Raw genomic sequence first — 72,089 nt, 5'->3', positions numbered from 1 at the left:
ATCTTGGGATATTTGGGATATTTTCAAAACTGCAGGGTGGGTTTGGGCAAACTGTGACCCATCGCCGCTCTCAGTAATTGGCATATTTTCGGTATAATATTCGTAACTTCACACTGCGAATACATGCAGAGAGCCAGAATTTGGATCCTTAATATGGCCCAAGCGTCGAATTTGGGATGTTTGGGATATTTTGAAAACTTCAGGGAGGTTTTGTGCAAAATGTGAACCATCGCCGCTTTCAGTAATTGGCATTTTTTCTGTATAAAAAGTCGTAATTTCAAACTGCGAATACGTGCAGAGAGCCAGAATTTGGCTCCAAAATATGGTTCAAGCGTCGAATTTGGGATGTTTCTGATATTTTTAAAACTGCAGGGAGGGTTTATGCAAAATGTGACCCATCGCTGATCCCAGGAATTGGCATATATTCGGTATAAAAAGTCGAAATTTCAAACTGCGAATACGTGCAGAGAGCGAGAATTTTGCTCCACAATATTGTTCAAGCGTCAAATTTGGGATGTTTGGGATATTTTGAAAACTGCAGGGGAGTTTGGGCAAAATGTGACCCATCGCCGCTTTCAGTAATTGGCATATTTTCGGTATAAAAAGTTGTAATTTAAAAATGTGAATACTTGCAGAGAGCCAGAATTAAGCTCCAAAATATGGCTCAAGAGTCGAATTTGGGATGTTTAAGATACTTTCGAAACTGCAGGGTGGGTTTGGGCAAACTGTGACCCATCGTCGCTCTCAGCAATTGTCTTATTTTCGGTATAAAATTCGTAATTTCAAACTGCGAAAACGTGCCGAGAGCCAGAATTTGGCTCCAAAACATGGCTCAAGCTTCGAATTTGGGACGTTTGGGATATTTTAAAAATTGCAGAGAGGGCTTGGGCAAAATGTGATCCATCGCTGCTTTCAGTAACTGGCATATTTTTGGTATAAAAAGTCGTAATTTCAATCTGCGAATACGTGCAGAGAGCCAGAACTTGGATCCAAAATATGCCTCAAGGGCTGAATTTGGGATGTTTCGGATATTTTGAAAACTGCAGGGGGGGGGGGGGGGGTTTGGGCAAAATGTGACCCATCGTCGCTTTCAGTATTTTGCATGTTTTCGGTATAAAAAGTCGTAATTTCAAACTGCGAATACGTGCAGAGAGCCAGAATTTGGCTACAAAATATGGTTCAAGGGTCGAATTTGGGATGTTTGGGATTTTTTGAAAACTGCAGGGAGGACTTGGGCAAAATGTGACACATCGGCGCGTTCAGTAATTGGCATATTTTCGGTTTAAAAATTCGTAATTTCAAACTGCGAATACCTGCAGAGAGCCAGAACTTGGCTCCAAAATAGGGCTCAAGCGTCGAATTTGGGATGTTTGGGATATTTTCAAAACTGCAGGGTGGGTTTGGGCAAACTGTGACCCATCGCCGCTCTCAGTAATTGGCATATTTTCGTTATAAAATTCGTAAATTCAAACTGCGAAAACGTGCCGAGAGTCAGAATTTGGCTCCAAAATATGGCTCAAGCGTCGAATTTGAGACCTTTGGGATATTTAAAAAATTGCAGGGAGGGTTTGTGCAAAATGTGATCCATAGCTGCTTTCAGTAACTGGCATATTTTCGGCATAAAAATTCGTAATTTCATACTGCGAATACGTGCAGAGAGACAGAAATTAGCTCCAAAATATGCCTCAAGGGTCGTATTTGGGATGCTTGGGATATTTTGAAAACTGCAGGGAGGGTTTGGGCAAATTGTGACCCATCTCCGCTTTTAGTAATTGGCATAATTTTGGTATAAAATGTTGTAATTTCAAACTGCGAATACGTGCAGAGAGCCAGAATTTGGCTCCAAAATATGGTTCAAGCGTCGAATTTGGGATGTTTGTGATATTTATAAAACTGCAGGGAGGGTTTCGGCAAAATGTGACCCGTCGCTGATCCCAGTAATTGGCATATATTCGGTATAAAAAGTCGTAATTTCAAACTGCGAATACGTGCAAAGAGCGAGAATTTTGCTCCAAAATATTGCTCAAGCGTCAAATTTGGGATGTTTGAGATATTTTGAAAACTGCACGGGGGGGTTTGGGCAAAATGTGACTCATCGCCGCTTTCAGTATTTGGCATATTTTCGGTATAAAAAGTCGTAATTTCAAACAGCGAATACGTGTAGAGAGCAGGAATTTGGCTCCGACATATGGCTCAAGGGTCGAATTTGGGATGTGTGAGATATTTTGAAAACTGCACGGGGGAGGTTGGGCAAAATGTGACTCATCGCCGCTTTCAGTATTTGGCATATTTTCGGTATAAAAAGTCGTAATTTCAAACTGCGAATACCTGCAGAGAGCCAGAATTTGCCTCCAAAATATGGTTCAAGGGTCGAATTTGGAATGTTTAGGATATTTTCAAAACTGAAGGGAGGGTTTTGGCAAAATGTGACTCATCGGCGCGTTCAGTAATTGGCATATTTTAGGTATAAAAAGTCGTAATTTCAAACTGTGAATACGTGCAGAGAGCCAGAAATTGTTTCCAAAATATGCCTCAGAGGTCGTATTTGGTATGTTTGGGATATTTTGAAAACTGCAGAGGAGTTTGGGCAAAATGTGACCCATCGCCGCTTTCAGTATTTGGCATATTTTCAGTATAAAAAGTCGTAATTTCAAACTGCGAATACGTGCAGAGAGCCAGAATTTGGCTCCAAAATATGGTTCAAAGGTCGAATTTGGGATTTTTAATATATTTTTAAAACTGCAGGGAGGGTTTGGGAAAAATGTGACTCATCGGCGCGTTCAGTAATTGTCATATTTCGGTATAAAAAGTCGTAATTTCAAACTGCGAATACGTGCAGAAAGCCAGAATTTGGCTCCAAAATATGGCTCAAGGGTCGAATTTGGGATGTTTGGGATATTTTGAAAACTGCAGGGGGGGGTTTGGGCAAAATGTGACTCATCGGCGCGTTCAGTAATTGGCATATTTTCGGTATAAAAAGTTGTAATTTCAAAATGTGAATACGTGAAGAGAGACAGAAATTAGCTCCAAAATATGCCTCAAGGGTCGTATTTGGGAAGCTTGGAATATTTTGAAAACTGCAGGGGGGTTTGGGCAAAATGTGACCCATTGCTGATCCCAGTAAATGGCATATATTCGGTATAAAAAGTCGTAATTTCAAACTGCGAATATGTGCAGAGAGCGAGAATTTTGCTCCACAATATTGTTCAAGCGTCAAATTTGGGATGTTTGGGATATTTTTAAAACTGCAGTGGAGTTTGGGCAAAATGTGACCCATCGCCGCTTTCAGTAATTGGCATATTTTACGTATAAAAAGTTGTAAATTAAAAATGTGAATACTTGCAGAGAGCCTGAATTAAGCTCCAAAATATGGCTCAAGAGTCGAATTTGGGATGTTTAAGATATTTTCAAAACTGCAGGGTGGGTTTGGGCAAATTGTGACTCATCTTCGCTCTCAGCAATTGTCTTATTTTCGGTATAAAATTCGTAATTTCAAACTGCGAAAAAGTGCCGAGAGCCAGAATTTGTCATTTATTTTTGGCTCCTCATTTTGGAGCCAAATTCTGGCTCTCTGCACGTATTCGCAGTTTGATATTACGACTTTTTATACAGAGAAAATGCCAATTACTGAGAGCGGCGATGGATTACATTTTGCCCAAACCCTCTCTGCAGTTTTCAAAATATCCCAAACATCCCAAATTCGACCCTTGAACCATATTTTGGAGCCAAATTCTGGCTCTCTGCACTTATTCGCAGTTTGATATTACGAATTTTTATACCGAAAATATACCAATTACTGAAAGCGGCGATGGGTCACATTTTGTCCAAACCCCTCTGCAGTTTTCGAAATATCCCAAACATCCCAAATACGACCCTTGAGGAATATTTTGGAGCCAATTTCTGGCTCTCTGCACGTATTCGCAGTATGAAATTAAGAATTTTTATACCGAAAATATACCAATTACTGAAAGCGGCGATGGATCACATTTTGCCCGAGCCCTCTCTGCAGTTTTCAAAATATCCCAAACGTCCCAAATTCGACGCTTGAGCCATATTTTGGAGCCAAATTCTGGCTCTCGGCACGTTTTTGCAGTTTGAAATTACAAATTTTATACCGAAAATATGCCAATTACTGAGAGCAGCAATGGGTCACAGTTTGCCCAAATTCACCCTGCAGTTTTGAAAATATCTCAAACATTCCAAATTCGACTCTTGAGCCATATTTTATAACCAAACTCTGGCTCTCTGCACGTGTTAGCTGTTTGAAATTACGACATTTTATACCGAATATATGCCAATTCCTGGGATCAGCGATTAGTCACATTTTGCCCAAACCCTCCCTGCAGTTTTAAAAATATCACAAACATCCCAAATTCGACTCTTGAACCATATTTTCGAGACAAATTCTGGCTTTCTGCACGTATTCGCAGTTTGAAATTACGACCTTTTATACAGAAAAAATGCCAATTACTGAAAGAAGCGATGGATCACATTTTGCCCAAATCCTCCTTGCAGTTTTCAAAATATCCCAAACATCCCAAATTCGACGCTTGAACCATATTTTGGAGCCAAATTCTGGCTCTCTGCACGTATTCGCAGTTTGATATTACTACTTTTTATACCGAAAATATGCCAATTACTGAACGCGCCGATGTGTCACATTTTGCCCAAGTTTTAAAAATATCACAAACATCCCAAATTCGACCCTTGAACCATATTTTGGAGCCAAATTCTGGCTCTCTGCACTTATTCGCAGTTTGAAATTATGACTTTTTATACCGAAAATATACCAATTACTGAAAGCGTCGATGGGTCACATTTTGCCCAAACCCCTCTGCAGTTTTCGAAATATCCCAAACATCCCAACAAATACGACCCTTGAGGAATATTTTGGAGCCAATTTCTGGAACGTAAATATATTCATTTTTACCAATATTTCGATACTGTTTCATGTAGTATCACGATATGTGATTTGGCCTTCAGATCTCAGAATTTCGCATAATATTGCATTTAAATCAAGTTTTCTTGCATTTTGTTTCGTACGAAAAATCATCGAATTTAGCAATATTTTGACGTTTATCATCCCCTTTTCCTTTATGTGGTTTAAACAAAATATCATCGAATTTGGCAGTATTTTGCCGTTTTTCCACGCTTTGTGAATTTTCAGTTTATGGGTATTTATTCATTATATATACGATAAAAATGATGCAAACACATAATTGATTAGATAATAACCTTAAATACTTCATTTTCAATAAACTATTTGTTTCTCGTTAAAATACTGAGTAAGATATTGAAAAGGGGAGAAGTTCTATTTTTATTGCATATATCGACGTTTCAGCTGGAATAGAGATGTTTTCGTGTACATCTTCCATCGGTAATATAAACGGAAAATCAGGAACATTTTAGTTAATTCTATTGAAAACAATTTGACTTTTATCGTTTGTATTGGAAACAGCATTGTCAAATGTCTTTTCTTGGATATAAATAATACGAAACCTCGCCCTATGATTTGAAGTTAAAATACTCAAATATGGTTATATAGTGACTTTTTTCACGTTTTTCCTGTAGCTTGATATTACGTAAATATATTCATTTTTACCAATATTTCGATACTATTTCATGTAGTATCACGATATGTGATTTGGCCTTCAAATCTCAGAATTTCGCATATTATTGCATTTTAAGCAAGTTTTCTTGCATTTTGTTTCGTATGAAAAATCATCGAATTTAGCAATATTTTGACGTTTATCATCCCCTTTTCCTTTATGTGATTTAAACAAAATATCATCGAATTAGGCAACATTTTCCCGTTTTTCCACGTTTTTGTGAATTTTCAGTTTATTGTTATTAATTCATTTTATATACGATAAAAATGATGCAAACACATAATTGATTAGAAATTAATCTTAAATACTTCATTTTCAATCAACCGTTTGTTTTTCGTTAAAATACTGAGTAGGATATTTAAAAGAGGAGAAGTTCTGTTTTTATTGCATATATCGACGTTTCAGCCGGAATAGAGATGTTTTCATGTACATCTTCCATCGGTAATATAAACGGAATATCAGGAACTTTTTAGTTAATTCTAATGAAAAACATTGATTTTTATCATTTGTATTGGAAACATTTTCATGTCTTTTCTTGGATCTAAATAATACGAAACCTCGCTCTATAATATGAAGGTTAAATCCTCAAATATGGGTAAATAGTGACTTTTTTCACGATAATCATGTAGTTTGATATTATGTAAATATATTCATTTTTACCAATATTTCGATACTATTTCATGTAGTATCACGATATGTGATTTGGCCTTAAAATCTCAGAATTTCGCATAATATTGCATTTTAAGCAAGTTTTCTTGCATTTGGTTTCGAACGAAAAATCATCGAATTTAGCAATATTTTGACGTTTATCATCCCCTTTTCCTTTATGTGATTTAAACAAAATATCATCGAATTAGGACACATTTTCCCGTTTTTCCACGTTTTTGTGAATTTTCAGTTTATTGGTATTAATTCATTATATATACGATAAAAATGATGCAAACACATAATTGATTAGAAATTAATCTTAAATACTTCATTTTCAATCAACCAATTGTTTCTCGTTAAAATACTGAGTAGGATATTAAAAAGGGGAGAAGTTCTGTTTTCATTGCATATATCGACGTTTCAGCCGGAATAGAGATGTTTTCGTGTACATCTTCCATCGGTAATATAAACGGAAAATCAGGAACATTTTAGTTAATTCTATTGAAAACACATTGATTTTTGTCGTTTGTATTGGAAAAAACATTGTCAAATGTCTTTTCTTGGATCTAAATAATACGAAACCTCGCTCTATGATTTGAAGTTAAAATCCTCATATATGGTAAAATAGTGATTTTTCACGTTAATCATGTAGTTTCATATTACGTAAATATATTCATTTTTACCAATATTTCGATACTATTTCATGTAGTATCACGATATGTGATTTGGACTTCAAATCTCAGAATTTCACATAATATTGCATTTTAAGCAAGTTTTCTTGCATTTTGTTTCGTACGAAAAATCATCGAATTTAGCAATATTTTGACGTTTATCATCCCCTTTTCATTAATGTGATTTAAACAAAATATCATCGAATTAGGCAACATTTTCCCGTTTTCAACGTTTTTGTGAATTTTCAGTTTATTGTTATTAATTCGTTATATATACGATAAAAATGATGCAAACACTTAATTGATTAGAAATTAATCTTAAAAACTTCATTTTCAATCAACCATTTGTTTCTCGTTAAAATACTGAGTAGGATAATTAAAAGGGGAGAAGTTCTGTTTTTATTGCATATATCGACGTTTCAGCCGGAATAGAGATGTTTTCGTGTACGTCTTCCATCGGTAATATATACGGAAAATCAGGAACATTTTAGTTAATTCTATTGAAAACACATTGTTTTTTATCATTTGTATTGGAAACAACATTGTCATATGTCTTTTCTTGGATCTAAATAATACGAAACCTCGCTCTATGATTTGAAGTTAAAATCCTCATATATGGTAAAATAGTGATTTTTCACGTTAATCATGTAGTTTCATATTACGTAAATATATTCATTTTTACCAATATTTCGATACTATTTCATGTAGTATCACGATATGTGATTTGGACTTCAAATCTCAGAATTTCGCATAATATTGCATTTTAAGCAAGTTTTCTTGCATTTTGTTTCGTACGAAAAATCATCGAATTTAGCAATATTTTGACGTTTATCATCCCCTTTTCCTTTATGTGATTTAAACAAAATATCATCGAATTAGGCAACATTTTCCCGTTTTTCCACGTTTTTATGAATTTTCAGTTTATTGTTATTAATTCATTATATATATGATAAAAATGAAGCAAACACATAATTGATTAGAAATTAATCTTAAATACTTCATTTTCAATCAGCCATTTGTTTCTCGTTAAAATACTGAGTTGGATATTAAAAAGGGGAGAAGTTCTGTTTTTGTTGCATATATCGACGTTTCAGCCGGAATAGAGATGTTTTCGTGTACATCTTTTATCGGTAATATAAACGGAAAATCAGGAACATTTTAGTTAATTCTATTGAAAACACATTGATTTTTATCGTTTGTATTGGAAACAACATTGTCAAATGTCTTTTTTTTGGATCTAAATAATACGAAACCTCGCTCTATGATTTGAAGTTAAAATCCTCATATATGGTAAAATAGTGACTTTTTCACGTTAATCATGTAGTTTCATATTACGTAAATATATTCATTTTTACCAATTTTTCGATACTATTTCATGTAGTATCACGATATGTGATTTGGCCTTCAGATCTCAGAATTTCGCATAATATTGCATTTAAAGCAAGTTTTCTTGCATTTTGTTTCGTACGAAAAATCATCGAATTTAGCAATATTTTGACGTTTATCATCCCCTTTTTCTTTATGTGATTTAAACAAAATATCATCGAATTAGGCAATATTTTGCCGTTTTTCCACGTTTTTGTGAATTTTTAATTTATGGGTATTTATTCATTATATATACGATAAAAATGATGCAAACACATAATTGATTGTCAAACACATAATAACCTTAAATACTTCATTTTCAATCAACTATTTGTTTCTCGTTAAAATACTGAGTAAGATATTGAAAAGGGGAGAAGTTCTTTTTTTATTGCATATATCGACGTTTCAGCTGGAATAGAGATGTTTTCGTGTACATCTTCCATCGGTAATATAAACGGAAAATCAAGAACATTTTAGTTAATTCTATTGAAAACACATTGATTTTTATCGTTTGTATTGGAAACAACATTGTCAAATGTCTTTTCGTGGATCTAAATAATACGAAACCTCGCCCTATGATTTGAAGTTAAAATACTCAAATATGGTTAAATAGTGACTTTTTTCACGTTTTTCCTGTAGCTTGATATTACGTAAATATATTCATTTTTACCAATACTTCGATGCTATTTCATGTAGTATCACGATATGTGATTTGGCCTTCAAATCTCAGAATTTTGCATTATATTGCATTTTAAGCAAGTTTTCTTGCATTTTGTTTCGTACGAAAATTCATCGAATTTAGCAATATTTTCACGTTTATCATCCCCTTTTCCTTTATGTGATTTAAACAAAATATCATCGAATTAGGACACATTTTCCCGTTTTTCCACGTTTTTGTGAATTTTCAGTTTATTGGTATTAATTCATTATATATACGATAAAAATGATGCAAACACATAATTGATTAGAAATTAATCTTCAATACTTCATTTTCAATCAACCATTTGTTTCTCGTTAAAATACTGAGTAGGATATTAAAAAGGGGAGAAGTTCTGTTTTCATTGCATATATCGACGTTTCAGCCGGAATAGAGATGTTTTCGTGTACATCTTCCATCGGTAATATAAACGGAAAATCAGGAACATTTTAGTTAATTCTATTGAAAAAACATTGATTTTTATCGTTTGTATTGGAAAAAACATTGTCAAATGTCTTTTCTTGGATCTAAATAATACGAAACCTCGCTCTATGATTTGAAGTTAAAATCCTCATATATGGTAAAATAGTGATTTTTCACGTTAATCATGTAGTTTCATATTACGTAAATATATTCATTTTTACCAATATTTCGATACTATTTCATGTAGTATCACGATATGTGATTTGGACTTCAAATCTCAGAATTTCGCATAATATTGCATTTTAAGCAAGTTTTCTTGCATTTTGTTTCGTACGAAAAATCATCGAATTTAGCAATATTTTGACGTTTATCATCCCCTTTTCCTTTATGTGATTTAAACAAAATATCATCGAATTAGGCAACATTTTCCCGTTTTTCCACGTTTTTATGAATTTTCAGTTTATTGTTATTAATTCATTATATATATGATAAAAATGAAGCAAACACATAATTGATTAGAAATTAATCTTAAATACTTCATTTTCAATCAACCATTTGTTTCTCGTTAAAATACTGAGTTGGATATTAAAAAGGGGAGAAGTTCTGTTTTTGTTGCATATATCGACGTTTCAGCCGGAATAGAGATGTTTTCGTGTACATCTTCCATCGGTAATATAAACGGAAAATCAGGAACATTTTAGTTAATTCTATTGAAAACACATTGATTTTTATCGTTTGTATTGGAAACAACATTGTCAAATGTCTTTTTTTGGATCAAAATAATACGAAACCTCGCTCTATGATTTGAAGTTAAAATCCTCATATATGGTAAAATAGTGACTTTTTCACGTTAATCATGTAGTTTGATATTACGTAAATATATTCATTTTTACCAATATTTCGATACTATTTCATGTAGTATCACGATATGTGATTTGGCCTTCAGATCTCAGAATTTCGCATAATATTGCATTTAAAGCAAGTTTTCTTGCATTTTGTTTCGTACGAAAAATCATCGAATTTGGCTATATTTTGACGTTTATCATCCCCTTTTTCTTTATGTGATTTAAACAAAATATCATCGAATTAGGCAATATTTTGCCGTTTTTCCACGTTTTTGTGAATTTTTAATTTATGGGTATTTATTCATTATATATACGATAAAAATGATGCAAACACATAATTGATTGTCAAACACATAATAACCTTAAATACTTCATTTTCAATCAACTATTTGTTTCTCGTTAAAATACTGAGTAAGATATTGAAAAGGGGAGAAGTTCTTTTTTTATTGCATATATCGACGTTTCAGCTGGAATAGAGATGTTTTCGTGAACATCTTCCATCGGTAATATAAACAGAAAATCAGGAACATTTTAGTTAATTCTATTGAAAACACATTGATTTTTATCGTTTGTATTGGAAACAACATTGTCAAATGTCTTTTCGTGGATCTAAATAATACGAAACCTCGCCCTATGATTTGAAGTTAAAATACTCAAATATGGTTAAATAGTGACTTTTTTCACGTTTTTCCTGTAGCTTGATATTACGTAAATATATTCATTTTTACCAATACTTCGATGCTATTTCATGTAGTATCACGATATGTGATTTGGCCTTCAAATCTCAGAATTTTGCATTATATTGCATTTTAAGCAAGTTTTCTTGCATTTTGTTTCGTACGAAAAATCATCGAATTTAGCAATATTTTGACGTTTATCATCCCCTTTTCATTTATGTGATTTAAACAAAATATCATCGAATTAGGCAACATTTTCCCGTTTTTCAACGTTTTTGTGAATTTTCAGTTTATTGTTATTAATTCATTATATATACGATAAAAATGATGCAAACACATAATTGATTAGAAATTAATCTTAAATACTTCATTTTCAATCATTCATTTGTTTCTCGTTAAAATACTGAGTAGGATATTAAAAAGGGGAGAAGTTCTGTTTTCATTGCATATATCGACGTTTCAACCGGAAAAGAGATGTTTTCGTGTACATCTTCCATCGGTAATATAAACGGAAAATCAGGAACATTTTAGTTAATTCTATTGAAAAAACATTGATTTTTATCGTTTGTATTGGAAAAAACATTGTCAAATGTCTTTTCTTGGATCTAAATAATACGAAACCTCGCTCTATGATTTGAAGTTAAAATCCTCATATATGGTAAAATAGTGATTTTTCACGTTAATCATGTAGTTTCATATTACGTAAATATATTCATTTTTACCAATATTTCGATACTATTTCATGTAGTATCACGATATGTGATTTGGACTTCAAATCTCAGAATTTCACATAATATTGCATTTTAAGCAAGTTTTCTTGCATTTTGTTTCGTACGAAAAATCATCGAATTTAGCAATATTTTGACGTTTATCATCCCCTTTTCATTAATGTGATTTAAACAAAATATCATCGAATTAGGCAACATTTTTCCGTTTTTCAACGTTTTTGTGAATTTTCAGTTTATTGTTATTAATTCGTTATATATACGATAAAAATGATGCAAACACTTAATTGATTAGAAATTAATCTTAAAAACTTCATTTTCAATCAACCATTTGTTTCTCGTTAAAATACTGAGTAGGATAATTAAAAGGGGAGAAGTTCTGTTTTTATTGCATATATCGACGTTTCAGCCGGAATAGAGATGTTTTCGTGTACGTCTTCCATCGGTAATATATACGGAAAATCAGGAACATTTTAGTTAATTCTATTGAAAACACATTGTTTTTTATCATTTGTATTGGAAACAACATTGTCATAAGTCTTTTCTTGGATCTAAATAATACGAAACATCGCTCTATGATTTGAAGTTAAAATCCTCATATATGGTAAAATAGTGATTTTTCACGTTAATCATGTAGTTTCATATTACGTAAATATATTCATTTTTACCAATATTTCGATACTATTTCATGTAGTATCACGATACGTGATTTGGACTTCAAATCTCAGAATTTCGCATAATATTGCATTTTAAGCAAGTTTTCTTGCATTTTGTTTCGTACGAAAAATCATCGAATTTAGCAATATTTTGACGTTTATCATCCCCTTTTCCTTTATGTGATTTAAACAAAATATCATCGAATTAGGCAACATTTTCCCGTTTTTCCACGTTTTTATGAATTTTCAGTTTATTGTTATTAATTCATTATATATATGATAAAAATGAAGCAAACACATAATTGATTAGAAATTAATCTTAAATACTTCATTTTCAATCAGCCATTTGTTTCTCGTTAAAATACTGAGTTGGATATTAAAAAGGGGAGAAGTTCTGTTTTTGTTGCATATATCGACGTTTCAGCCGGAATAGAGATGTTTTCGTGTACATCTTTTATCGGTAATATAAACGGAAAATCAGGAACATTTTAGTTAATTCTATTGAAAACACATTGATTTTTATCGTTTGTATTGGAAACAACATTGTCAAATGTCTTTTTTTTGGATCTAAATAATACGAAACCTCGCTCTATGATTTGAAGTTAAAATCCTCATATATGGTAAAATAGTGACTTTTTCACGTTAATCATGTAGTTTCATATTACGTAAATATATTCATTTTTACCAATTTTTCGATACTATTTCATGTAGTATCACGATATGTGATTTGGCCTTCAGATCTCAGAATTTCGCATAATATTGCATTTAAAGCAAGTTTTCTTGCATTTTGTTTCGTACGAAAAATCATCGAATTTAGCAATATTTTGACGTTTATCATCCCCTTTTTCTTTATGTGATTTAAACAAAATATCATCGAATTAGGCAATATTTTGCCGTTTTTCCACGTTTTTGTGAATTTTTAATTTATGGGTATTTATTCATTATATATACGATAAAAATGATGCAAACACATAATTGATTGTCAAACACATAATAACCTTAAATACTTCATTTTCAATCAACTATTTGTTTCTCGTTAAAATACTGAGTAAGATATTGAAAAGGGGAGAAGTTCTTTTTTTATTGCATATATCGACGTTTCAGCTGGAATAGAGATGTTTTCGTGTACATCTTCCATCGGTAATATAAACGGAAAATCAAGAACATTTTAGTTAATTCTATTGAAAACACATTGATTTTTATCGTTTGTATTGGAAACAACATTGTCAAATGTCTTTTCGTGGATCTAAATAATACGAAACCTCGCCCTATGATTTGAAGTTAAAATACTCAAATATGGTTAAATAGTGACTTTTTTCACGTTTTTCCTGTAGCTTGATATTACGTAAATATATTCATTTTTACCAATACTTCGATGCTATTTCATGTAGTATCACGATATGTGATTTGGCCTTCAAATCTCAGAATTTTGCATTATATTGCATTTTAAGCAAGTTTTCTTGCATTTTGTTTCGTACGAAAAATCATCGAATTTAGCAATATTTTCACGTTTATCATCCCCTTTTCCTTTATGTGATTTAAACAAAATATCATCGAATTAGGACACATTTTCCCGTTTTTCCACGTTTTTGTGAATTTTCAGTTTATTGGTATTAATTCATTATATATACGATAAAAATGATGCAAACACATAATTGATTAGAAATTAATCTTCAATACTTCATTTTCAATCAACCATTTGTTTCTCGTTAAAATACTGAGTAGGATATTAAAAAGGGGAGAAGTTCTGTTTTCATTGCATATATCGACGTTTCAGCCGGAATAGAGATGTTTTCGTGTACATCTTCCATCGGTAATATAAACGGAAAATCAGGAACATTTTAGTTAATTCTATTGAAAAAACATTGATTTTTATCGTTTGTATTGGAAAAAACATTGTCAAATGTCTTTTCTTGGATCTAAATAATACGAAACCTCGCTCTATGATTTGAAGTTAAAATCCTCATATATGGTAAAATAGTGATTTTTCACGTTAATCATGTAGTTTCATATTACGTAAATATATTCATTTTTACCAATATTTCGATACTATTTCATGTAGTATCACGATATGTGATTTGGACTTCAAATCTCAGAATTTCGCATAATATTGCATTTTAAGCAAGTTTTCTTGCATTTTGTTTCGTACGAAAAATCATCGAATTTAGCAATATTTTGACGTTTATCATCCCCTTTTCCTTTATGTGATTTAAACAAAATATCATCGAATTAGGCAACATTTTCCCGTTTTTCCACGTTTTTATGAATTTTCAGTTTATTGTTATTAATTCATTATATATATGATAAAAATGAAGCAAACACATAATTGATTAGAAATTAATCTTAAATACTTCATTTTCAATCAACCATTTGTTTCTCGTTAAAATACTGAGTTGGATATTAAAAAGGGGAGAAGTTCTGTTTTTGTTGCATATATCGACGTTTCAGCCGGAATAGAGATGTTTTCGTGTACATCTTCCATCGGTAATATAAACGGAAAATCAGGAACATTTTAGTTAATTCTATTGAAAACACATTGATTTTTATCGTTTGTATTAGAAACAACATTGTCAAATGTCTTTTTTTGGATCAAAATAATACGAAACCTCGCTCTATGATTTGAAGTTAAAATCCTCATATATGGTAAAATAGTGACTTTTTCACGTTAATCATGTAGTTTGATATTACGTAAATATATTCATTTTTACCAATATTTCGATACTATTTCATGTAGTATCACGATATGTGATTTGGCCTTCAGATCTCAGAATTTCGCATAATATTGCATTTAAAGCAAGTTTTCTTGCATTTTGTTTCGTACGAAAAATCATCGAATTTGGCTATATTTTGACGTTTATCATCCCCTTTTTCTTTATGTGATTTAAACAAAATATCATCGAATTAGGCAATATTTTGCCGTTTTTCCACGTTTTTGTGAATTTTTAATTTATGGGTATTTATTCATTATATATACGATAAAAATGATGCAAACACATAATTGATTGTCAAACACATAATAACCTTAAATACTTCATTTTCAATCAACTATTTGTTTCTCGTTAAAATACTGAGTAAGATATTGAAAAGGGGAGAAGTTCTTTTTTTATTGCATATATCGACGTTTCAGCTGGAATAGAGATGTTTTCGTGAACATCTTCCATCGGTAATATAAACAGAAAATCAGGAACATTTTAGTTAATTCTATTGAAAACACATTGATTTTTATCGTTTGTATTGGAAACAACATTGTCAAATGTCTTTTCGTGGATCTAAATAATACGAAACCTCGCCCTATGATTTGAAGTTAAAATACTCAAATATGGTTAAATAGTGACTTTTTTCACGTTTTTCCTGTAGCTTGATATTACGTAAATATATTCATTTTTACCAATACTTCGATGCTATTTCATGTAGTATCACGATATGTGATTTGGCCTTCAAATCTCAGAATTTTGCATTATATTGCATTTTAAGCAAGTTTTCTTGCATTTTGTTTCGAACGAAAAATCATCGAATTTAGCAATATTTTGACGTTTATCATCCCCTTTTCATTTATGTGATTTAAACAAAATATCATCGAATTAGGCAACATTTTCCCGTTTTTCAACGTTTTTGTGAATTTTCAGTTTATTGTTATTAATTCATTATATATACGATAAAAATGATGCAAACACATAATTGATTAGAAATTAATCTTAAATACCTCATTTTCAATCATTCATTTGTTTCTCGTTAAAATACTGAGTAGGATATTAAAAAGGGGAGAAGTTCTGTTTTCATTGCATATATCGACGTTTCAGCCGGAAAAGAGATGTTTTCGTGTACATCTTCCATCGGTAATATAAACGGAAAATCAGGAACATTTTAGTTAATTCTATTGAAAAAACATTGATTTTTATCGTTTGTATTGGAAAAAACATTGTCAAATGTCTTTTCTTGGATCTAAATAATACGAAACCTCGCTCTATGATTTGAAGTTAAAATCCTCATATATGGTAAAATAGTGACTTTTTCACGTTAATCATGTAGTTTGATATTACGTAAATATATTCATTTTTACCAATATTTCGATACTATTTCATGTAGTATCACGATATGTGATTTGGCCTTCAAATCTCAGAATTTCGCATAATATTGCATTTTAAGCAAGTTTTCTTGCATTTTGTTTCGTACGAAAAATCATCGAATTTAGCAATATTTTGACGTTTATCATCCCCTTTTCATTTATGTGATTTAAACAAAATATCATCGAATTAGGCAACATTTTCCCGTTTTTCCACGTTTTTGTGAATTTTCAGTTTATTGTTATTAATTCAATATATATATACGATAAAAATGATGCAAACACATATTTGATTAGAAATTAATCTTAAATACTTAATTTTCAATCAACCATTTTTTTCTCGTTAAAATACTGAGTAGGATATTTAAAAGGGGAGAAGTTCTGTTTTTATTGCATATATCGACGTTTCAGCCGGAATAGAGATGTTTTCGTGTACATCTTCCATCGGTAATATAAACGGAATATCAGGAACTTTTTAGTTAATTCTAATGAAAACACATTGATTTTTATCATTTGTATTGGAAACAACATTTTCATATGTCTTTTCTTGGATCTAAAAAATACGAAACCTCGCTGTAGGATATGAAGTTAAAATCCTCAAATATGGTTATATTGTGACTTTTTCACGTTTTTCATGTTGTTTGATATTACGTAAATATATTCATTTTTACCAATATTTCGATACTATTTCATGTAGTATCACGATATGTGATTTGGCCTTCAAATCTCAGAATTTCGCATAATACGAAAAATCATCGAATTTAGCAATATATTGACGTTTATCATCCCCTTTTCCTTTATGTGATTTAAACAAAATATCATCGAATTAGGCAATATTTTCCCGTTTTTCTACGTTCTGTGAATTTTCAGTTTATAGGTATTTATTCATTATATATACGATAAAAATGATGCAAACACATAATTGATTAGATAATAACCTTAAATACTTCAATTTTAATCAACTATTTGTTTCTCGTTAAAATACTGAGTAAGATATTAAAAAGGGGAGAAGTTCTTTTTTTATTGCATATATCGACGTTTCAGCTGGAATAGAGATGTTTTCGTGTACATCTTCCATCGGTAATATAAACGGAAAATCAAGAACATTTTAGTTAATTCTAATGAAAACACATTGTTTTTTATCATTTGTATTGGAAAGAACATTGTCATATGTCTTTTCTTGGATCTAAATAATACGAAACCTCACTTTATGATTTGAAGTTAAAGTCCTCAAATATGGTAAAACAGTGACTTTTTCACGTTAATCATGTAGTTTGATATTACGTAAATATATTCATTTTTACCAATATTTCGATACTATTTCATGTAGTATCACGATATGTGATTTTGCCTTCAAATCTCAGAATTTCGCATATTATTGCATTTTAAGAAAGTTTTCTTGCATTTTGTTTCGTACGAAAAATCATCGAATTTAGCAATATTTTGACGTTTATCATCTCCTCTTCCTTTATGTGATTTAAACAAAATATCATCGAATTAGGCAACATTTTCCCGTTTTTCCACGTTTTTGTGAATTTTCAGTTTATTGTTATTAATTCATTATATATATGATAAAAATGATGCAAACACATAATTGATTAGAAATTAATCTTAAATACTTCATTTTCAATCAACCATTTGTTTCTCGTTAAAATACTGAGTTGGATATTAAAAAGGGGAGAAGTTCTGTTTTTGTTGCATATATCGACGTTTCAGCCGGAATAGAGATGTTTTCGTGTACATCTTCCATCGGTAATATAAACGGAAAATCAGGAACATTTTAGTTAATTCTATTGAAAACACATTGATTTTTATCGTTTGTATTGGAAACAACATTGTCAAATGTCTTTTTTTGGATCTTAATAATACGAAACCTCGCTCTATGATTTGAAGTTAAAATCCTCATATATGGTAAAATAGTGACTTTTTCACGTTAATCATGTAGTTTCATATTACGTAAATATATTCATTTTTACCAATATTTCGATACTATTTCATGTAGTATCACGATATGTGATTTGGCCTTCAGATCTCAGAATTTCGCATAATATTGCATTTAAAGCAAGTTTTCTTGCATTTTGTTTCGTACGAAAAATCATCGAATTTAGGAATATTTTGACGTTTATCATCCCCTTTTTCTTTATGTGATTTAAACAAAATATCATCGAATTAGGCAACATTTTCCCGTTTTTCCACGTTTTTGTGAATTTTCTGTTTATTGTTATTAATTCAATATATATATACGATAAAAATGATGCAAACACATATTTGATTAGAAATTAATCTTAAATACTTAATTTTCAATCAACCATTTTTTTCTCGTTAAAATACTGAGTAGGATATTTAAAAGGGGAGAAGTTCTGTTTTTATTGCATATATCGACGTTTCAGCCGGAATAGAGATGTTTTCGTGAACATCTTCCATCGGTAATATAAACGGAAAATCAGGAACATTTTAGTTAATTCTATTGAAAACACATTGATTTTTATCGTTTGTATTGGAAACAACATTGTCAAATGTCTTTTCTTGGATCTAAATAATACGAAACCTCGCCCTATGATTTAAAGTTAAAATACTCAAATATGGTTAAATAGTGACTTTTTTCACGTTTTTCCTGTAGCTTGATATTACGTAAATATATTCATTTTTACCAATACTTCGATGCTATTTCATGTAGTAGCACGATATGTGATTTGGCCTTTAAATCTCAGAATTTTGCATTATATTGAATTTTAAGCAAGTTTTCTTGCATTTTGTTTCGTACGAAAAATCATCGAATTTAGCAATATTTTGACGTTTATCATCCCCTTTTCCTTTATGTGATTTAAACAAAATATCATCGAATTAGGCAATATTTTGCCGTTTTTCTACGTTCTGTGAATTTTCAGTTCATGGGTATTTATTCATTATATATACGATAAAAATGATGCAAACACATAATTGATTAGATAATAACCTTAAATTCTTCAATTTTAATTAACTATGTGTTTCTCGTTAAAATACTGAGTAAGATATTAAAAAAGGGAGAAGTTCTTTTTTTATTGCATATATCGACGTTTCAGCTGGAATAGAGATGTTTTCGTGTACATCTTCCATCGGTAATATAAACGGAAAATCAAGAACATTTTAGTTAATTCAAATGAAAACACATTGTTTTTTATCATTTGTATTGGAAAGAACATTGTCATATGTCTTTTCTTGGATCTAAATAATACGAAACCTCACTTTATGATTTGAAGTTAAAGTCCTCAATAATGGTAAAATAGTGACTTTTTCACGTTAATCATGTAGTTTGATATTACGTAAATATATTCATTTTTACCAATATTTCGATACTATTTCATGTAGTATCACGATATGTGATTTGGCTTTCAAATCTCAGAATTTCGCATATTATTGCATTTTAAGAAAGTTTTCTCGCATTTTGTTTCGTACAAAAAATCATCGAATTTAGCAATATTTTGACGTTTATCATCCCCTCTTCCATTATGTGATTTAAACAAAATATCATCGAATTAGGCAACATTTTCCCGTTTTTCCACGTTTTCGTGAATTTTCAGTTTATTGTTATTAATTCAATATATATATACGATAAAAATGATGCAAACACATATTTGATTAGAAATTAATCTTAAATACTTAATTTTCAATCAATCATTTGTTTCTCGTTAAAATACTGAGTAGGATATTTAAAAGGGGAGAAGTTCTGTTTTTATTGCATATATCGATGTTTCAGCCGGAATAGAGATGTTTTCGTGTACATCTTCCATCGGTAATATAAACGGAATATCAGGAACTTTTTAGTTAATTCTAATGAAAACACATTGATTTTTATCATTTGTAATGGAAACAACATTTTCATATGTCTTTTCTTGGATCTAAAAAATACGAAACCTCGCTGTAGGATATGAAGTTAAAATCCTCAAATATGGTTATATTGTGACTTTTTCACGTTTTTCATGTTGTTTGATATTACGTAAATATATTCATTTTTACCAATATTTCGATACTATTTCATGTAGTATCACGATATGTGATTTGGCCTTCAAATCTCAGAATTTCGCATAATATTGCATTTTAAGCAAGTTTTCTTGCATTTTGTTTCGTACGAAAAATCATCGAATTTAGCAATATATTGACGTTTATCATCCCCTTTTCCTTTATGTGATTTAAACAAAATATCATCGAATTAGGCAACATTTTCCCGTTTTTCCACGTTTTTGTGAATTTTCAGTGTATTGTTATTAATTCATTATGTATACGATAAAAATGATGCAAACACATATTTGATTAGAAATTAACCTCAAATACTTCATTTTCAATAAACCATTTGTTTCTCGTTAAAATACTGAATAGGATATTGAAAAGGGGAGAAGTTCGGTCTTTATTGCATATATCGACGTTTCAGCAGGATTAGAGCGATTTTACGTGTACATCTTCCATCGGTAATATAAACGGAAAATCAAGAACATTTTAGTTAGTTCTAATGAAAACACATTGTTTTTTATCATTTGTATTGGAAACAACATTGTCATATGTCTTTTCTTGGATCTAAATAATACGAAACCTCGTATTTTCAGTTCATGGATATTTATTCATTATATATACGATAAAAATGATGCAAACACATAATTGATTAGAAATTAATCTTAAATACTTCATTTTCAATCAACCATTTGTTTCTCGTTAAAAAACTGAGTAGGATATTGAAAAGGGGAGAAGTTCTGTTTTCATTGCATATATCGACGTTTCAGCCGGAATAGAGATGTTTTCGTGTACATCTTCCATCGGTAATATAAACGGAAAATCAGGAACATTTTAGTTAATTCTATTGAAAACACATTGATTTTTATCGTTTGTATTGGAAAAAACATTGTCAAATGTCTTTTCTTGGATCTAAATAATACGAAACCTCGCTCTATAATATGAAGTTAAAATCCTCATATATGGTAAAATAGTGACTTTTTCACGTTAATCATGTAGTTTGATATTACGTAAATATATTCATTTTTACCAATATTTCGATACTATTTCATGTAGTATCACGATACGTGATTTGGCCTTCAAATCTCATAATTTTGCATAATATTGCATTTTAAGCAAGTTTTCTTGCATTTTGTTTCGTACGAAAAATCATCGAATTTAGCAATATTTTGACGTTTATCATCCCCTTTTCATTTATGTGATTTAAACAAAATATCATCGAATTAGGCAACATTTTCCCGTTTTTCAACGTTTTTGTGAATTTTCAGTTTATTGTTATTAATTCATTATATATAGGATAAAAATGATGCAAACACATAATTGATTAGATATTAATCTTAAATACTTCATTTTCAATCAACTATTTGTTTCTCGTTAAAATACTGAGTAGGATATTTAAATGGGGAGAAGTTCTGTTTTTATTGCATATATCGACGTTTCAGCCGGAATAGAGATGTTTTCGTGTACGTCTTCCATCGGTAATATAAACGGAAAATCAGGAACATTTTAGTTAATTCTATTGAAAACACATTGATTTTTACTGTTTGTATTGGATATAACGTTGTCAAATGTCTTTTCTTGGATCTAAATAATACGAAACCTCGCTCTATGATTTGAAGTTAAAATCCTCATATATGGTAAAATAGTGACTTTTTCACGTTAATCATGTAGTTTGATATTACGTAAATATATTCATTTTTACCAATATTTCGATACTATTTCATGTAGTATCACGATATGTGATTTGGCCTTCAAATCTCAAAATTTCGCATAATATTGCATTTTAAGCAAGTTTTCTTGCATTTTGTTTCGTACGAAAAATCATCGAATTTAGCAATATATTTATCATCCCCGTTTATCATCCCCTTTTCTTTTATGTGATTTAAACAAAATATCATCGAATTAGGCAACATTTTCCCGTTTTTCAACGTTTTTGTGAATTTTCAGTTTATTGTTATTAATTCATCATATATACGATAAAAATGATGCAAACACATAATTGATTAGAAATTAATCTTAAATACTTCATTTTCAATCAACCATTTGTTTCTCGTTAAAATACTGAGTAGGATATTGAAAAGGGGAGAAGTTCTTTTTTTATTGCATATATCGACGTTTCAGCTGGAATAGAGATGTTTTCGTGAACATCTTCCATCGGTAATATAAACGGAAAATCAGGAACATTTTAGTTAATTCTATTGAAAACACATTGATTTTTATCGTTTGTATTGGAAACAACATTGTCAAATGTCTTTTCTTGGATCTAAATAATACGAAACCTCGCCCTATGATTTGAAGTTAAAATACTCAAATATGGTTAAATAGTGACTTTTTTCACGTTTTTCCTGTAGCTTGATATTACGTAAATATATTCATTTTTACCAATACTTCGATGCTATTTCATGTAGTATCACGATATGTGATTTGGCCTTTAAATCTCAGAATTTTGCATTATATTGAATTTTAAGCAAGTTTTCTTGCATTTTGTTTCGTACGAAAAATCATCGAATTTAGCAATATTTTGACGTTTATCATCCCCTTTTCCTTTATGTGATTTAAACAAAATATCATCGAATTAGGCAATATTTTGCCGTTTTTCTACGTTCTGTGAATTTTCAGTTCATGGGTATTTATTCATTATATATACGATAAAAATGATGCAAACACATAATTGATTAGATAATAACCTTAAATTCTTCAATTTTAATCAACTATTTGTTTCTCGTTAAAATACTGAGTAAGATATTAAAAAAGGGAGAAGTTCTTTTTTTATTGCATATATCGACGTTTCAGCTGGAATAGAGATGTTTTCGTGTACATCTTCCATCGGTAATATAAACGGAAAATCAAGAACATTTTAGTTAATTCAAATGAAAACACATTGTTTTTTATCATTTGTATTGGAAAGAACATTGTCATATGTCTTTTCTTGGATCTAAATAATACGAAACCTCACTTTATGATTTGAAGTTAAAGTCCTCAATAATGGTAAAATAGTGACTTTTTCACGTTAATCATGTAGTTTGATATTACGTAAATATATTCATTTTTACCAATATTTCGATACTATTTCATGTAGTATCACGATATGTGATTTGGCCTTCAAATCTCAGAATTTCGCATATTATTGCATTTTAAGAAAGTTTTCTCGCATTTTGTTTCGTACGAAAAATCATCGAATTTAGCAATATTTTGACGTTTATCATCCCCTCTTCCATTATGTGATTTAAACAAAATATCATCGAATTAGGCAACATTTTCCCGTTTTTCCACGTTTTCGTGAATTTTCAGTTTATTGTTATTAATTCAATATATATATACGATAAAAATGATGCAAACACATATTTGATTAGAAATTAATCTTAAATACTTAATTTTCAATCAATCATTTGTTTCTCGTTAAAATACTGAGTAGGATATTTAAAAGGGGAGAAGTTCTATTTTTATTGCATATATCGATGTTTCAGCCGGAATAGAGATGTTTTCGTGTACATCTTCCATCGGTAATATAAACGGAATATCAGGAACTTTTTAGTTAATTCTAATGAAAACACATTGATTTTTATCATTTGTAATGGAAACAACATTTTCATATGTCTTTTCTTGGATCTAAAAAATACGAAACCTCGCTGTAGGATATGAAGTTAAAATCCTCAAATATGGTTATATTGTGACTTTTTCACGTTTTTCATGTTGTTTGATATTACGTAAATATATTCATTTTTACCAATATTTCGATACTATTTCATGTAGTATCACGATATGTGATTTGGCCTTCAAATCTCAGAATTTCGCATAATATTGCATTTTAAGCAAGTTTTCTTGCATTTTGTTTCGTACGAAAAATCATCGAATTTAGCAATATATTGACGTTTATCATCCCCTTTTCCTTTATGTGATTTAAACAAAATATCATCGAATTAGGCAACATTTTCCCGTTTTTCCACGTTTTTGTGAATTTTCAGTGTATTGTTATTAATTCATTATGTATACGATAAAAATGATGCAAACACATATTTGATTAGAAATTAACCTCAAATACTTCATTTTCAATAAACCATTTGTTTCTCGTTAAAATACTGAATAGGATATTGAAAAGGGGAGAAGTTCGGTCTTTATTGCATATATCGACGTTTCAGCAGGATTAGAGCGATTTTACGTGTACATCTTCCATCGGTAATATAAACGGAAAATCAAGAACATTTTAGTTAGTTCTAATGAAAACACATTGTTTTTTATCATTTGTATTGGAAACAACATTGTCATATGTCTTTTCTTGGATCTAAATAATACGAAACCTCGTATTTTCAGTTCATGGATATTTATTCATTATATATACGATAAAAATGATGCAAACACATAATTGATTAGAAATTAATCTTAAATACTTCATTTTCAATCAACCATTTGTTTCTCGTTAAAAAACTGAGTAGGATATTGAAAAGGGGAGAAGTTCTGTTTTCATTGCATATATCGACGTTTCAGCCGGAATAGAGATGTTTTCGTGTACATCTTCCATCGGTAATATAAACGGAAAATCAGGAACATTTTAGTTAATTCTATTGAAAACACATTGATTTTTATCGTTTGTATTGGAAAAAACATTGTCAAATGTCTTTTCTTGGATCTAAATAATACGAAACCTCGCTCTATAATATGAAGTTAAAATCCTCATATATGGTAAAATAGTGACTTTTTCACGTTAATCATGTAGTTTGATATTACGTAAATATATTCATTTTTACCAATATTTCGATACTATTTCATGTAGTATCACGATACGTGATTTGGCCTTCAAATCTCATAATTTTGCATAATATTGCATTTTAAGCAAGTTTTCTTGCATTTTGTTTCGTACGAAAAATCATCGAATTTAGCAATATTTTGACGTTTATCATCCCCTTTTCATTTATGTGATTTAAACAAAATATCATCGAATTAGGCAACATTTTCCCGTTTTTCAACGTTTTTGTGAATTTTCAGTTTATTGTTATTAATTCATTATATATAGGATAAAAATGATGCAAACACATAATTGATTAGATATTAATCTTAAATACTTCATTTTCAATCAACTATTTGTTTCTCGTTAAAATACTGAGTAGGATATTTAAATGGGGAGAAGTTCTGTTTTTATTGCATATATCGACGTTTCAGCCGGAATAGAGATGTTTTCGTGTACGTCTTCCATCGGTAATATAAACGGAAAATCAGGAACATTTTAGTTAATTCTATTGAAAACACATTGATTTTTACTGTTTGTATTGGATATAACGTTGTCAAATGTCTTTTCTTGGATCTAAATAATACGAAACCTCGCTCTATGATTTGAAGTTAAAATCCTCATATATGGTAAAATAGTGACTTTTTCACGTTAATCATGTAGTTTGATATTACGTAAATATATTCATTTTTACCAATATTTCGATACTATTTCATGTAGTATCACGATATGTGATTTGGCCTTCAAATCTCAAAATTTCGCATAATATTGCATTTTAAGCAAGTTTTCTTGCATTTTGTTTCGTACGAAAAATCATCGAATTTAGCAATATATTTATCATCCCCGTTTATCATCCCCTTTTCTTTTATGTGATTTAAACAAAATATCATCGAATTAGGCAACATTTTCCCGTTTTTCAACGTTTTTGTGAATTTTCAGTTTATTGTTATTAATTCATCATATATACGATAAAAATGATGCAAACACATAATTGATTAGAAATTAATCTTAAATACTTCATTTTCAATCAACCATTTGTTTCTCGTTAAAATACTGAGTAGGATATTGAAAAGGGGAGAAGTTCTTTTTTTATTGCATATATCGACGTTTCAGCTGGAATAGAGATGTTTTCGTGAACATCTTCCATCGGTAATATAAACGGAAAATCAGGAACATTTTAGTTAATTCTATTGAAAACACATTGATTTTTATCGTTTGTATTGGAAACAACATTGTCAAATGTCTTTTCTTGGATCTAAATAATACGAAACCTCGCCCTATGATTTGAAGTTAAAATACTCAAATATGGTTAAATAGTGACTTTTTTCACGTTTTTCCTGTAGCTTGATATTACGTAAATATATTCATTTTTACCAATACTTCGATGCTATTTCATGTAGTATCACGATATGTGATTTGGCCTTTAAATCTCAGAATTTTGCATTATATTGAATTTTAAGCAAGTTTTCTTGCATTTTGTTTCGTACGAAAAATCATCGAATTTAGCAATATTTTGACGTTTATCATCCCCTTTTCCTTTATGTGATTTAAACAAAATATCATCGAATTAGGCAATATTTTGCCGTTTTTCTACGTTCTGTGAATTTTCAGTTCATGGGTATTTATTCATTATATATACGATAAAAATGATGCAAACACATAATTGATTAGATAATAACCTTAAATTCTTCAATTTTAATCAACTATGTGTTTCTCGCTAAAATACTGAGTAAGATATTAAAAAAGGGAGAAGTTCTTTTTTTATTGCATATATCGACGTTTCAGCTGGAATAGAGATGTTTTCGTGTACATCTTCCATCGGTAATATAAACGGAAAATCAAGAACATTTTAGTTAATTCAAATGAAAACACATTGTTTTTTATCATTTGTATTGGAAAGAACATTGTCATATGTCTTTTCTTGGATCTAAATAATACGAAACCTCACTTTATGATTTGAAGTTAAAGTCCTCAATAATGGTAAAATAGTGACTTTTTCACGTTAATCATGTAGTTTGATATTACGTAAATATATTCATTTTTACCAATATTTCGATACTATTTCATGTAGTATCACGATATGTGATTTGGCTTTCAAATCTCAGAATTTCGCATATTATTGCATTTTAAGAAAGTTTTCTCGCATTTTGTTTCGTACAAAAAATCATCGAATTTAGCAATATTTTGACGTTTATCATCCCCTCTTCCATTATGTGATTTAAACAAAATATCATCGAATTAGGCAACATTTTCCCGTTTTTCCACGTTTTCGTGAATTTTCAGTTTATTGTTATTAATTCAATATATATATACGATAAAAATGATGCAAACACATATTTGATTAGAAATTAATCTTAAATACTTAATTTTCAATCAATCATTTGTTTCTCGTTAAAATACTGAGTAGGATATTTAAAAGGGGAGAAGTTCTGTTTTTATTGCATATATCGATGTTTCAGCCGGAATAGAGATGTTTTCGTGTACATCTTCCATCGGTAATATAAACGGAATATCAGGAACTTTTTAGTTAATTCTAATGAAAACACATTGATTTTTATCATTTGTAATGGAAACAACATTTTCATATGTCTTTTCTTGGATCTAAAAAATACGAAACCTCGCTATAGGATATGAAGTTAAAATCCTCAAATATGGTTATATTGTGACTTTTTCACGTTTTTCATGTTGTTTGATATTACGTAAATATATTCATTTTTACCAATATTTCGATACTATTTCATGTAGTATCACGATATGTGATTTGGCCTTCAAATCTCAGAATTTCGCATAATATTGCATTTTAAGCAAGTTTTCTTGCATTTTGTTTCGTACGAAAAATCATCGAATTTAGCAATATATTGACGTTTATCATCCCCTTTTCCTTTATGTGATTTAAACAAAATATCATCGAATTAGGCAACATTTTCCCGTTTTTCCACGTTTTTGTGAATTTTCAGTGTATTGTTATTAATTCATTATGTATACGATAAAAATGATGCAAACACATATTTGATTAGAAATTAACCTCAAATACTTCATTTTCAATAAACCATTTGTTTCTCGTTAAAATACTGAATAGGATATTGAAAAGGGGAGAAGTTCGGTCTTTATTGCATATATCGACGTTTCAGCAGGATTAGAGCGATTTTACGTGTACATCTTCCATCGGTAATATAAACGGAAAATCAAGAACATTTTAGTTAGTTCTAATGAAAACACATTGTTTTTTATCATTTGTATTGGAAACAACATTGTCATATGTCTTTTCTTGGATCTAAATAATACGAAACCTCGTATTTTCAGTTCATGGATATTTATTCATTATATATACGATAAAAATGATGCAAACACATAATTGATTAGAAATTAATCTTAAATACTTCATTTTCAATCAACCATTTGTTTCTCGTTAAAAAACTGAGTAGGATATTGAAAAGGGGAGAAGTTCTGTTTTCATTGCATATATCGACGTTTCAGCCGGAATAGAGATGTTTTCGTGTACATCTTCATCGGTAATATAAACGGAAAATCAGGAACATTTTAGTTAATTCTATTGAAAACACATTGATTTTTATCGTTTGTATTGGAAAAAACATTGTCAAATGTCTTTTCTTGGATCTAAATAATACGAAACCTCGCTCTATAATATGAAGTTAAAATCCTCATATATGGTAAAATAGTGACTTTTTCACGTTAATCATGTAGTTTGATATTACGTAAATATATTCATTTTTACCAATATTTCGATACTATTTCATGTAGTATCACGATACGTGATTTGGCCTTCAAATCTCATAATTTTGCATAATATTGCATTTTAAGCAAGTTTTCTTGCATTTTGTTTCGTACGAAAAATCATCGAATTTAGCAATATTTTGACGTTTATCATCCCCTTTTCATTTATGTGATTTAAACAAAATATCATCGAATTAGGCAACATTTTCCCGTTTTTCAACGTTTTTATGAATTTTCAGTTTATTGTTATTAATTCATTATATATAGGATAAAAATGATGCAAACACATAATTGATTAGATATTAATCTTAAATACTTCATTTTCAATCAACTATTTGTTTCTCGTTAAAATACTGAGTAGGATATTTAAATGGGGAGAAGTTCTGTTTTTATTGCATATATCGACGTTTCAGCCGGAATAGAGATGTTTTCGTGTACGTCTTCCATCGGTAATATAAACGGAAAATCAGGAACATTTTAGTTAATTCTATTGAAAACACATTGATTTTTACTGTTTGTATTGGATATAACGTTGTCAAATGTCTTTTCTTGGATCTAAATAATACGAAACCTCGCTCTATGATTTGAAGTTAAAATCCTCATATATGGTAAAATAGTGACTTTTTCACGTTAATCATGTAGTTTGATATTACGTAAATATATTCATTTTTACCAATATTTCGATACTATTTCATGTAGTATCACGATATGTGATTTGGCCTTCAAATCTCAAAATTTCGCATAATATTGCATTTTAAGCAAGTTTTCTTGCATTTTGTTTCGTACGAAAAATCATCGAATTTAGCAATATATTTATCATCCCCGTTTATCATCCCCTTTTCTTTTATGTGATTTAAACAAAATATCATCGAATTAGGCAACATTTTCCCGTTTTTCAACGTTTTTGTGAATTTTCAGTTTATTGTTATTAATTCATTATATATACGATAAAAATGATGCAAACACATAATTGATTAGAAATTAATCTTAAATACTTCATTTTCAATCAACCATTTGTTTCTCGTTAAAATACTGAGTAGGATATTGAAAAGGGGAGAAGTTCTTTTTTTATTGCATATATCGACGTTTAAGCTGGAATAGAGATGTTTTCGTGAACATCTTCCATCGGTAATATAAACGGAAAATCAGGAACATTTTAGTTAATTCTATTGAAAACACATTGATTTTTATCGTTTGTATTGGAAACAACATTGTCAAATGTCTTTTCTTGGATCTAAATAATACGAAACCTCGCCCTATGATTTGAAGTTAAAATACTCAAATATGGTTAAATAGTGACTTTTTTCACGTTTTTCCTGTAGCTTGATATTACGTAAATATATTCATTTTTACCAATACTTCGATGCTATTTCATGTAGTATCACGATATGTGATTTGGCCTTTAAATCTCAGAATTTTGCATTATATTGAATTTTAAGCAAGTTTTCTTGCATTTTGTTTCGTACGAAAAATCATCGAATTTAGCAATATTTTGACGTTTATCATCCCCTTTTCCTTTATGTGATTTAAACAAAATATCATCGAATTAGGCAATATTTTGCCGTTTTTCTACGTTCTGTGAATTTTCAGTTCATGGGTATTTATTCATTATATATACGATAAAAATGATGCAAACACATAATTGATTAGATAATAACCTTAAATTCTTCAATTTTAATCAACTATTTGTTTCTCGTTAAAATACTGAGTAAGATATTAAAAAAGGGAGAAGTTCTTTTTTTATTGCATATATCGACGTTTCAGCTGGAATAGAGATGTTTTCGTGTACATCTTCCATCGGTAATATAAACGGAAAATCAAGAACATTTTAGTTAATTCAAATGAAAACACATTGTTTTTTATCATTTGTATTGGAAAGAACATTGTCATATGTCTTTTCTTGGATCTAAATAATACGAAACCTCACTTTATGATTTGAAGTTAAAGTCCTCAATAATGGTAAAATAGTGACTTTTTCACGTTAATCATGTAGTTTGATATTACGTAAATATATTCATTTTTACCAATATTTCGATACTATTTCATGTAGTATCACGATATGTGATTTGGCCTTCAAATCTCAGAATTTCGCATATTATTGCATTTTAAGAAAGTTTTCTCGCATTTTGTTTCGTACGAAAAATCATCGAATTTAGCAATATTTTGACGTTTATCATCCCCTCTTCCATTATGTGATTTAAACAAAATATCATCGAATTAGGCAACATTTTCCCGTTTTTCCACGTTTTCGTGAATTTTCAGTTTATTGTTATTAATTCAATATATATATACGATAAAAATGATGCAAACACATATTTGATTAGAAATTAATCTTAAATACTTAATTTTCAATCAATCATTTGTTTCTCGTTAAAATACTGAGTAGGATATTTAAAAGGGGAGAAGTTCTGTTTTTATTGCATATATCGATGTTTCAGCCGGAATAGAGATGTTTTCGTGTACATCTTCCATCGGTAATATAAACGGAATATCAGGAACTTTTTAGTTAATTCTAATGAAAACACATTGATTTTTATCATTTGTAATGGAAACAACATTTTCATATGTCTTTTCTTGGATCTAAAAAATACGAAACCTCGCTGTAGGATATGAAGTTAAAATCCTCAAATATGGTTATATTGTGACTTTTTCACGTTTTTCATGTTGTTTGATATTACGTAAATATATTCATTTTTACCAATATTTCGATACTATTTCATGTAGTATCACGATATGTGATTTGGCCTTCAAATCTCAGAATTTCGCATAATATTGCATTTTAAGCAAGTTTTCTTGCATTTTGTTTCGTACGAAAAATCATCGAATTTAGCAATATATTGACGTTTATCATCCCCTTTTCCTTTATGTGATTTAAACAAAATATCATCGAATTAGGCAACATTTTCCCGTTTTTCCACGTTTTTGTGAATTTTCAGTGTATTGTTATTAATTCATTATGTATACGATAAAAATGATGCAAACACATATTTGATTAGAAATTAACCTCAAATACTTCATTTTCAATAAACCATTTGTTTCTCGTTAAAATACTGAATAGGATATTGAAAAGGGGAGAAGTTCGGTCTTTATTGCATATATCGACGTTTCAGCAGGATTAGAGCGATTTTACGTGTACATCTTCCATCGGTAATATAAACGGAAAATCAAGAACATTTTAGTTAGTTCTAATGAAAACACATTGTTTTTTATCATTTGTATTGGAAACAACATTGTCATATGTCTTTTCTTGGATCTAAATAATACGAAACCTCGTATTTTCAGTTCATGGATATTTATTCATTATATATACGATAAAAATGATGCAAACACATAATTGATTAGAAATTAATCTTAAATACTTCATTTTCAATCAACCATTTGTTTCTCGTTAAAAAACTGAGTAGGATATTGAAAAGGGGAGAAGTTCTGTTTTCATTGCATATATCGACGTTTCAGCCGGAATAGAGATGTTTTCGTGTACATCTTCCATCGGTAATATAAACGGAAAATCGGAACATTTTAGTTAATTCTATTGAAAACACATTGATTTTTATCGTTTGTATTGGAAAAAACATTGTCAAATGTCTTTTCTTGGATCTAAATAATACGAAACCTCGCTCTATAATATGAAGTTAAAATCCTCATATATGGTAAAATAGTGACTTTTTCACGTTAATCATGTAGTTTGATATTACGTAAATATATTCATTTTTACCAATATTTCGATACTATTTCATGTAGTATCACGATACGTGATTTGGCCTTCAAATCTCATAATTTTGCATAATATTGCATTTTAAGCAAGTTTTCTTGCATTTTGTTTCGTACGAAAAATCATCGAATTTAGCAATATTTTGACGTTTATCATCCCCTTTTCATTTATGTGATTTAAACAAAATATCATCGAATTAGGCAACATTTTCCCGTTTTTCAACGTTTTTGTGAATTTTCAGTTTATTGTTATTAATTCATTATATATAGGATAAAAATGATGCAAACACATAATTGATTAGATATTAATCTTAAATACTTCATTTTCAATCAACTATTTGTTTCTCGTTAAAATACTGAGTAGGATATTTAAATGGGGAGAAGTTCTGTTTTTATTGCATATATCGACGTTTCAGCCGGAATAGAGATGTTTTCGTGTACGTCTTCCATCGGTAATATAAACGGAAAATCAGGAACATTTTAGTTAATTCTATTGAAAACACATTGATTTTTACTGTTTGTATTGGATATAACGTTGTCAAATGTCTTTTCTTGGATCTAAATAATACGAAACCTCGCTCTATGATTTGAAGTTAAAATCCTCATATATGGTAAAATAGTGACTTTTTCACGTTAATCATGTAGTTTGATATTACGTAAATATATTCATTTTTACCAATATTTCGATACTATTTCATGTAGTATCACGATATGTGATTTGACCTTCAAATCTCAAAATTTCGCATAATATTGCATTTTAAGCAAGTTTTCTTGCATTTTGTTTCGTACGAAAAATCATCGAATTTAGCAATATATTTATCATCCCCGTTTATCATCCCGTTTTCTTTTATGTGATTTAAACAAAATATCATCGAATTAGGCAACATTTTCCCGTTTTTCAACGTTTTTGTGAATTTTCAGTTTATTGTTATTAATTCATCATATATACGATAAAAATGATGCAAACACATAATTGATTAGAAATTAATCTTAAATACTTCATTTTCAATCAACCATTTGTTTCTCGTTAAAATACTGAGTAGGATATTAAAAAGGGGAGAAGTTCTTTTTTTATTGCATATATCGACGTTTCAGCTGGAATATAGATGTTTTCGTGAACATCTTCCATCGGTAATATAAACGGAAAATCAAGAACATTTTAGTTAATTCAAATGAAAACACATTGTTTTTTATCATTTGTATTGGAAAGAACATTGTCATATGTCTTTTCTTGGATCTAAATAATACGAAACCTCACTTTATGATTTGAAGTTAAAGTCCTCAATAATGGTAAAATAGTGACTTTTTCACGTTAATCATGTAGTTTGATATTACGTAAATATATTCATTTTTACCAATATTTCGATACTATTTCATGTAGTATCACGATATGTGATTTGGCCTTCAAATCTCAGAATTTCGCATATTATTGCATTTTAAGAAAGTTTTCTCGCATTTTGTTTCGTACGAAAAATCATCGAATTTAGCAATATTTTGACGTTTATCATCCCCTCTTCCATTATGTGATTTAAACAAAATATCATCGAATTAGGCAACATTTTCCCGTTTTTCCACGTTTTCGTGAATTTTCAGTTTATTGTTATTAATTCAATATATATATACGATAAAAATGATGCAAACACATATTTGATTAGAAATTAATCTTAAATACTTAATTTTCAATCAATCATTTGTTTCTCGTTAAAATACTGAGTAGGATATTTAAAAGGGGAGAAGTTCTGTTTTTATTGCATATATCGATGTTTCAGCCGGAATAGAGATGTTTTCGTGTACATCTTCCATCGGTAATATAAACGGAATATCAGGAACTTTTTAGTTAATTCTAATGAAAACACATTGATTTTTATCATTTGTAATGGAAACAACATTTTCATATGTCTTTTCTTGGATCTAAAAAATACGAAACCTCGCTGTAGGATATGAAGTTAAAATCCTCAAATATGGTTATATTGTGACTTTTTCACGTTGTTTAATATTACGTAAATATATTCATTTTTACCAATATTTCGATACTATTTCATGTAGTATCACGATATGTGATTTGGCCTTCAAATCTCAGAATTTCGCATAATATTGCATTTTAAGCAAGTTTTCTTGCATTTTGTTTCGTACGAAAAATCATCGAATTTAGCAATATATTGACGTTTATCATCCCCTTTTCCTTTATGTGATTTAAACAAAATATCATCGAATTAGGCAACATTTTCCCGTTTTTCCACGTTTTTGTGAATTTTCAGTGTATTGTTATTAATTCATTATGTATACGATAAAAATGATGCAAACACATATTTGATTAGAAATTAACCTCAAATACTTCATTTTCAATAAACCATTTGTTTCTCGTTAAAATACTGAATAGGATATTGAAAAGGGGAGAAGTTCGGTCTTTATTGCATATATCGACGTTTCAGCAGGATTAGAGCGATTTTACGTGTACATCTTCCATCGGTAATATAAACGGAAAATCAAGAACATTTTAGTTAGTTCTAATGAAAACACATTGTTTTTTATCATTTGTATTGGAAACAACATTGTCATATGTCTTTTCTTGGATCTAAATAATACGAAACCTCGTATTTTCAGTTCATGGATATTTATTCATTATATATACGATAAAAATGATGCAAACACATAATTGATTAGAAATTAATCTTAAATACTTCATTTTCAATCAACCATTTGTTTCTCGTTAAAAAACTGAGTAGGATATTGAAAAGGGGAGAAGTTCTGTTTTCATTGCATATATCGACGTTTCAGCCGGAATAGAGATGTTTTCGTGTACATCTTCCATCGGTAATATAAACGGAAAATCAGGAACATTTTAGTTAATTCTATTGAAAACACATTGATTTTTATCGTTTGTATTGGAAAAAACATTGTCAAATGTCTTTTCTTGGATCTAAATAATACGAAACCTCGCTCTATAATATGAAGTTAAAATCCTCATATATGGTAAAATAGTGACTTTTTCACGTTAATCATGTAGTTTGATATTACGTAAATATATTCATTTTTACCAATATTTCGATACTATTTCATGTAGTATCACGATACGTGATTTGGCCTTCAAATCTCATAATTTTGCATAATATTGCATTTTAAGCAAGTTTTCTTGCATTTTGTTTCGTACGAAAAATCATCGAATTTAGCAATATTTTGACGTTTATCATCCCCTTTTCATTTATGTGATTTAAACAAAATATCATCGAATTAGGCAACATTTTCCCGTTTTTCAACGTTTTTGTGAATTTTCAGTTTATTGTTATTAATTCATTATATATAGGATAAAAATGATGTAAACACATAATTGATTAGATATTAATCTTAAATACTTCATTTTCAATCAACTATTTGTTTCTCGTTAAAATACTGAGTAGGATATTTAAAAGGGGAGAAGTTCTGTTTTTATTGCATATATCGACGTTTCAGCCGGAATAGAGATGTTTTCGTGTACGTCTTCCATCGGTAATATAAACGGAAAATCAGGAACATTTTAGTTAATTCTATTGAAAACACATTGATTTTTACTGTTTGTATTGGATATAACGTTGTCAAATGTCTTTTCTTGGATCTAAATAATACGAAACCTCGCTCTATGATTTGAAGTTAAAATCCTCATATATGGTAAAATAGTGACTTTTTCACGTTAATCATGTAGTTTGATATTACGTAAATATATTCATTTTTACCAATATTTCGATACTATTTCATGTAGTATCACGATATGTGATTTGGCCTTCAAATCTCAAAATTTCGCATAATATTGCATTTTAAGCAAGTTTTCTTGCATTTTGTTTCGTACGAAAAATCATCGAATTTAGCAATATATTTATCATCCCCGTTTATCATCCCCTTTTCCTTTATGTGATTTAAACAAAATATCATCGAATTAGGCAACATTTTCCCGTTTTTCAACGTTTTTGTGAATTTTCAGTTTATTGTTATTAATTCATTATATATACGATAAAAATGATGCAAACACATAATTGATTAGAAATTAATCTTAAATACTTCATTTTCAATCAACTATTTGTTTCTCGTTAAAATACTGAGTAGGATATTTAAAAGGGGAGAAGTTCTGTTTTTATTGCATATATCGACGTTTCAGCCGGAATAGAGATGTTTTCGTGTACGTCTTCCATCGGTAATATAAACGGAAAATCAGGAACATTTTAGTTAATTCTATTGAAAACACATTGATTTTTACTGTTTGTATTGGATATAACATTGTCAAATGTCTTTTCTTGGATCTAAATAATATGAAACCTCGCTCTATGATTTGAAGTTAAAATCCTCATATATGGTAAAATAGTGACTTTTTCACGTTAATCATGTAGTTTCATATTACGTAAATATATTCATTTTTACCAATATTTCGATACTATTTCATGTAGTATCACGATATGTGATTTGCCCTTCAGATCTCAGAATTTCGCATAATATTGCATTTAAAGCAAGTTTTCTTGCATTTGGTTTCGTACGAAAAATCATCGAATTTAGCAATATTTTGACGTTTATCATCCCCTCTTCCATTATGTGATTTAAACAAAATATCATCGAATTAGGCAACATTTTCCCGTTTTTCCACGTTTTCGTGAATTTTCAGTTTATTGTTATTAATTCAATATATATATACGATAAAAATGATGCAAACACATATTTGATTAGAAATTAATCTTAAATACTTAATTTTCAATCAATCATTTGTTTCTCGTTAAAATACTGAGTAGGATATTTAAAAGGGGAGAAGTTCTGTTTTTATTGCATATATCGATGTTTCAGCCGGAATAGAGATGTTTTCGTGTACATCTTCCATCGGTAATATAAACGGAATATCAGGAACTTTTTAGTTAATTCTAATGAAAACACATTGATTTTTATCATTTGTAATGGAAACAACATTTTCATATGTCTTTTCTTGGATCTAAAAAATACGAAACCTCGCTGTAGGATATGAAGTTAAAATCCTCAAATATGGTTATATTGTGACTTTTTCACGTTGTTTAATATTACGTAAATATATTCATTTTTACCAATATTTCGATACTATTTCATGTAGTATCACGATATGTGATTTGGCCTTCAAATCTCAGAATTTCGCATAATATTGCATTTTAAGCAAGTTTTCTTGCATTTTGTTTCGTACGAAAAATCATCGAATTTAGCAATATATTGACGTTTATCATCCCCTTTTCCTTTATGTGATTTAAACAAAATATCATCGAATTAGGCAACATTTTCCCGTTTTTCCACGTTTTTGTGAATTTTCAGTGTATTGTTATTAATTCATTATGTATACGATAAAAATGATGCAAACACATATTTGATTAGAAATTAACCTCAAATACTTCATTTTCAATAAACCATTTGTTTCTCGTTAAAATACTGAAAAGGATATTGAAAAGGGGAGAAGTTCGGTCTTTATTGCATATATCGACGTTTCAGCAGGATTAGAGCGATTTTACGTGTACATCTTCCATCGGTAATATAAACGGAAAATCAAGAACATTTTAGTTAGTTCTAATGAAAACACATTGTTTTTTATCATTTGTATTGGAAACAACATTGTCATATGTCTTTTCTTGGATCTAAATAATACGAAACCTCGTATTTTCAGTTCATGGATATTTATTCATTATATATACGATAAAAATGATGCAAACACATAATTGATTAGAAATTAATCTTAAATACTTCATTTTCAATCAACCATTTGTTTCTCGTTAAAAAACTGAGTAGGATATTGAAAAGGGGAGAAGTTCTGTTTTCATTGCATATATCGACGTTTCAGCCGGAATAGAGATGTTTTCGTGTACATCTTCCATCGGTAATATAAACGGAAAATCAGGAACATTTTAGTTAATTCTATTGAAAACACATTGATTTTTATCGTTTGTATTGGAAAAAACATTGTCAAATGTCTTTTCTTGGATCTAAATAATACGAAACCTCGCTCTATAATATGAAGTTAAAATCCTCATATATGGTAAAATAGTGACTTTTTCACGTTAATCATGTAGTTTGATATTACGTAAATATATTCATTTTTACCAATATTTCGATACTATTTCATGTAGTATCACGATACGTGATTTGGCCTTCAAATCTCATAATTTTGCATAATATTGCATTTTAAGCAAGTTTTCTTGCATTTTGTTTCGTACGAAAAATCATCGAATTTAGCAATATTTTGACGTTTATCATCCCCTTTTCATTTATGTGATTTAAACAAAATATCATCGAATTAGGCAACATTTTCCCGTTTTTCAACGTTTTTGTGAATTTTCAGTTTATTGTTATTAATTCATTATATATAGGATAAAAATGATGTAAACACATAATTGATTAGATATTAATCTTAAATACTTCATTTTCAATCAACTATTTGTTTCTCGTTAAAATACTGAGTAGGATATTTAAAAGGGGAGAAGTTCTGTTTTTATTGCATATATCGACGTTTCAGCCGGAATAGAGATGTTTTCGTGTACGTCTTCCATCGGTAATATAAACGGAAAATCAGGAACATTTTAGTTAATTCTATTGAAAACACATTGATTTTTACTGTTTGTATTGGATATAACGTTGTCAAATGTCTTTTCTTGGATCTAAATAATACGAAACCTCGCTCTATGATTTGAAGTTAAAATCCTCATATATGGTAAAATAGTGACTTTTTCACGTTAATCATGTAGTTTGATATTACGTAAATATATTCATTTTTACCAATATTTCGATACTATTTCATGTAGTATCACGATATGTGATTTGGCCTTCAAATCTCAAAATTTCGCATAATATTGCATTTTAAGCAAGTTTTCTTGCATTTTGTTTCGTACGAAAAATCATCGAATTTAGCAATATATTTATCATCCCCGTTTATCATCCCCTTTTCCTTTATGTGATTTAAACAAAATATCATCGAATTAGGCAACATTTTCCCGTTTTTCAACGTTTTTGTGAATTTTCAGTTTATTGTTATTAATTCATTATATATACGATAAAAATGATGCAAACACATAATTGATTAGAAATTAATCTTAAATACTTCATTTTCAATCAACTATTTGTTTCTCGTTAAAATACTGAGTAGGATATTTAAAAGGGGAGAAGTTCTGTTTTTATTGCATATATCGACGTTTCAGCCGGAATAGAGATGTTTTCGTGTACGTCTTCCATCGGTAATATAAACGGAAAATCAGGAACATTTTAGTTAATTCTATTGAAAACACATTGATTTTTACTGTTTGTATTGGATATAACATTGTCAAATGTCTTTTCTTGGATCTAAATAATATGAAACCTCGCTCTATGATTTGAAGTTAAAATCCTCATATATGGTAAAATAGTGACTTTTTCACGTTAATCATGTAGTTTCATATTACGTAAATATATTCATTTTTACCAATATTTCGATACTATTTCATGTAGTATCACGATATGTGATTTGCCCTTCAGATCTCAGAATTTCGCATAATATTGCATTTAAAGCAAGTTTTCTTGCATTTGGTTTCGTACGAAAAATCCTCGAATTTAGCAATATTTTGACGTTTATCATCCCCTTTTTCTTTATGTGATTTAAACAAAATATCATCGAATTAGGCAATATTTTGCCGTTTTCCACGTTTTTGTGAATTTTTAGTTTACGGGTATTTATTCATTATATATACGATAAAAATGATGCAAACACATAATTGATTAGATAATAACCTTAAATACTTCAATTTTAATCAACTATTTGTTTCTCGTTAAAATACTGAGTAAGATATTGAAAAGGGGAGAAGTTCTTTTTTTATTGCATATATCGACGTTTCAGCTGGAATAGAGATGTTTTCGTGTACATCTTCCATCGGTAATATAAACGGAAAATCAAGAACATTTTAGTTAATTCTAATGAAAACACATTGTTTTTTATCATTTGTATTGGAAAGAACATTGTCATATGTCTTTTCTTGGATCTAAATAATACGAAACCTCACTTTATGATTTGAAGTTAAAGTCCTCAAATATGGTAAAATAGTGACTTTTTCACGTTAATCATGTAGTTTGATATTACGTAAATATATTCATTTTTACCAATATTTCGATACTATTTCATGTAGTATCACGATATGTGATTTGGCCTTCAGATCTCAGAATTTCGCATAATATTGCATTTAAAGCAAGTTTTCTTGCATTTTGTTTCGTACGAAAAATCATCGAATTTAGCAATATTTTGACGTTTATCATCCCCTTTTTCTTTATGTGATTTAAACAAAATATCATCGAATTAGGCAATATTTTGCCGTTTTCCACGTTTTTGTGAATTTTTAGTTTACGGGTATTTATTCATTATATATACGATAAAAATGATGCAAACACATAATTGATTAGATAATAACCTTAAATACTTCAATTATAATCAACTATTTGTTTCTCGTTAAAATACTGAGTAGGATATTAAAAAGGGGAGAAGTTCTTTTTTTATTGCATATATCGACGTTTCAGCTGGAATATAGATGTTTTCGTGAACATCTTCCATCGGTAATATAAACGGAAAATCAAGAACATTTTAGTTAATTCAAATGAAAACACATTGTTTTTTATCATTTGTATTGGAAAGAACATTGTCATATGTCTTTTCTTGGATCTAAATAATACGAAACCTCACTTTATGATTTGAAGTTAAAGTCCTCAATAATGGTAAAATAGTGACTTTTTCACGTTAATCATGTAGTTTGATATTACGTAAATATATTCATTTTTACCAATATTTCGATACTATTTCATGTAGTATCACGATATGTGATTTGGCCTTCAAATCTCAGAATTTCGCATATTATTGCATTTTAAGAAAGTTTTCTCGCATTTTGTTTCGTACGAAAAATCATCGAATTTAGCAATATTTTGACGTTTATCATCCCCTCTTCCATTATGTGATTTAAACAAAATATCATCGAATTAGGCAACATTTTCCCGTTTTTCCACGTTTTCGTGAATTTTCAGTTTATTGTTATTAATTCAATATATATATACGATAAAAATGATGCAAACACATATTTGATTAGAAATTAATCTTAAATACTTAATTTTCAATCAATCATTTGTTTCTCGTTAAAATACTGAGTAGGATATTTAAAAGGGGAGAAGTTCTGTTTTTATTGCATATATCGATGTTTCAGCCGGAATAGAGATGTTTTCGTGTACATCTTCCATCGGTAATATAAACGGAATATCAGGAACTTTTTAGTTAATTCTAATGAAAACACATTGATTTTTATCATTTGTAATGGAAACAACATTTTCATATGTCTTTTCTTGGATCTAAAAAATACGAAACCTCGCTGTAGGATATGAAGTTAAAATCCTCAAATATGGTTATATTGTGACTTTTTCACGTTGTTTAATATTACGTAAATATATTCATTTTTACCAATATTTCGATACTATTTCATGTAGTATCACGATATGTGATTTGGCCTTCAAATCTCAGAATTTCGCATAATATTGCATTTTAAGCAAGTTTTCTTGCATTTTGTTTCGTACGAAAAATCATCGAATTTAGCAATATATTGACGTTTATCATCCCCTTTTCCTTTATGTGATTTAAACAAAATATCATCGAATTAGGCAACATTTTCCCGTTTTTCCACGTTTTTGTGAATTTTCAGTGTATTGTTATTAATTCATTATGTATACGATAAAAATGATGCAAACACATATTTGATTAGAAATTAACCTCAAATACTTCATTTTCAATAAACCATTTGTTTCTCGTTAAAATACTGAATAGGATATTGAAAAGGGGAGAAGTTCGGTCTTTATTGCATATATCGACGTTTCAGCAGGATTAGAGCGATTTTACGTGTACATCTTCCATCGGTAATATAAACGGAAAATCAAGAACATTTTAGTTAGTTCTAATGAAAACACATTGTTTTTTATCATTTGTATTGGAAACAACATTGTCATATGTCTTTTCTTGGATCTAAATAATACGAAACCTCGTATTTTCAGTTCATGGATATTTATTCATTATATATACGATAAAAATGATGCAAACACATAATTGATTAGAAATTAATCTTAAATACTTCATTTTCAATCAACCATTTGTTTCTCGTTAAAAAACTGAGTAGGATATTGAAAAGGGGAGAAGTTCTGTTTTCATTGCATATATCGACGTTTCAGCCGGAATAGAGATGTTTTCGTGTACATCTTCCATCGGTAATATAAACGGAAAATCAGGAACATTTTAGTTAATTCTATTGAAAACACATTGATTTTTATCGTTTGTATTGGAAAAAACATTGTCAAATGTCTTTTCTTGGATCTAAATAATACGAAACCTCGCTCTATAATATGAAGTTAAAATCCTCATATATGGTAAAATAGTGACTTTTTCACGTTAATCATGTAGTTTGATATTACGTAAATATATTCATTTTTACCAATATTTCGATACTATTTCATGTAGTATCACGATACGTGATTTGGCCTTCAAATCTCATAATTTTGCATAATATTGCATTTTAAGCAAGTTTTCTTGCATTTTGTTTCGTACGAAAAATCATCGAATTTAGCAATATTTTGACGTTTATCATCCCCTTTTCATTTATGTGATTTAAACAAAATATCATCGAATTAGGCAACATTTTCCCGTTTTTCAACGTTTTTGTGAATTTTCAGTTTATTGTTATTAATTCATTATATATAGGATAAAAATGATGTAAACACATAATTGATTAGATATTAATCTTAAATACTTCATTTTCAATCAACTATTTGTTTCTCGTTAAAATACTGAGTAGGATATTTAAAAGGGGAGAAGTTCTGTTTTTATTGCATATATCGACGTTTCAGCCGGAATAGAGATGTTTTCGTGTACGTCTTCCATCGGTAATATAAACGGAAAATCAGGAACATTTTAGTTAATTCTATTGAAAACACATTGATTTTTACTGTTTGTATTGGATATAACGTTGTCAAATGTCTTTTCTTGGATCTAAATAATACGAAACCTCGCTCTATGATTTGAAGTTAAAATCCTCATATATGGTAAAATAGTGACTTTTTCACGTTAATCATGTAGTTTGATATTACGTAAATATATTCATTTTTACCAATATTTCGATACTATTTCATGTAGTATCACGATATGTGATTTGGCCTTCAAATCTCAAAATTTCGCATAATATTGCATTTTAAGCAAGTTTTCTTGCATTTTGTTTCGTACGAAAAATCATCGAATTTAGCAATATATTTATCATCCCCGTTTATCATCCCCTTTTCCTTTATGTGATTTAAACAAAATATCATCGAATTAGGCAACATTTTCCCGTTTTTCAACGTTTTTGTGAATTTTCAGTTTATTGTTATTAATTCATTATATATACGATAAAAATGATGCAAACACATAATTGATTAGAAATTAATCTTAAATACTTCATTTTCAATCAACTATTTGTTTCTCGTTAAAATACTGAGTAGGATATTTAAAAGGGGAGAAGTTCTGTTTTTATTGCATATATCGACGTTTCAGCCGGAATAGAGATGTTTTCGTGTACGTCTTCCATCGGTAATATAAACGGAAAATCAGGAACATTTTAGTTAATTCTATTGAAAACACATTGATTTTTACTGTTTGTATTGGATATAACATTGTCAAATGTCTTTTCTTGGATCTAAATAATATGAAACCTCGCTCTATGATTTGAAGTTAAAATCCTCATATATGGTAAAATAGTGACTTTTTCACGTTAATCATGTAGTTTCATATTACGTAAATATATTCATTTTTACCAATATTTCGATACTATTTCATGTAGTATCACGATATGTGATTTGCCCTTCAGATCTCAGAATTTCGCATAATATTGCATTTAAAGCAAGTTTTCTTGCATTTGGTTTCGTACGAAAAATCATCGAATTTAGCAATATTTTGACGTTTATCATCCCCTCTTCCATTATGTGATTTAAACAAAATATCATCGAATTAGGCAACATTTTCCCGTTTTTCCACGTTTTCGTGAATTTTCAGTTTATTGTTATTAATTCAATATATATATACGATAAAAATGATGCAAACACATATTTGATTAGAAATTAATCTTAAATACTTAATTTTCAATCAATCATTTGTTTCTCGTTAAAATACTGAGTAGGATATTTAAAAGGGGAGAAGTTCTGTTTTTATTGCATATATCGATGTTTCAGCCGGAATAGAGATGTTTTCGTGTACATCTTCCATCGGTAATATAAACGGAATATCAGGAACTTTTTAGTTAATTCTAATGAAAACACATTGATTTTTATCATTTGTAATGGAAACAACATTTTCATATGTCTTTTCTTGGATCTAAAAAATACGAAACCTCGCTGTAGGATATGAAGTTAAAATCCTCAAATATGGTTATATTGTGACTTTTTCACGTTGTTTAATATTACGTAAATATATTCATTTTTACCAATATTTCGATACTATTTCATGTAGTATCACGATATGTGATTTGGCCTTCAAATCTCAGAATTTCGCATAATATTGCATTTTAAGCAAGTTTTCTTGCATTTTGTTTCGTACGAAAAATCATCGAATTTAGCAATATATTGACGTTTATCATCCCCTTTTCCTTTATGTGATTTAAACAAAATATCATCGAATTAGGCAACATTTTCCCGTTTTTCCACGTTTTTGTGAATTTTCAGTGTATTGTTATTAATTCATTATGTATACGATAAAAATGATGCAAACACATATTTGATTAGAAATTAACCTCAAATACTTCATTTTCAATAAACCATTTGTTTCTCGTTAAAATACTGAATAGGATATTGAAAAGGGGAGAAGTTCGGTCTTTATTGCATATATCGACGTTTCAGCAGGATTAGAGCGATTTTACGTGTACATCTTCCATCGGTAATATAAACGGAAAATCAAGAACATTTTAGTTAGTTCTAATGAAAACACATTGTTTTTTATCATTTGTATTGGAAACAACATTGTCATATGTCTTTTCTTGGATCTAAATAATACGAAACCTCGTATTTTCAGTTCATGGATATTTATTCATTATATATACGATAAAAATGATGCAAACACATAATTGATTAGAAATTAATCTTAAATACTTCATTTTCAATCAACCATTTGTTTCTCGTTAAAATTCTGAGTAGGATATTGAAAAGGGGAGAAGTTCTGTTTTCATTGCATATATCAACGTTTCAGCCGTAATAGAGATGTTTTCGTGTACATCTTCCATCGGAAATATAAACGGAAAATCAGGAACATTTTAGTTAATTCTATTGAAAACGCATTGATTTTTATCGTTTGTATTGGAAAAAACATTGTCATATGTCTTTTCTTGGATCTAAATAATACGAAACCTGGCTCTATGATTTGAAGTTAAAATCCTCAAATATGGTAAAATAGTGACTTTTTTACGTTAATCATGTAGTTTGATATTACGTAAATGAGTTCATTTTTATCAATATTTCGATACTATTTCATGTAGTATCACGATATATGATTTGGCCTTCAAATCTCAGAATTTCGCATATTATTGCATTTTAAACAAGTTTTCTTGCATTTGGTTTCGTACGAAAAATCATCGAATTTATCAATATTTTGACGTTTATCATCTCCTTTTCCTTTATGTGATTTAAACAAAATATCATCGAATTAGGCAATATTTTGCCGTTTTCCACGTTTTTGTGAATTTTTAGTTTATTGTTATTAATTCATTATATATACGATAAAAATGATGCAAACACATAACTGATTAGATAATAGCCTTAAATACTTCATTTTCAATCATCTATTTGTTTCTCGTTAAAATACTGATTAAGATATTGAACAATGGAGAAGTTCGGTTTTTATTGCATATATGGACGTTTCAGCCGGATTAGAGCGATTTTCGTGTACATCTTCCATCGGTAATATAAACGGAAAATCAGGAACATTTTAGTTAATTCTAATGAAAACACATTGATTTTTATCATTTGTATTGGAAACAACATTGTCATATCTCTTTTCTTGGATCTAAATAATACGAAACCTCGCTGTAGGATATGAAGTTAAAATCCTCAAATATGGTTTATAGTGACTTTTTCACGTTTTTCCTGTAGTTTGATATTACGTAAATATATTCATTTTTACCAATATTTCGATACTATTTCATGTAGTATCAAGATATGTGATTTGGCCTTCAAATCTCAGAATTTCGCATAATATTGCATTTTAAGCAAGTTTTCTTGCATTTTGTTTCGTACGAAAAATCATCGAATTTAGCAATATTTTGACGTTTATCATCCCCTTTTCCTTTATATAATTTAAACAAAATATCATCGAATTAGGACACATTTTCCCGTTTTTCCACGTTTTTTTTAATTTTCAGTTTATTGGTATTAATTCATTATATATACGATAAAAATGATGCAAACACATAATTGATTAGAAATTAATCTTAAATACTTCATTTTCAATCAACCATTTGTTTCTCGTTAAAATACTGAGTAGGATATTGAAAAGGGGAGAAGTTCTGTTTTCATTGCATATATCGACGTTTCAGCCGGAATAGAGATGTTTTCGTGTACATCTTCCATCGGTAATATAAACGGAAAATCAGGAACATTTTAGTTAATTCTATTGAAAACACATTGATTTTTATCGTTTGTATTGGAAAAAACATTGTCAAATGTCTTTTCTTGGATCTAAATAATACGAAACCACGCTCTATGATATGAAGTTAAAATCCTCATATATGGTAAAATAGTGACTTTTTCACGTTAATCATGTAGTTTGATATTACGTAAATATATTCATTTTTACCAATATCTCGATACTATTTCATGTAGTATCACGATACGTGATTTGGCCTTCAAATCTCATAATTTTGCATAATATTGCATTTTAAGCAAGTTTTCTTGCATTTTGTTTCGTACGAAAAATCATCGAATTTAGCAATATTTTGACGTTTATCATCCCCTTTTCATTTATGTGATTTAAACAAAATATCATCGAATTAGGCAACATTTTCCCGTTTTTCAACGTTTTTGTGAATTTTTAGTTTATTGTTATTAATTCATTATATATAGGATAAAAATGATGTAAACACATAATTGATTAGATATTAATCTTAAATACTTCATTTTCAATCAACTATTTGTTTCTCGTTAAAATACTGAGTAGGATATTTAAAAGGGGAGAAGTTCTGTTTTTATTGCATATATCGACGTTTCAGCCGGAATAGAGATGTTTTCGTGTACGTCTTCCATCGGTAATATAAACGGAAAATCAGGAACATTTTAGTTAATTCTATTGAAAACACATTGATTTTTACTGTTTGTATTGGATATAACGTTGTCAAATGTCTTTTCTTGGATCTAAATAATACGAAACCTCGCTCTATGATTTGAAGTTAAAATCCTCATATATGGTAAAATAGTGACTTTTTCACGTTAATCATGTAGTTTGATATTACGTAAATATATTCATTTTTACCAATATTTCGATACTATTTCATGTAGTATCACGATATGTGATTTGGCCTTCAAATCTCAAAATTTCGCATAATATTGCATTTTAAGCAAGTTTTCTTGCATTTTGTTTCGTACGAAAAATCATCGAATTTAGCAATATATTTATCATCCCCGTTTATCATCCCCTTTTCATTTATGTGATTTAAACAAAATATCATCGAATTAGGCAACATTTTCCCGTTTTTCAACGTTTTTGTGAATTTTCAGTTTATTGTTATTAATTCATTATATATAGGATAAAAATGATGCAAACACATAATTGATTAGAAATTAATCTTAAATACTTCATTTTCAATCAACTATTTGTTTCTCGTTAAAATACTGAGTAGGATATTTAAAAGGGGAGAAGTTCTGTTTTTATTGCATATATCGACGTTTCAGCCGGAATAGAGATGTTTTCGTGTACGTCTTCCATCGGTAATATAAACGGAAAATCAGGAACATTTTAGTTAATTCTAATGAAAACACATTGTTTTTTATCATTTGTATTGGAAAGAACATTGTCATATGTCTTTTCTTGGATCTAAATAATACGAAACCTCACTTTATGATTTGAAGTTAAAGTCCTCAAATATGGTAAAATAGTGACTTTTTCACGTTAATCATGTAGTTTGATATTACGTAAATATATTCATTTTTACCAATATTTCGATACTATTTCATGTAGTATCACGATATGTGATTTGGCCTTCAGATCTCAGAATTTCGCATAATATTGCATTTAAAGCAAGTTTTCTTGCATTTTGTTTCGTACGAAAAATCATCGAATTTAGCAATATTTTGACGTTTATCATCCCCTTTTTCTTTATGTGATTTAAACAAAATATCATCGAATTAGGCAATATTTTGCCGTTTTCCACGTTTTTGTGAATTTTTAGTTTACGGGTATTTATTCATTATATATACGATAAAAATGATGCAAACACATAATTGATTAGATAATAACCTTAAATACTTCAATTATAATCAACTATTTGTTTCTCGTTAAAATACTGAGTAAGATATTAAAAAGGGGAGAAGTTCTTTTTTTATTGCATATATCGACGTTTCAGCTGGAATAGAGATGTTTTCGTGTACATCTTCCATCGGTAATATAAGCGGAAAATCAAGAACATTTAAGTTAATTCTAATGAAAACACATTGTTTTTTATCATTTGTATTGGAAAGAACATTGTCATATGTCTTTTCTTGGATCTAAATAATACGAAACCTCACTTTATGATTTGAAGTTAAAGTCCTCAAATATGGTAAAATAGTGACTTTTTCACGTTAATCATGTAGTTTGATATTACGTAAATATATTCATTTTTACCAATATTTCGATACTATTTCATGTAGTATCACAATATGTGATTTGGCCTTCAAATCTCAGAATTTCGCATATTATTGCATTTTAAGAAAGTTTTCTTGCATTTTGTTTCGTACGAAAACTCATCGAATTTAGCAATATTTTGACGTTTATCATCCCCTCTTCCTTTATGTGATTTTAACAAAATATCATCGAATTAGGCAACATTTTCCCGTTTTTCCACGTTTTTGTGAATTTTCAGTTTATTGTTATTAATTCAATATATATATACGATAAAAATGATGCAAACACATATTTGATTAGAAATTAATCTTAAATACTTAATTTTCAATCAACCATTTGTTTCTCGTTAAAATACTGAGTAGGATATTTAAAAGGGGAGAAGTTCTGTTTTTATTGCATATATCGATGTTTCAGCCGGAATAGAGATGTTTTCGTGTACATCTTCCATCGGTAATATAAACGGAATATCAGGAACTTTTTAGTTAATTCTAATGGAAACACATTGATTTTTATCATATGTATTGGAAACAACATTTTCATATGTCTTTTCTTCGATCTAAAAAATACGAAACCTCGCTGTAGGATATGAAGTTAAAATCCTCAAATATGGTTATATTGTGACTTTTTCACGTTTTTCGTGTTGTTTGATATTACGTAAATATATTCATTTTTACCAATATTTCGATACTATTTCATGTAGTATCACGATATGTGATTTGGCCTTCAAATCTCAGAATTTCGCATAATATTGCATTTTAAGCAAGTTTTCTTGCATTTTGTTTCGTACGAAAAATCATCGAATTTAGCAATATATTTATCATCCCCGTTTATCATCCCCTTTTCCTTTATGTGATTTAAACAAAATATCATCGAATTAGGCAACATTTCCCCGTTTTTCCACGTTTTTGTGAATTTTCAGTGTATTGTTATTAATTCATTATGTATACGATAAAAATGATGCAAACACATAATTGATTAGAAATTAACCCCAAATACTTCATTTTCAATCAACCATTTGTTTCTCGTTAAAATACTAAGTAGGATATTGAAAAGGGGAGAAGTTCGGTCTTTATTGCATATATCGACGTTTCAGCAGGATTAGAGCGATTTTACGTGTACATCACATAAACATAATCACATAAACACATAATCACATAATCACAAATCACATAAACATCGGTAGTATAAACGGAAAATCAAGAACATCTTAGTTAGTTCTAATGAAAACACATTGTTTTTTATCATTTGTATTGGAAACAACATTGTTTTATGTCTTTTCTTGGATCTAAATAATACGAAACCTCGTATTTTCAGTTTATGGATATTTATTCATTATATATACGATAAAAATGATGCAAACACATAATTGATTAGAAATTAACCTTAAATACTTCATTTTCAATCAACTATTTGTTTCTCGTTAAAATACTGAGTAAGATATTGAAAAGGGGAGAAGTTCTATTTTTATTGCATATATCGACGTTTCAGCTGGAATAGAGATGTTTTCGTGTACATCTTCCATCGGTAATATAAACGGAAAATCAAGAACATTTTAGTTAATTCTAATGAATACACATTGTTTTTTATCATTTGTATTGGAAAGAACATTGTCATATGACTTTTCTTGGATCTAAATAATACGAAACCTCGCTCTATGATTTGAAGTTAAAAACCTCAAATATGGTAAAATAGTGACTTTTTTACGTTAATCATGTAGTTTGATATTACGTAAATAAATTCATTTATACCAATATTTCGATACTATTTCATGTAGTATCACGATATATGATTTGGCCTTCAAATCTTAGAATTTCGCATATTATTACATTTTAAGCAAGTTTTCTTGCATTTGGTTTCGTACGAAAAATCATCGAATTTATCAATATTTTGACGTTTATCATCTCTTTTTCCTTTATGTGATTTAAACAAAATATCATCGAATTAGGCAATATTTTGCCGTTTTCCACGTTTTTGTGAATTTTCAGTTTATTGTTATTAATTCATTATATATACGATAAAAATGATGCAAACACATAACTGATTAGTTAATAGCCTTAAATACTTCATTTTCAATCATCTTTTTGTTTCTCGTTAAAATACTGATTAAGATATTGAACAATGGAGAAGTTCGGTTTTTATTGCATATATGGACGTTTCAGCCGGATTAGAGCGGTTTTCGTGTACATCTTCCATCGGTAATATAAACGGAAAATCAGGAACATTTTAGTTAGTTCTAATGAAAACACATTGATTTTTATCATTTGTATTGGAAACAACATTGTCATATGTCTTTTCTTGGATCTAAATAATACGAAACCTCGCTGTAGGATATGAAGTTAAAATCCTCAAATATGGTTATATAGTGACTTTTTCACGTTTTTCATGTAGTTTGATATTACGTAAATATATTCATTTTTACCAATATTTCGATACTATTTCATGTAGTATCACGATATGTGATTTGGCCTTCAAATCTCAGAATTTCGCATAATATTGCATTTTAAGCAAGTTTTCTTGCATTTTGTTTCGTACGAAAAATCATCGAATTTAGCAATATTTTGACGTTTATCATCCCCTCTTCCTTTATGTGATTTAAACAAAATTATAAATTTAAACAAATCATCGAATTAGGACACATTTTCCCGTTTTTCCACGTTTTTGTGAATTTTCAGTTTATTGGTATTAATTCATTATATATACGATAAAAATGATGCAAACACATAATTGATTAGAAATTAATCTTAAATACTTCATTTTCAATCAACCATTTGTTTCTCGTTAAAATATTGAGTAGGGTATTGAAAAGGGGATAAGTTGTTTTCATTGCATATATCGACGTTTCAGCCGGAATAGAGATGTTTTCGTGTACATCTTTCATCGGTAATATAAACGGAATATCAGGAACTTTTTAGGTAATTATATTGAAAACACATTGATTTTTATCATTTGTATTGGAAACAACATTTTCATATGTCCTTTCTTGGATCTAAATAATACGAAACCTTGCTCTATGATATGAAGGTTAAATCCTCAAATATGGTTAAATAGTGACTTTTTCACGATAATCATGTAGTTTGATATTATGTAAATATCTTCATTTTTACCAATATTTCGATTCTATTTCATGTAGTATCACGATATGTGATTTGGCCTTAAATTCTCAGAATTTCGCATAATATTGCATTTTAAGCAAGTTTTCTTGCATTTGGTTTCGTACGAAAAATCATCGAATTTAGCAATATTTTGACGGTTATCATCTCTTTTTCCTTTATGTGATTTAAACAAAATATCATCGAATTAGGCAATATTTTGCCATTTTTCCACGTTTTTGTGAATTTTCAGTTTATTGTTATTAATTCATTATATATACGATAAAAATGATGCAAACACATAATTGATTAGATAATAGCCTTAAATACTTCATTTTCAATCATCTATTTGTTTCTATCAGTTAAAATACTGATTAAGATATTGAACAATGGAGAAGTTCGGTTTTTATTGCATATATAGACGTTTCAGCCGGATTAGAGCGGTTTTCGTGTACATCTTCCATCGGTAATATAAACGGAAAATCAGGAACATTTTAGTTAATTCTAATGAAAACACATTGATTTTTATCATTTGTATTGGAAACAACATTGTCATTTGTCTTTTCTTGGATCTAAATAATACGAAACCTCGATGTAGGATATGAAGTTAAAATCCTCAAATATGGTTATATAGTGACTTTTTCACGTTTATCATGTAGTTTGATATTACGTAAATATATTCATTTTTACCAATATTTCGATACTATTTCATGTAGTATCACGATATGTGATTTGGCCTTCAAATCTCAGAATTTCGCATAATATTGCATTTTAAGCAAGTTTTCTTGCATTTTGTTTCGTACGAAAAATCATCGAATTTAGCAATATTTTGACGTTTATCATCCTCTTTTCCTTTATGTGATTTTAACAAAATATCATCGAATTAGGACACATTTTCCCGTTTTTCCACGTTTTTGTGAATTTTCAGTTTATTGGTATTAATTCATTATATATACGATAAAAATGATGCAAACACATAATTGATTAGAAATTAATCTTAAATACTACATTTTCAATCAACCATTTGTTTCTCGTTAAAATTCTGAGTAGGATATTGAAAAGGGGAGAAGTTCTGTTTTCATTGCATATATCAACGTTTCAGCCGTAATAGAGATGTTTTCGTGTACATCTTCCATCGGAAATATAAACGGAAAATCAGGAACATTTTAGTTAATTCTATTGAAAACGCATTGATTTTTATCGTTTGTATTGGAAAAAACATTGTCATATGTCTTTTCTTGGATCTAAATAATACGAAACCTGGCTCTATGATTTGAAGTTAAAATCCTCATATATGGTAAAATAGTGACTTTTTCACGTTATTCATGTAGTTTGATATTACGTAAATATATTCATTTTTACCAATATTTCGATACTATTTCATGTAGTATCTCGATATGTGATTTGGCCTTCAAATCTCAGAATTTCGCATATTATTGCATTTTAAGCAAGTTTTCTTGCATTTTGTTTCGTACGAAAAATCATCGAATTTAGCAATATTTTGACGTTTATCATCCCCTTTTCCTTTATGTGAATTAAACAAAATATCATCGAATTAGTCAACATTTTCCTGTTTTTCCACGTTTTTGTGAATTTTCAGTGTATTGTTATTAATTCATTATGTATACGATAAAAATGATGCAAACACATAATTGATTAGAAATTAACCTCAAATACTTCATTTTCAATCAACCATTTGTTTCTCGTTAAAATACTTAGTAGGATATTGAAAAGGGGAGAATTTCGGTCTTTATTGCATATATCGACGTGTCAGCAGGATTAGAGCGATTTTACGTGTACATCTTCCATCGGTAATATAAACGGAAAATCAAGAACATTTTAGTTAGTTCTAATGAAAACACATTTTTTTTATCAATTGTATTGGAAACAACATTGACATATGTCTTTTCTTGGATCTAAATAATACGAAACCTCGCTCTATGATTTGAAGTTAAAATCCTCATATATGGTAAAATAGTGATTTTTTCACGTTTATCATGTAGTATCATATTACGTAAATATATTCATTTTCACCAATATTTCGATACTATTTCATTTAGTATCACGATATGTGATTTGGCCTTCAGAGCTCAGAATTTCGCATAATATTGCATTTAAAGCAAATTTTCTTGCATTTTGTTTCGTACGAAAAATCATCGAATTTAGCAATATTTTGACGTTTATCAACCCCTTTTTCTTTATGTGATTTAAACAAAATATCATCGAATTAGGCTATATTTTGCCGTTTTTCCACGTTTTTGTGAATTTTCAGTTTATGGGTATTTATTCATTATATATACGATAAAAATGATGCAAACACATAATTGATTAGAGAATAACCTTAAATACTTCATTTTCAATCAACTATTTGTTTCTCGCTAAAATACTGAGTAAGATATTTAAAAGGGGAGAAGTTCTATTTTTATTGCATATATCGACGTTTCAGCTGCAATAGAGATGTTTTCGTGTACATCTTTCATCGGTAATATAAACGGAAAATCAGGAACATTTTAGTTAATGCTAATGAAAACACATTGATTTTTATCATTTGTATTGGAAACAACATTGTCATATGTCTTTTCTTGGATCTAAATAATACGAAACCTCGCCCTATGATTTGAAGTTAAAATACTCAAATATGGTTAAATAGTGACTTTTTTCACGTTTTTCCTGTAGCTTGGTATTACGCAAATATATTCATTTTTACCAATATTTCGATACTATTTCATGTAATATCACGATATGTGATTTGGCTTTCAAATCTCAGAATTTTGCATTATATTGCATTTTAAGCAAGTTTTCTTGCATTTTTGTTTCGTACGAAAAATCATCGAATTTAGCAATATTTTGACGTTTATCATCGCCTTTTCCTTTATGTGATTTAAACAAAATATCATCGAATTAGGCAATATTTTGCCCTTTTTCAACGCTTTTGTGAATTTTCAGTTTATGGGTATTTATTCATTATATATACGATAAAAATGATGCAAACACATAATTGATTAGATAATAACCTTAAATACTTCATTTTCAATCAACTATTTGTTTCTCGTTAAAATACTGAGTAAGATATTGAAAAGGGGAGAAGTTCTATTTTTATTGCATATATCGACGTTTCAGCTGGAATAGAGATGTTTTCGTGTACATCTTCCATCGGTAATTTAAACGGAAAATCAAGAACACTTTAGTTAATTCTAATGAAAACACATTGTTTTTTATCATTTTTATTGGAAAGTACATTGTCATATGTTTTTTCTTGGATCTAAATAATACGAAACCTCGCTCTATGATTTGAAGTTAAAATCTTCAAATATGGTAAAATAGTGACTTTTTCACGTTAATCATGTAGTTTGATATTACGTAAATATATTCATTTTTACCAATATTTCGATACTATTTCATGTAGTGTCACGATATGTGATTTGGCCTTCAAATCTCAGAATTTCGCATATTATTGCAATTTAAGCAAGTTTTCTTGCATTTTGTTTAGTACGAAAAGTCATCGAATTTAGCAATATTTTGCCGTTTATCATCCCCTCTTCCTTTATGTGATTTAAACAAAATATCAACGAATTAGGCAACATTTTCCCGTTTTTACCATTTTTTTGTGAATTTTCAGTTTATTGTTATTAATTCATTATATATACGATAAAAATGATGCAAACACATAATTGATTAGAAATTAATCTTAAATACTTCATTTTCAATCAACCATTTGTTTCTCGTTAAAATACTGAGTAGGATATTGAAAAGGGGAGAAGTTCTGTTTTCATTGCATATATCGACGTTTCAGCCGGAATAGAGATGTTTTCGTGTACGTCTTCCATCGGTAATATAAACGGAAAATCAGGAACATTTTAGTTAATTCTATTGAAAACACATTGATTTTTATTGTTTGTATTGGATAAAACATTGTCAAATGTCTTTTCTTGGATCTAAATAATACGAAACCTCGCTCTATGATTTGAAGTTAAAATCCTCATATATGGAAAAATAGTGACTTTTTCACGTTAATCATGTAGTTTGATATTACGTAAATATATTCATTTTTACCAATATTTCGATACTATTTCATGTAGTATCACGATATGTGATTTGGCCTTCATATCTCAGAATTTCGCATAATATTGCATTTTAAGCAAGTTTTCTTGCATTTTGTTTCGTACAAAAAATCATCGAATTTAGCAATATTTTGACGTTTATCATCCCCTTTTCCTTTATGTGATTTAAACAAAATATCATCGAATTAGGCAACATTTTCCCTTTTTTCCACGTTTTTGTGAATTTTCAGTGTATTGTTATTAATTCATTATGTATACGATAAAAATGATGCAAACACATAATTGATTGGAAATTAACCCCAAATACTTCATTTTCAATCAACCATTTGTTTCTCGTTAAAATACTGAGTAGGATATTGATAAGGGGAGAAGTTCGGTCTTTATTGCATATATCGATGTGTCAGCAGGATTAGAGCGATTTTACGTGTATATCTTCCATTGGTAATATAAACGGAAAATCAAGAACATTTTAGTTAGTACTAATGAAAACACATTGTTTTTTATCATTTGTATTGGAAACAACATTGTCATATGTCTTTTCTTGGATCTAAATAATACAAAACCTCGTATTTTCAGTTTATGGATATTTAATCATTATATATACGATAAAAATGATGCAAACACATAATTGATTGGAAATTAACCCCAAATACTTCATTTTCAATCAACCATTTGTTTCTCGTTAAAATACCGAGTAGGATATTTAAAAGGGGAGAAGTTCTGTTTTTATTGCATATATCGACGTTTCAGCCGGAATAGAGATGTTTTCGTGTACATCTTACATTGGTAATATAAACGGAATATTAGGAACTTTTTAGGTAATTATATTGAAAACACATTGATTTTTATCATTTGTATTGGAAACAACATTTTCATATGTCTTTTCTTGGATCTAAATAATACGAAACCTTGCTCTATGATATGAAGGTTAAATCCTCAAATATGGTTAAATAGTGACTTTTTTCACGATAATCATGTAGTTTGATATTATGTAAATATATTCATTTTTACCAATATTTCGATTCTATTTCATGTAGTATCACGATATGTGATTTGGCCTTAAATTCTCAGAATTTCGCATAATATTGCATTTTAAGCAAGTTCTCTTGCATTTGGTTTCGTACGAAAAATCAGCGAATATTTAGCAATATTTTGAAGTTTATCATCTCTTTTTCCTTTATTTGATTTAAACAAAATATCATCGAATTAGGCAATATTTTGCCGTTTTTCCACGTTTTTGTAAATTTTCAGTTTATTGTTATTAATTCATTATATATACGATAAAAATGATGCAAACACATAATTGATTAGATAATAGCCTTAAATACTTCATTTTCAATCATCTATTTGTTTCTCGTTAAAATACTGATTAAGATATTGAACAATGGAGAAGTTCGGTTTTTATTGCATATATGGACGTTTCAGCCGGATTAGAGCGGTTTTCGTGTACATCTTCCATCGGTAATATAAACGGAAAATCAGGAACATTTTAGTTAATTCTAATGAAAACACATTGATTTTTATCATTTGTATTGGAAACAACATTGTCATTTGTCTTTTCTTGGATCTAAATAATACGAAACCTCGATGTAGGATATGAAGTTAAAATCCTCAAATATGGTTATATAGTGACTTTTTCACGTTTATCATGTAGTTTGATATTACGTAAATATATTAATTTTTACCAATATTTCGATACTATTTCATGTAGTATCACGATATGTGATTTGGCCTTCAAATCTCAGAATTTCCCATAATATTGCATTTTAAGCAAGTTTTCTTGCATTTTGTTTCGTACGAAAAATCATCGAATTTAGCAATATTTTGACGTTTATCATCCTCTTTTCCTTTATGTGATTTAAACAAAATATCATCGAATTAGGACACATTTTCCCGTTTTTCCACGTTTTTGTGAATTTTCAGTTTATTGGTATTATTTCATTATATATACGATAAAAATGATGCAAACACATAATTGATTAGAAATTAATCTTAAATACTACATTTTCAATCAACCATTTGTTTCTCGTTAAAATACTGAGTAGGATATTGAAAAGGGGAGAAGTTCTGTTTTCATTGCATATATCAACGTTTCAGCCGTAATAGAGATGTTTTCGTGTACATCTTCCATCGGAAATATAAACGGAAAATCAGGAACATTTTAGTTAATTCTATTGAAAACACATTGACTTTTATCGTTTGTATTGGAAAAAACATTGTCAAATGTCTTTTCTTGGATCTAAATAATACGAAACCTCGCTCTATGATTTGAAGTTAAAATCCTCATATATGGTAAAATAGTGACTTTTTCACGTTAATCATGTAGTTTGATATTACGTAAATATATTCATTTTTACCAATATTTCGATACTATTTCATGTAGTATCACAATATGTGATTTGGCCTTCAAATCTCAGAATTTCGCATTATTTTGCATTTTAAGCAAGTTTTCTTGCATTTTTGTTTCGTACGAAAATCATCGAATATAGCAATATTTTGACGTTTATCATCCCCTTTTCCTTTATCTGATTTAAACAAAATATCATCGAATTAGGCAATATTTTGCCCTTTTTCTACGTTTTTGTGAATTTTCAGTTTATTGTTATTAATTCATTATATATACGATAAAAATGTTGCAAACACATAATTGATTAGATAATAGCCTTAAATACTTCATTTTCAATCATCTATTTGTTTCTCGTTAAAATACTGATTAAGATATTGAACAATGGAGAAGTTCGGATTTTATTGCATATATGGACGTTTCAGCCGGATTAGAGCGGTTTTCGTGTACATCTTCCATCGGAAATATAAACGGAAAATCAGGAACATTTTAGTTAATTCTAATGAAAACACATTGATTTTTATCATTTGTATTCGAAACAACATTGTCATATGTCTTTTCTTGGATCTAAATAATACGAAACCTCGCTGTAGGATATGAAGTTAAAATCCTCAAATATGGTTATATATTGACTTTTTCAGGTTTTTCATGTAGTTTGATATTACGTAAATATATTCATTTTTACCAATATTTCGATACTATTTCATTTAGTATCACGATATGTGATTTGGCCTTCAAATCTCAGAATTTCGCATAATATTGCATTTTAAGCAAGTTTTCTTGCATTTTGTTTCGTACGAAAAATCATCGAATTTAGCAATATTTTGACGTTTATCATCCCCTTTTCCTTTATGTGATTTAAACAAAATATCATCGAATTAGGACACATTTTCCCGTTTTTCCACGTTTTTGTGAATTTTCAGTTTATTGTTAATAATTCATTATATATACGATAAAAATGATGCAAACACATAATTGATTAGAAATTAACCTCAAATACTTCATTTTCAATCAACCATTTGTTTCTCGTTAAAATACTGAGTAGGATATTGAAAAGGGGAGTAGTTCTGTTTTTATTGCATATATCGACGTTTCAGCCGGAATAGAGATGTTTTCGTGTACGTCTTCCATCGGTAATATAAACGGATAATCAGGAACATTTTAGTTAATTCTATTGAAAACACATTGATTTTTATTGTTTGTATTGGATAAAACATTGTCAAATATCTTTTCTTGGATCTAAATAATACGAAACCTCGCTCTATGATTTGAAGTTAAAATCCTCATATATGGTAAAATAGTGACTTTTTCACGTTAATCATGTAGTTTGATATTACGTAAATATATTCATTTTTACCAATATTTCGATACTATTTCATGTAGTATCACGATATGGGATTTTGCCTTCAAATCTCAGAATTTCGCACAATTTTGCATTTTAAGCAAGTTTTCTTGCATTTTGTTTCGTACAAAAAATCATCGAATTTAGCAATATTTTGACGTTTATCATCCCCCTTTTCCTTTATGTGATTTAAACAAAATATCATCGAATTAGGCAACATTTTCCCGTTTTTCACGTTTTTGTGAATTTTCAGTGTATTGTTATTAATTCATTATGTATACGATAAAAATGATGCAAACACATAATTGATTAAAAATTAACCTCAAATACTTCATTTTCAATCAACCATTTGTTTCTCGTTAAAATACTGAGTAGGATATTGAAAAGGGGAGAAGTTCGGTCTTTATTGCATATATCGACGTGTCAGCAGGTTTAGAGCGATTTTACGTGTACATCTTCCATCGGTAATATAAACGGAAAATCAAGAACATTTTAGTTAGTTCTAATGAAAACACATTTTTTTTATCATTTGTATTGGAAACAACATTGTCATATGTCTTTTCTTGGATCTAAATAATACGAACCCTCGCTCTATGATTTGAAGTTAAAATCCTCATGTATGGTAAAATAGTGACTTTTTCACGTTAATCATGTAGTTTCATATTACGTAAATATATTCATTTTTACCAATATTTCGATACTATTTCATGTAGTATCACGATATGTGATTTGGCCTTCAGATCTCAGAATTTCGCATAATATTGCATTTAAAGCAAATTTTCTTGCATTTTGTTTCGTACGAAAAATCATCGATTTTAGCAATATTTTGACGTTTATCATCCTCTTTTTCTTTATGTGATTTAAACAAAATATCATCGAATTATTCAATATTTTGCCGTATTTCCACGTTTTTGTGAATTTTCAGTTTATGGGTATTTATTCATTATATATACGATAAAAATGATGCAAACACATAATTGATTAGATAATAACCTTAAATACTTCATTTTCAATCAATTATATGTTACTCGGTAAAATACTGAGTAAGATATTTAAAAGGGGAGAATTCTATTTTTATTGCATATATCGACGTTTCAGCTGCAATAGAGATGTTTTCGTGTACATCTTCCATCGGTAATATAAACGGAAAATCAGGAACATTTTAGTTAATTCTATTGAAAACACATTGATTTTTATCATTTGTATTGGAAAAAACATTGTCAAATGTCTTTTCTTGGATCTAAATAATACGAAACCTCGCTCTATGATTTGAAGTTAAAATCCTCATATATGGTAAAATAGTGACTTTTTCACGTTAATCATGTAGTTTGATATTACGTAAATATATTCATTTTTACCAATATTTCGATACTATTTCATGTAGTATCACGATATGGGATTTTGCCTTCAAATCTCAGAATTTCGCACAATTTTGCATTTTAAGCAAGTTTTCTTGCATTTTGTTTCGTACAAAAAATCATCGAATTTAGCAATTTTTGACGTTTATCATCCCCCTTTTCCTTTATGTGATTTAAACAAAATATCATCGAATTAGGCAACATTTTCCCGTTTTTCACGTTTTTGTGAATTTTCAGTGTATTGTTATTAATTCATTATGTATACGATAAAAATGATGCAAACACATAATTGATTAAAAATTAACCTCAAATACTTCATTTTCAATCAACCATTTGTTTCTCGTTAAAATACTGAGTAGGATATTGAAAAGGGGAGAAGTTCGGTCTTTATTGCATATATCGACGTGTCAGCAGGTTTAGAGCGATTTTACGTGTACATCTTCCATCGATAATATAAACGGAAAATCAAGAACATTTTAGTTAGTTCTAATGAAAACACATTTTTTTTATCATTTGTATTGGAAACAACATTGTCATATGTCTTTTCTTGGATCTAAATAATACGAACCCTCGCTCTATGATTTGAAGTTAAAATCCTCATGTATGGTAAAATAGTGACTTTTTCACGTTAATCATGTAGTTTCATATTACGTAAATATATTCATTTTTACCAATATTTCGATACTATTTCATGTAGTATCACGATATGTGATTTGGCCTTCAGATCTCAGAGTTTCGCATAATATTGCATTTAAAGCAAATTTTCTTGCATTTTGTTTCGTACGAAAAATCATCGATTTTAGCAATATTTTGACGTTTATCATCCTCTTTTTCTTTATGTGATTTAAACAAAATATCATCGAATTATTCAATATTTTGCCGTATTTCCACGTTTTTGTGAATTTTCAGTTTATGGGTATTTATTCATTATATATACGATAAAAATGATGCAAACACATAATTGATTAGATAATAACCTTAAATACTTCATTTTCAATCAATTATTTGTTACTCGGTAGAATACTGAGTAAGATATTTAAAAGGGGAGAAGTTCTATTTTTATTGCATATATCGACGTTTCAGCTGCAATAGAGATGTTTTCGTGTACATCTTCCATCGGTAATATAAACGGAAAATCAGGAACATTTTAGTTAATTCTATTGAAAACACATTGATTTTTATCATTTGTATTGGAAAAAACATTGTCAAATGTCTTTTCTTGGATCTAAATAATACGAAACCTCGCTCTATGATTTGAAGTTAAAATCCTCATATATGGTAAAATAGTGACTTTTTCACGTTAATCATGTAGTTTGATATTACGTAAATATATTCATTTTTACCAATATTTCGATACTTTTTCATTTAGTATCACGATATGTGATTTGGCCTTCAAATCTCAGAATTTCGCATAATATTGCATTTTAAGCAAGTTTTCTTGCATTTTGTTTCGTACGAAAAAATCATCGAATTTAGCAATATTTTGACGTTTATCATCCCTTTTTCCTTTGTGATTTTAACAAAATATCATCGAATTATGCAATATTTTGCCGTTTTTCTACCTTTTTGTGAATTTTCCGTTTATTGGTATTAATACATTATATATACGATAAAAATTATGCAAACACATAATTGATTAGATAATAACCTTAAATACTTCATTTTGAATCAACTATTTGTTTCTCGTTAAAATACTGAGTAAGATATTGAAAAGGGAAGAAGTTCTGTTTTTATTGAATATATCAACGTTTCAGCCAGAATAGAGCGGTTTTCGTGTACATCTTTCATCGGTAATATAAACGGAAAATTAGGAACATTTTAGTTAATTCTAATGAAAACACATTGATTTTTATCATTTGTATTGGAAACAACATTGTCATATCTCTTTTCTTGGATCTAAATAATACGAAACCTCGCCCTATGATTTGAAGTTAAAATACTCAAATATGGTTATATAGTGACTTTTTCACGTTTTTCCTGTAGCTTGATATTACGTAAATATATTCATTTTTACCAATATTTCGATACTATTTCATGTAGTATCACGATATGTGATTTGGCCTTCAAATCTCAGAATTTTGCGCTATATTGCATTTTAAGCAAGTTTTCTTGCATTTTGTTTCGTACGAAAAATCATCGAATTTAGCAATATTTTGACGTTTATCATCCCCTTTTCCTTTATGTGATTTAAACAAAATATCATGGAATTAGGCAATATTTTGCCGTTTTTCTACGTTTTTGTGAATTTTCAGTTTATGGGTATTTATTCATTATATATACGATAAAAATGATGCAAACACATAGTTGATTAGATAATAACCTTAAATACTTCATTTTCAATCAACTGTTTGTTTCTCGTTAAAATACTGAGTAAGATATTGAAAACGGGAGAAGTTCTATTTTTATTGCATATACCGACGTTTCAGCTGGAATAGAGATGTTTTCGTGTACATCTTCCATCGGTAATATAAACGGAAAATCAAGAACACTTTAGTTAATTCTAATGAAAACACATTGTTTTTTATCATTTGTATTGGAAAGAACATTGTCATATGTCTTTTCTTGGATCTAAATAATACTAAACCTCGCTCTATGATTTGAAGTTAAAATCCTCAAATATGGTAAAATAGTGACTTTTTCACGTTAATCATGTAGTTTGATATTACGTAAATATATTCATTTTTACCAATATTTCGATACTATTTCATGTAGTATCACGATATGTGATTTAGCCTTCAAATCTCAGAATTTTGCGCTATATTGCATTTTAAGCAAGTTTTCTTGCATTTTGTTTCGTACGAAAAATCATCGAATTTAGCAATATTTTGACGTTTATCATCCCCTTTTCCTTTATGTGATTTAAACAAAATATCATCGAATTAGGCAACATTTTCCCGTTTTTCCACGTTTTTGTGAATTTTCAGTTTATTGTTATTAATTCATTATATATACGATAAAAATGATGCAAAAACATAATTGATTAGAAATTAACCTTAAATACTTCATTTTCAATCAACCATTTGTTTCTCGTTAAAATACTGAGTAGGATATTTAAAAGGGGAGAAGTTCTGTTTTTATTGCATATATCGACGTTTCAGCCGGAATAGAGATGTTTTCGTGTACATCTTCCATCGGTAATATAAACGGAATATCAGGAACTTTTTAGTTAATTCTAATGAAAACACATTGATTTTTATCATTTGTATTGGAAACAACATTTTCATATGTCTTTTCTTGGATCTAAATGATACGAAACTTCGCTCTTTGATATGAAGGTTAAATCCTCAAATATGGTTAAATAGTGACTTTTTTGACGATAATCATGTAGTTTGATATAATGTATATATATTCATTTTTACCAATATTTCGATACTATTTCATGTAGTATCACGATATGTGATTTGGCCTTAAAATCTCAGAATTTCGCATAATATTGCATTTTAAGCAAGTTTTCTTGCATTTGGTTTCGTACGAAAAATCATCGAATTTAGCAATATTTTGACGTTTATCATCTCTTTTTCCTTTATGTGATTTAAACAAAATATCATCGAATTAGGCAATATTTTGCCGTTTTTCCACGTTTTTGTGAATTTTCAGTTTATTGTTATTAATTCATTATATATACGATAAAAATGATGCAAACACATAATTGATTAGATAATAGCATTAAATACTTCATTTTCAATCATCTATTTGTTTCTCGTTAAAATACTGATTAAGATATTGAACAATGGAGAAGTTCGGTTTTTATTGCATATATGGACGTTTCAGCCGGATTAGAGCGGTTTTCGTGTACATCTTCCATCGGTAATATAAACGGAAAATCAGGAACATTTTAGTTAATTCTAATGAAAACACATTAATTTTTATCATTTGTATTGGAAACAACATTGTCATATGTCTTTTCTTGGATCTAAATAATACGAAACCTCGCTGTAGGATATAAAGTTAAAATCCTCAAATATGGTTATATAGTGAGTTTTTCACGTTTTTCATGTAGTTTGATATTACGTAAATATATTCATTTTTACCAATATTTCGATACTATTTCATGTAGTATCACGATATGTGATTTGGCTTTCAAATCTCAGAATTTCGCATAATATTGCATTTTAAGCAAGTTTTCTTGCATTTTGTTTCGTACGAAAACTCATCGAATTTAGCAATATTTTGACGTTTATCATCCCCTTTTCCTTTATGTGATTTAAACAAAATATCATCGAATTAGGCAATATTTTGCCGTTTTTCCACGTTTTTGTGAATTTTCAGTTCATGGGTATTTATTCATTATATATACGATAAAAATGATGCAAACACATAATTGATTAGATAATAACCTTAAATACTTCATTTTCAATCAACTATTTGTTTCTCGTTAAAATACTGAGTAAGATATTGAAAAGGGGAGAAGTTCTATTTTTATTGCATATATCGACGTTTCAGCTGGAATAGAGATGTTTTCGTGTACATCTTCCATCGGTAATATAAACGGAAAATCAAGAACATTTTAGTTAATTCTAATGAAAACACATTGTTTTTTATCATTTGTATTGGAAAGAACATTGTTATATGTCTTTTCTTGGATCAAAATAATACGAACCCTCGCTCTATGATTTCAATTTAAAATTCTCAAATATGATAAAATAGTGACTTTTTCACGTTAATCATGTAGTTTGATATTACGTAAATATATTCATTTTACCAATATTTCGATACTATTTCATGTAGTATCTTGATATGTGATTTGGCCTTCAAATCTCAGAATTTCGCACATTATTGCATTTTAAGCAAGTTTTCTTGCATTTTGTTCGTACGAAAAATTATCGAATTTAGCAATATTTTGACGTTTATCATCCCCTTTTCCTTTATGTGATTTAAACAAAATATCATCGAATGAGGCAACATTTTCCTGTTTTTCTACGTTTTTGTGAATTTTCAGTTTATTGTTATTAATTCATTATATATACGATATGATGCAATGACAAACGTATTCGCAGTTTGAAATTACGACTTTTTATACAGAAAAAATGCCAATTTCTGAAAGCGGCGATGGATCACATATTGCCCAAAACCTTCCTGAAGTTTTCAAAATATCCCAAACATCCCAAATTCGACGCTTGGGCCATATTAAGGAGCCAAATTCTGGCTCTCGGCACATTTTCGCAGTTTGAATTTAAGAATTTTATACCGAAAATATGCCAATTACTGAGAGAGGCGATGGGTCACAGTTTGCTCAAATTCACCCTGCAGTTTTGAAAATATCTCAAACATCCCAAATTTGAATCTTGAGCCATATTTTTGAACCAAACTCTGGCTCTCTGCACGTATTCGCAGTTTGAAATTACGACTTTTTATACCGAATATATGCCAATTCCTGGGATCAGCGATGGGTCACATTTTGCCCAAACCCTCCCTGCAGTTTTAAAATTATTACAAACATCCCAAATTCGACGCTTGAACAATATTTTGTAGCCAAATTCTGGCTCTTTGCACGTATTCGCAGTTTGAAATTTCGACTTTTTATACCGAATATATGCCAATTACTGGGATCGGCGATGGGTCACATTTTGTCCAAACCCCTCTGCAGTTTTCGAAATATCCCAAACATCCCAAATACGACCCTTGAGGAATATTTTGGAGCCAATTTCTGGCTCTCTGCACGTATTCGCAGTATGAAATTACGACTTTTTATACCGAAAATATGCCAGTTACTGAAAGCGGCGATGGATCACATTTTGCCCGAGCCCTCTCTGCAGTTTTCCAAATATCCCAAACGTCCCAAATTCGACGCTTGAGCCATATTTTGGAGCCAAATTCTGGCTCTCGGCACGTTTTCTCAGTTTGAAATTACGAATTTTATACCGAAAATATGCCAATTACTGAGAGCAGCGATGGGTCACAGTTTGCCCAAATTCACCCTGCAGTTTTGAAAATATCTCAAACATCCCAAATTCGACTCTTGAGCCATATTTTGGAACCAAACTCTGGCTCTCTGCACGTATTCTCAGTTTGAAATTACGAATTTTTATACCGAATATATGCCAATTCCTGGGATCAGCGATGGGTCACATTTTGCCCAAACCCTCCCTGCAGTTTTAAAAATATCAGAAACATCCCAAATTCGACACTTGAAAAATATTTTGGAGCCAAATTCTGGCTCTCTGCACGTATTTGCAGTTTGAAATTACGATATTTTATACAGAAAAAATGTCAATTACTGAGAGCGGCGATGGATCACATTTTGCGCAAAACCTCCCTGAAGTTTTCAAAATGTCCCAAACATCCCAAATTCGACGCTTGGGCCATATTAAGGAGCCAAATTCTGGCTCTCTGCATGTATTCGCAGTTTGAAATTACGAATTTTATACCGAAAATATGCCAATTACTGAGAGCGGCGATGGGTCACAGTTTGCCCAAACCCACCCTGTAGTTTTGAAAATATCCCAAACATCCTAAATTCGACTATTGAGCAATATTTTGGAGCCAAATTCTGGCTCTCTGAACGTATTCGCAGTTTGAAATTACAACTTTTTATACCGAATATATGCCAATTACTGGGATCAGCGATGGGTCACATTTTGCCCAAACCCTCCCTGCAGTTTTGAAAATATCACAAACATCCCAAATTCGGCGCTTGAACCATATTTTGGAACCAAATTCTGGCTCTCTTCACTTATTCGCAGTTTGAAATTACGAATTTTTTTACCGAAAATATACCAATTACTGAAAGCGTCAATGGGTCACATTTTGTCCAAACCCCTCTGCAGTTTTCGAAATATCCTAAACATCCCAAATGCGACCCTTGAGGAATATTTTGGAGCCAATTTCTGGCTCTCTGCACGTATTCGCAGTATGAAATTAAGACTTTTTATACCGAAATTATGCCAGTTACTGAAAGCAGCGATGGATCACATTTTGCCCGAGCTCTCTCTGCAGTTTTCAAAATATCCCAAACGTCCCAAATTCGACGCTTGAGCCATATTTTGGAGCCAAATTCTGGCTCTCGGCACGTTTTCGCAGTTTGAAATTACGAATTTTATACCGAAAATATGTCAATTACTGAGAGCAGCAATGGGTCACAGTTTGTCCTAATTCACCCTGCAGTTTTGAAAATATCTCAAACATCCCAAATTCGACTTTTGAGCCTTATTTTGGAACCAAACTCTAGCTCTCTGCACGTATTCGCAGTTTGAAATTACGACTTTTTTTTACCGAATATATGCCAATTCCTGAGATCAGCGATGGGTCACATTTTGCCCAAACCCTCCCTGCAGTTTTAAAAATATCACAAACATCCCAAATTCGACGCTTGAACCATATTTTGTAGCCAAATTCTGGCTCTTTGCACTTATTCGCAGTTTGAAATTACGACTTTTTATACCAAAATATGCCAATTACTTAACGCCCTGATGAGTCACATTTTGCCCAAACCCTCCCTGTAGTTTTCAAAATATATCAAACATCCCAAATTTGACGCTTGAGCAATATTTTGGAGCCAAGTTCTGGCTCTCTGCACGTATTCGCTTTTTGAAATTACGAATTTTTATACCGAAAATATGCCAATTACTGAGCGCGCCGATAAGTCACATTTTGCCCAAGTCCTCCCTGCAGTTTTCAAAATATCCCAAATATCCCAAATTCGACACTTGAACCATATTTTGAAGCCAAATTCTGGCTCTCTGCACGTATTCGCAGTTTGAAATTACTACTTTTTATACCGAAAATATGCCAGTTACTGAAAGCAGCGATGGATCACATTTTGCCCAAGTCCTCCCTGCAATTTTTAAAATATCCCAAACGCCCCAAATTCGACGCTTGAGCCATATTTTGGACCCAATTCTGGCTCTCGGCACGTTTTCGCAGTTTGAAATTACGAAATATATAACGAAAATATGCCAATTACTGAGAGCAGAGATGGGTCACAGTTTGCCAAAATTCACCCTGCAGTTTTGAAAATATCTCAAACATCCGAAATTCGACTCTTGAGCCATATTTTTTAACCAAACTCTGGCTCTCTGCACGTATTCGCAGTTTGAAATTACGACTTTTTATACCGAATATATGCCAATTACTGGGATCAGCGATGGGTCACATTTTGCCCAAACCCTCCCTGCAGTTTTAAAAATATCACAAACATCCCAAATTCGGCGCTTGAACCATATTTTGGAACCAAATTCTGGCTCTCTTCACTCATTCGCAGTTTGAAATTACGACTTTTTATACCGAAAATATACCAATTACTGAAAGCGTCAATGGGTCACATTTTGTCCAAACCCCTCTGCAGTTTTCGAAATATCCCAAACATCCCAAATACGACCCGCGAGGAATATTTTGGAGCCAATTTCTGGCTCTCTGCACGTATTCGCAGTATGAAATTACGACTTTTTATACCGAAAATATGCCAATTACTGAAAGCGGCGATGGATCACATTTTGCCTGAGCCCTCTCTGCAGTTTTCCAAATATCCCAAACGTCCCAAATTCGACGCTTGAGCCATATTTTGGAGCCAAATTCTGGCTCTCGGCACGTTTTCTCAGTTTGAAATTACGAATTTTATACCGAAAATATGCCAATTACTGAGAGCAGCGATGGGTCACAGTTTGCCCAAATTCACCCTGCAGTTTTGAAAATATCTCAAACATCCCAAATTCGTCTCTTGAGCCATATTTTGGAACCAAACTCTGGCTCTCTGCACGTATTCTCAGTTTGAAATTACGACTTTTTATACCGAATATATGAAAATTCCTGGGATCAGCGATGGGTCACATTTTGCCCAAACCCTCCCTGCAGTTTTAAAAATATCAGAAACATCCGAAATTCGACTCTTGAAAAATATTTTGGAGCCAAATTCGGGCTCTCTGCACGTATTCGCAGTTTGAAATTACGACATTTTATACAGAAAAAATGCCAATTACTGAAAGCGGCGATGGATCACATTTTGCGCAAAACCTCCCTGAAGTTTTCAAAATATCCCAAACATCCCAAATTCGACGCTTGGGCCATATTAGGGAGCCAAATTCTGGCTCTCTGCATGTATTCGCAGTTTGAAATTACGAATTTTATACCGAAAATATGCCAATTACTGAGAGCGGCGATGGGTCACAATTTGCCCAAACCCACCCTGTAGTTTTGAAAATATCCCAAACATCCCAAGTTCGACGCTTGAGCCATATTTTGGCGCCAAATTCTGGCTCTCTGCACGTATTCGCAGTTTGAAATTACGACTTTTTATATCGAAAATATGCCAATTACTGAAAGCGCCGATGAGTCACATTTTGCCCAAACCCTCCCCTGCAGTTTTCAAAATATCCCAAACATCCAAAATTCGACTATTGAGCAATATTTTGGAGCCAAATTCTGGCTCTCTGCACGTATTCGCAGTTTGAAATTACGAATTTTTATACCGAATATATGCCAATTACTGGGATCAACGATGGGTCACATTTTGCCCAAACCCTCCCTGCAGTTTTAAAAATATCACAAACATCCCAAATTCGGCGCTTGAACCATATTTTGGAACCAAATTCTGGCTCTCTTCACTTATTCGCACTTTGAAATTGCGAATTTTTATACCGAAAATATACCAATTACTGAAAGCGTCAATGGGTCACATTTTGTCCAAACCCGTCTGCAGTTTTCGAAATATCCCAAACATCCCAAATACGACCCTTGAGGAATATTTTGGAGCCAATTTCTGGCTCTCTGCACGTATTCGCAGTATGAAATTAAGACTTTTTATACCAAAAATATGCCAGTTACTGAAAGCGGCAACGGAGCACATTTTGCCCGAGCTCTCTCTGCAGTTTTCTAAATATCCCAAACTTCTCAAATTCGACGCTTGAGCCATATTTTGGAACCAAATTCTGGCTCTCGGCCCGTTTTCGCAGTTTGAAATTACGAATTTTATACAGAAAATATGCCAATTACTGAGAGAAGCAATGGGTCACAGTTTGCCCTAATTCACCCTGTAGTTTTGAAAATATCTCAAATATCCCAAATTCGACTTTTGAGCCATATTTTGGAACCAAACTCTGGCTATCTGTATGTATTCGCAGTTTGAAATTACAAATTTTATACCGAAAATATGCCAATTACTGATTGCGGCGATGGGTCACTGTTTGCCCAAACCCACCCTGCAGTTTTGAAATTATCCCAAATATCCCAAATTCGACGCATGAGCCATATTTTGGAGCCAAATTCTGTCTCTCTGCACGTATTCGCAGTTTGAAATTACGACTTTTTTTTACCGAATATATGCCAATTCCTGGGATCAGCGATGGGTCACATTTTGCCCAAACCCTCCCTGCAGTTTTAAAAATATCACAAACATCCCAAATTCGACGCTTGAACCATATTTTGTAGCCAAATTCTGGCTCTTTGCACTTATTCGCAGTTTGAAATTACGACTTTTTATACCAAAATATGCCAATTACTTAACGCCCTGATGAGTCACATTTTGCCCAAACCCTCCCTGCCGTTTTCAAAATATCCCAAACATCCCAAATTTGACGCTTGAG

This window comes from Procambarus clarkii, chromosome 61 (assembly GCF_040958095.1).
Source record: "Procambarus clarkii isolate CNS0578487 chromosome 61, FALCON_Pclarkii_2.0, whole genome shotgun sequence".
NCBI lineage: Eukaryota > Metazoa > Arthropoda > Malacostraca > Decapoda > Cambaridae > Procambarus > Procambarus clarkii.
The sequence above is the reverse complement of the archived record's forward strand: the minus strand, read 5'-3'. Positions refer to the sequence as shown.